Below are 72,089 nucleotides of genomic sequence, written 5' to 3'. Positions count from 1 at the left end.
TCATTACTTATATCAAATCAAAAGTGTCAAATGAGCAAGATAGCATCATATAGAATTTAATTAATCTAAATTAATCAAATCTCAAGATTTCAAAAGTTATTCAAATGATCCCTAATTAATATATATCAAGCACCAAATCATGGTCATACCATATCTTAAGTCTAAAATGAAATACAAGTAAAATACAATTTATTAGAATTTAAATCAAATTAAATCCATTTAATCTCTAGATTTGAAAATTCATCTAAATCATCCCAAATTAATATATATCAAAGATCAACTCATGGCCATGCCATTTACCAAGTCTAAAATGAGTTATATACAAGATATGATAAATCACTAATTTCTCAAATTAACAAAAGACATGCATACAACTTATAAAAGTATCAATAGCATGCAAGAAACAAAAATATAACCCTAAAACATCCCCTACCTCACTAGAGAAGAGTCTCTCTAGAATCCAAGGCAACTCAATACAAAATGGCAAACCCTTATAGGGTTATGTAGAGGAGGATGAAGGGAACAAAAAGTGTTCCAAGTTTCAAGGTCTAAGGTGAGTGGAAGGCCATCAAAAATCAAGGTCAAGGCCTAAGGTTTCAAGCTCCATCCATGGAGGCTAGGGTTTTCTTTACAAGAGAGGGAAGAGATAGAAATTAAGTGTGAAAGAATGTGAGTAGAGGAAATAGAAATCTTCCACTCACTATGTGGTCTTACACCAAGGTCAACACACACAAGTTTTGGTCAATTGCACAAAAACCCCTCTTAATAACATAATTCCAAGGTGGCCGAAAAATTAACTGCAAAACTTAATTTGGAGCATACACTTGTCACTCATCCAAGGCTCTATCCTAGGCTTAATCTCAAGCCTACACTTGTTAACCATTCAAGCCAACAAGTGGTTGAATCTCCACCCTCCACATGTCATCTTCCAAGGCATCAAAGTGTTTCCACACAAATGTCAACAAGTGGACCAATGAGAGTGTGACACTTGTCACACTTTTCGAAAATTGCAAAAAGGTCCTTTTTGAAAATATCTTCCAAATTAAATTACAAAATGGTCCCTAAGACGAAAAATAATTACTTTACAGTAATTACACAAATGACCCCAAAAGAAAGAGAAATTACAAAGAAGTATGCATCTGCACCCCTAAGGAAGAAAGACCACAACTAGCATGCTTTTCTACAAAAGTAAAAATACACATAGCATGGAATTTAGATATCATGGATGCATGCAAACTGGAATCAAATCCAAACACGAAAAATGAGGTTATTATAACAAAGCGACAACCGAGAAAAAGACGAAAAGTGAATAGTGTCACAAAAGTGAAAATATGAAAAATGATTCGATCCTCAAAGGAAGTTGTCAAACCAAAGGAAAGAGTATCGGAAACCATTCCCGAGCACTCAAGATGACACTAAGTGACAAGAAACCGAACCCAGAAAAGAAAGATCAGTGAAAAAAAATATATATATCCGTAAAAATCAGAGGAAATGAAATGAAGGAAAATGATCGGGTCATTACAACCTTCTCACCTAAAAGGGATTTCGTCCCCGAAATTCAGCCCCAACAAAACAAAAGGCGAAACCAGGGTAACTACGAAGTACATCTCCGAGTATCCCACACAACATGCTACAAAAGCAATCACACAACTGAAAGACAAAGTACAAACCAATGTCATTTGCACCCACGTGCTCACGACAGGACAACCTCTCAAAAGGAAAGTGATCATGCGGCCACACAACAAGTCATTACACACACACAGAAACTAAGGTCAGACGAGGGAACGGAAGATAACAATCGAAAGCATCCCTCCTGAAGAACCACCATAAGGAACCAAAAACAACCACCAAAAGAACTCCAAGATATCCATGTATCAAGTCAGCGTACAGAACAAAGATGACATGGCAGTACGAATAGTGACCAGAACCCGTCCATGACGTAGTCAAATATGTGGTAGCAATGACAGTACCTAGTGCCCGCCCACACTTACTCGTCAGTAAGGTAGCATCGACGGTAACTAGCACTCGCCCACAACACACAACTTTGTACCGTAGCATAACAGTATAAGGCACTAATTCATAACCTGCCCCCCACTAGGTCTACCCATGAAACCTCTCGATACCAATGACATCAATATTGCAAAACAATCATGGCCAAAAACAATGTAGGAACCAGGCATCTGTGAGAGTTTGAATATGGTCCAAAGACGTTCCAGACCATTCCGGCCAATCCCAAACTCTGACAACAATATCATAGGCACCATTATGCTTAAGGCCTCAAATCTTCAATACAACAAAATCAACATCTCTAACGTCTCAAAATACTACTACCAATAACATCAATCAAGAATCCAAAGCCTGAAAAACAAATCGAAACCTCCAGAAATCAAAATAAACCTTACTACAAGACATTTCATCGAAAGTCCTTCATATCTCCCTGAAACAGATCAACTATAAGATCACACCATAATCAAACATCAAATCCACATCCCTATCATGGATAACTAAATCCTCGAAATACAAGTCCACCAAGTGGCACACACATCAAAATCCTGACAACTAAGGTCACAAAATGAATCTCTCGAAACCATGCTTGACATCACCAAGCTAAATCAAAATTCCTCAATTTCTATCGATCCATAAACAACCATTAGAACTACGATTCCTCAAAACTATGCCTAGTCATAACTAGGATGAGAATACTCCACAAACAAGTCATATCCAAAAACGATCCTTCAAAACTCCTCCTAAGAGTCAACCACATTAAGGTCATCAAAACAGAAACAAGTCTGCAAAAGACATCCCGAAACATCCTCAAACTCACACAACGAGTCAACCAAATCCTCAATCAAATGGATACAAGTCCCCGAAAATGATCTCACACCAATCAACTCACTCTGAGCACCACAAATTCATCAATAACCATGGCAAAAACTCCCCAATGGAAGACATGAAAGAAAGGAAACCACCAGTCCTAAGAAGAATAACACCACGAATCTGTCTCTGAAACGAAAGACAACAGGGTCAAAGACTTCACCCCCTGCATGGAAGTAAGTCGACTAAAATCAACCAAATCCTCACCAAGGACTCAAAACAACAATGGTGATCCTCACGGACCAGCCAACCCTAAAGTTGTGTACAACGCAACGAAGAGAAGAGACTCACTCCTTGTGAAGTCCCTTACTCGAACCAAAAAAAGAAAAGGAACCCTATTCTCCCACAAATGTCAACACGACACATAGGAAAATGGAGCAAAAAGGTAGCAAAAAGGGAAAACGAAACATGGAAGTTAGGCAAATAATAAGGAAATGCAACTACTGATGCGACCCGAGCGTGTGCACAAAATAATGCACAACACTTTGAGTTTGGAAATTAGTGTCAAATAGGCATCATACTTTAATTTATAAACTGCTTAACACCTATACTATGTAGTATGAGTGAGAAGGGATCGTCCTAAGAGATTATATGTGTTGGAATTTAACTTCGACGCTAGCGTATCAAAAGATTGCAAAAGAGATTTGATGAGATGATTAAACTACTTCAATTAATGAAAATACAATTAAAATAAACTAAGTAGAGATAGGGATTTAAGAGATATGAAGAGAGGACTTAGGGTGTTGGAATCGCCACTAAGCTCGTGTAATTAACCATTTGTTTTCTATTACTGGGGAATACATTGTTGTGAACTAAATGCGACTACCAATTGCAATATTAAGCATGGACCATCTAATTTAAGCATGAATTCTCTTACCTAAACTAATTGAAGCACAACCCATCTAGTTTAAGTATGACCCATCTAGGTAGCAACAATTATAGCACACATCAATTTAGAGAATCATGGAATTTACAATAATAAGCTATGGAATATCTAAGCAATCATAAATTGTCTACCTACCTACAAGCATGAATTAAATTGTAGAACAACCCATCAAACATAAGTATAAACCATCTAATTAATTGATAAACCCATTCAATGAAAACCCATACTTAGCCATCACTAAATCCTTAATTAATCACACATAGACATGCAACCAACATAGAGAATCTAGTGTAGAGATCAATTCCCCAAATAATCACACATAAGACAACATGTAATTAAAATAGAGAATCAATAGAAAGAATTAATCCATATGAATCATGTAAGAAATAATTCCTAATTTAATCACACATAGATATGTAAATAAACTAGAGAATTAATAGGAAGAATTAAACCATAGAAATATACCAAGATTCATGAAATTCACAAGGCTAGAACACTAATTACAACAATATATATATAAATCCCCAAAAATAGAAATACAAGGGTTTAAATTACACAAGACTTAGGGCTCATCCAAGCCCTAAGTGTAGATCTAGCCAATCATGGAGGAGGTAGATGTGGTCATGGAATCAAGCTCCAAATATGGCTCCATCTTCTTCTTCCTCTTCTTCTTCTTCTTCTTTGAAGCTCTAGAGATAGAGAGAGAGAGTGGTCTAGAGATGTGTTCTTGAGATGAGCCTCCACTTCCCTCCTTTCTTCTAACCCTAATCTCTAACTTTGCTAGAGAGAGAAATAAAAAAAATTCAATATAAAAATAAAATGATAAAAAGTTTCTTTACAAATGGGTCTCTTCCCTTTATATTGAAGGTCCTTTTCTTAGTCACTAAGTCAGGAATATAGCCCCAAAAATATCTAATCCCGTACTATGTGGTTGGTGGACTTTTGGGCACGCACGGGAATAAGACAGCTCACTGCCAGCAATGTTCGATCGATCAGAGAAAAAGTTGGATCGATCAGAGAAGTTGGATCGATTAGAGAAAAAGTTGGATCGATCAGACTTGGCAACTTTTCAGGATCAGCCTCTTTTTGCTCCAAATCAGCCTCCTTTTGCTCTGGATCCTCGCTAAGACTTAGTTTGACTTCAAAAAGGCCTTAAGAAATCATTTTTAGCCCATTTTAACATTATTGACCTGAAATAGACAAAAACACAAATAAGTACTAAAATGGATAAATAAGATAGATAAAGGTCCTATAACACTCAAGCTTAAGGGGTTTAAAAGTGTACTTTTCAGCGCTCATCAACTACCATGAAGGCAAATCTACTCATATAGATGAAATCAAGGGTACATGCAGCACGTCTCCACGTAAGCACAAAAGCATGTCATTAAAACACAGTACAACATGGCATCTCTAAGCATATAAAGAAGGCACGCTAATGCCACACAATAAGAAGAAAAATGTGGATATACTTCCACTTACTCATGCATCACAATATCATACATCATACTACTAACATGGTAGTAAACGAAACTGCAGAAAATAAAAAAAGAAGCAACAATGAACTCTATGGACATCATGTTCTAGAGTGTCTAGGTAAAAGGAAGACCATTCCTAACCATAATCTGACTCCAAAAACTAATGTGACAACAACCTATCTCAAAACAATCGTGAGCCTTTACCACAATGGTAAGACTCTAACAATCCATTTCCGAATCTAAGGGTGACACTACAAGTGACACTAACAATGCAATGCTCTCACTAACCCGAAACATCAATCAATTGACTTGATCCCAAAAGCGCCATAAAGCAAGGAGAACTCAAATGAAATGGCTACTCTAGCCATACAATAGAACAATCAAATCAATCTCCAAAATCATCCCCAAAACGACCATCAATCACCGTCTCAACACCAGATGCACAAAACAAAACTCACATCATCGCCAAAGGACAACGCCTATCGGAACAAAAACCAACGCTGATTCCATCCGAACTACGCTCGTAGCTAGCCAGCACGGTAGCATACCAGTGCCATGCACCCGCCCACAAACGTACCCGCCCACGAAAATTACAATCTCAGAGGAACCAACCCAAACAACCAAGGATCCTAAGAGGTCTATAACCTCATCATGGCCCAAAACCAACAAATTCACAAACGATCCAAAAGCTCTAATTAAGGCTACGCTTAATGACTCAACTCACAAGAGCCCAAACAAAAGGTGACCTTCTACCTATCCAAAGCTAACGCTAGGCCAACAACGACCTAAACTACTGTAAAACCATGTGTACAATCACCAACAACCTCAAAGAAGAGTGCCTAAACAAAACCAGACACACCAACCATCACACTAAGTGCAAACTCACCAAACAACTCAACCTCAAGTCAAACATCCTATGACTAATCCTAAGTCCTGTCAAATATGCAAAACAATCATGCATATGCAAATCTAATCTAGCATACATCATATGTCATGCTCTTTGCAATAGAATCAAAACAGGCTAAACAGATAGCATACCACATATTGCACATAAGCACATAAACATGTTGTCATAAAACATATAAACACATAAAGTATAGAAACATTAGCATGATATGCACCCAAAACCCGTCGTCCAAGGTATCCAAACCTAGGAGCTCTGATACCATCTGTGACGACCCTGGATTTTTCAACCCAGTGTGTCCTGTGATGACCAGAAGCGGATCCAAAATGCGGAAGCAAAATGAAACCTAGTCCTTAGAGATGTACATCATCCCTAAGACACAAAAATGGCCCTTCAAGGAATTTCGAGACTCAGCGGAAGCAAAATGAAGACAAGGGTATCAAAACCCTACCAAAAGAAAGACCAACGGTAAAATGGTCATTTTACCCTAAGAGGAAGGAATTTGAATCCCAACAAGTCAAAGAAGATTAAAAACATCCAAAAATATCATTTGGTAACTTCACATGAAGTCTCAAGGCCAAAGGAAATGAAATCCCAGAAGAACCCTATCCCGATTCGAACCAAATCCGACACCCCTTCACTAAAACGAGAATATCAAGAGCTAAGAAAAGAATATGAAACTAAAATTCATACCATTGGAAAGCTTATTTTGACACGGTCAGTTTAGACTCAAGAACAGACCAATTTAGAGTTAAAACGAAGAAGTTACATTAGTTTGAAGTTGGAAGTCCAAAACTGAAAACTCTGGAAGACTTGAACCACTTCAACATTCTTGAACCGGTTCAACATTGGCAGTACACCCAAGTTGAACCAAAATGACACCTTGAACCTGTTCAACTTGAACAGAACACCCAAAAAACAGCAGAAACAGTGTTTTTTTCAGAAAAATTAGTTTGTGACACGGTTTTTGAGGTCAAGATGACATTTTTCGAAAAAATGTCGTGAAGAAACTCCCCCTAAAATCACACTTTCTATGTGATGGAGTCAATAACGGAATTTATTTCCCAAAGAAAATTCCCAAAATGCCCTTAAGCCGAATTTTTCAACAAAAAAGTGAATGAGTCCATAGGAGGCTCAAAACACAAACGAAAGGTGTTTTCATGAAAACGATCACTCACACAAATGTAAATAGTGATTTTGAGCGTGCGGGAATGGTCCGCGGCTCCCGGAAATGGCCGAGTCAAAATCTGACCCCCCGACGGCCAAAAAGGTGAAAATGAACTTAAAATGGAAACTTTGAAAACCAAAATCCACAAATGACTTCAAATGACTGTTTGGCCCATGGCCACACTTCATACATGATTAATAAAACCCTATGAAAGAATGGAAATGGAATTCCCACACCCGATACACCCATGGTGAAACAATAACTTGTGATTTTTCAATATTTTCACAAAATCTCATGAAGTCAAAAATTACGTTGGATACAAAATATATGACATTTGCCTCCGACCTCATCTTATACATGTTGAATACATTGTAAGGAGTGCACTCATATACACACTACATATATGGAATCAAATATACACATTTTGACAAATAAGGTTACAAATGGCATTCCAAGCCAACCTTCACAAAGATGGGTACCTCCAAGTCCACAAACCATCCAAGCATAATGAGAGTCTCAACTTTAATTCCTGTACCTGAAAAATGTCCCCAGAACGTGGGCGAGTAATATAAAGCTACTCGTAGGAGATGAGCATGCATCGACCTAACTTTTTACAATTTTATCACCTTAAGGTGAAACATGTTAAAGGAACTCATGCCACCTAACGTTTATGTCAAAGTGTGACCCAGGGAGCATCCTAAGCTACCTAGGATCATTTCTAGCACAAATCACATCATTCGTGCAATTCAAGTAACATGGGAGCAAGCTATACAAAGCAACAAGTCTCAAGGTCACTAACTTGAAATCTAAAATGCTAAAACAATTATAGTGAATCATGCCACCTAAAGTCTATGTTCCAAATAAATCTATAGGATCATTCCAAAGTCACATTTGAACAACAAAGCACAAATCACAATATATATGCAATTAACCATCATAAAAACATGCTACACAAGTATCAAGATATAGATTCTCAAGGTTACCATCTTGAAATCTAAAATACAATAGCAACTAAATATAACAATTTAGTACAATTAGAATTTCAAATACCACACATCAAGACATAGATCCTCTAAGTTATCAACTTGAAATCTAAAAGTGTGAGAACAACTAAATATAATAATTTAGTATGGATGTACTTAACAACATCAATCGCCAATAGCCAAAACCTCAAGTCACAATTAAACATGATTGTCAACTTGGAATTGAATGCGAAATCAAATAGTGGAAGACTTGGACATCACGTCTCGGATTTCCGCCGAGAACTAAATGGTTATTCCGGGCATTAACCCACTGGGAAGATCACCCTAGTGCGCACTATCTCAATTGGGGAGAACTCATACCTCCCACACTAGAGCCAAACTCTAGCCATGTCACTTGTAACAATGTCCCAAGACTCCAAAATAATCAAATAAGTTCACAACTTATACGTAATTTATATAATGCAGGAAAACTACCTTCCATGCACAAGTAGGTTGAAACCATACAATCCATACCTTAGAGCTTCAATTCTAAAATGGCATATATAATGTCAATTACAAAGTGTACAATCCATTACACATGGCATCAATATATTCCATAAAGAAAATATGTTCTCATGAATATAAATATAACAATAAAGTTGTCCAATGCTCAAAACACAACAAAGTGAATACATAACAAGTTCAAGTCCATGATTTGAATATAAAAACAACTTCTAAAATACCAATAGATCCATGGAGCCATTAGATATAATTTAATTAAATAAGATAATCAAATTCTCTAGATTTCAAATCAAATTCGAATAACCTCAAATTAATATATGTTAAACAATATAGCATGCTTATTACTTATATCAAATCAAAAGTGTCAAATGAGCAAGATAGCATCATATAGAATTTAATTAATTTAAATTAATCAAATCTCTATATTTCAAAAGTTATTCAAATGATCCCTAATTAATATATATCAAGCACTAAATCATGGTCATACCATATCTCAAGTCTAAAATGGAATACAAATAAAATACAATTTACTAGAATTTAAATCAAATTAAATCCATTTAATCTCTAGATTTGAAAATTTATCTAAATCATCCCAAATTAATATATATCAAAGATCAACTCATGGCCATGCCATTTACCAAGTCTAAAATCAGTTATATGCAAGATATGATAAATCACTAATTTCTCAAATTAACAAAAGACATGCATACAACTTATAAAAGTATCAATAGCATGCAAGAAACAAAAATATAACCCTATAACATCCCCTACCTCACTAGAGAATAGTCTCTCTAGAATCTAAGGCAAATCAACACAAAATGGCAAACCCTTCTAGGGTTATGTAGATGAGGATGAGGGGAACAAAAAGTGTTCCAAGATTCAAGGTCTAAGGTGAGTGGAAGGCCATCAAAAATCAAGGTCAAGGCCTAAGGTTTCAAGCTCCATCCATGGAGACTAGGGTTTTCTTTACAAGAGATGAAAGAGATAGAAATTAAGTGTGAAAAAATGTGAGTGAAGGAAATAGAAATCCTCCACTCACTATGTGGTCTTACACCAAGGTCAACACACACAAGTTTTGATCAATTGCACAAAAACCCCTCTTAACAACATAATTCCAAGGTGGCTGAAAAATTAATTGCAAGACTTAATTTGGAGCATACACTTGTCACTCATCTAAGGCTCCATCCTAGGCTTAATCTCAAGCCTACACTTGTCAACCATCCAAGCCAACAAGTGGTTGAATCTCCACCCTCCACATGTCATCATCCAAGGCATCAAAGTGTTTCCACACAAATGTCAACAAGTGGACCAATGAGAGTTGACACTTGTCACACTTTTCGAAAATTACAAAAAGGTCCTTTTTGAAAATATTTTCCAAATTAAATTGTAAAATGGTCCCTAAGACGAAAAATAATTACTTTACAGTAATTACACAAATGACCCCAAAAGAAAGAGAAATTATAAAGAAGTGTGCATCCACACCCTTAAGGAAGAAAGATCACAACTAGCATGCTTTTCTATAAAAGTAAAAGTACATATAGCATGGAATTTAGATATCGTGGATGCATGCAAAACCAGAATCAAATCCGAATACGAAAAATGAGATTATTCCAACAAAGCGACAATCGAGAAAAAGACGAAAAGTGAATAGTGTCACAAAAGTGAAAACGTGAAAATGACTCGATCTTTAAAGGAAGTTGTCAAACCAAAGGAAAGAGTATCGAAAACCATTCTCGAGCACTCAAGATGACACTAAGTGACGAGAAGCCGAACCCAGAAAAGAAAGATCAACGAAAAAATATATATATATATATCCGTAAAAATCAAAGGAAATGAAAGGAAGGAAAATGACCGGGTCAGTACAATTATTATTTGTATCGGATGGCAATTTTGGCATTTAAAATTTATTTGTAGAATGTTTATCAAACATTTACTTATTTTTTACTAAATTATCCTTAAATGATCACTTATTTGCAATTAAGTTTCAACATAGGTGACTATTCATCTTTTCTTGACTTTAAGATCACTTTAGAGAAATTTTGTTTAGGTTTGATCATCAAAATCTAATTTTCCTTTTAAAAAAAAAATTAAAAATTCTGATCAATAATGGAAAACATTGTCTCTAATAAGAGAGTGATTGTCTGTCGTGTAATTGATCTATATTGAGTAGGTTAGTTACAAAGATGTACGATTGTTTAACTGTTATTATTGGAGGTGTAGAGAATCATTCGAGGCTCTGATTTGATAATTAAGATCACTTACTAAATGATAGTTTGATTATTATTTTTGATTTGATAATTAAAATCGGACATTGTTATTTATTATTGGCCTACACTAATGGTTAGGATGGGCATACCTAATCAAAACTGTCACTGAGAATGACATGTTATAGACTCCTCCTCGTAGGAGTTTGTCCTTTTCATATGAGTGTCTCTGTTTGTCAGAGTGATCTCATCCCTTGTTGCTTTCTACCATTTTCTTCCTTCTTCCCCTCTCATCTTTTGTCCCTTCACTTGCTTTCGTGTGAGTTTCTTATCTGCTTAGTTTTTTTTTGTGTTGGGTGGGTTTTTCTCGCTCACTTTGGGACTGGGGTTTATCTTTTTTTGGGTTTCCTGATCATCCCTGCTTTGCTAGGGGGATAGCACTGAGATTTGGTATTGATCTGCTTGGATTTTGCTGGCGTCGATTTTGCGTCTCCCTTAGGGTAATCGGTGGTGATCTCCTCTGTGGTTTTGCTTTTTACCGATAGTGTCTGTGGTTCGCTTCGCAAGTTCTTTAGCTGGCATCAGGTCACCGTGCTGGTTTCCCTGGCTTCTCCGGTCCGTCTTCTTTGTGGGTGGTTGGCTAGGGTCGTTTCCTGTTGCCGGCAGGTGGTTGGTTCGCGTGTGTTGATCGGTGGCCACCCGAATGGCTTTTCTACGCTAACTTTCCCCTTTGCTTCAGGTATTGTGATGGTCTTATTTATTTCTGTTTTCGTTCTAACTTTCTATCTATATTGTTGTGGAGGTGTTGTTGTCTCGGATTCCCATCGATCCATCCATGGTACGCATGGTGGTTCCACTGGTAATCATGGCCTCTGAGGTCTGGTTGGGTGGTGTTGTTTGTCTTTCTCTGGTGGATTCGTGCTTGCTGCCTAGGATTTCGAGTGCTTGTGTTGTTTATGTGTATCTGTTTTGGCTCTTGGTGTGGCCTTCACATCGTCTTGTCTCATCGTGCTGTTTGGGAGGGGTTCAACAGTTAAAATTGGGAATACGTTTAAGGCTTTGGCGAATCGCGCGGGTTACGAACCGTTTCTTTGATGTGGTCAGCGATGCGTGTCCCGCCATCGCCTATGGGTCGTGGTTTGGTATTGCAGGAAAGTTTTGTCACGCTGGTCAAATAAGGGGTTCTGTTGTTGCAAGGATTTTGGGGGTTCGCCATTATTAGAATATGTTGGATGTTGTTGCTGATAATAATGCTGAAGGATGCTTACCGGAATACTGGCCGTACTTTATGTTTCTGAATCCGGCGAATACTCGACGTCATCTCGATCTGTGCTCGGCGTGTGGAATTGTGGTTGACGCTGGAGCTTTTTTGGACGTGAGGCACTGTTCCGGTTGGGCAGCAATATGGCGGTCGTAGTCGGCTTTGGTCGTCGGATTCTTAGTTTTTGGAAGCCGAATTTACTACGTCATGTATGACGTGTTCCAGATTTTTTGATGCTATTCCCGGTTTGCTGTGGGACCCTTAGAGCAACAGGTACAAAGGCGTTATTGCTAACTCGGGTGTCATAATTGCTAGTGTTTGAATTAGTACGAGACTAGCAATTTGTGAGATCCAGATGCTGACTAGCAAAGTATATCGCGACTGCTAACAATAGCATTGCGAGTCAAACAAGGCCCACCTACTGCAGCAACGGCTCTTTTCCCTTTCTTTTTTTTTTTTTTGTTTTGTTTTTTTTTTTTTCTTTCGCCCACAACTACTTGGCTGTTTTCCCTTTTTTTGTTTTTTTCTTTTAGTTTTTTTCTTTACTATTTCTTTTTATATGTAATTAATTTTTATTGTAAAAATAAATTTATGATTTTGATTATTTTATTTTATTTTTTATTTTAAAATAAATATTTTTTAATTTCAAAATTTGTCAACGAATATATATGAATTTTTTAAAACAAAAAATCATATTGTTAGAAATGGCTTCTTCTTTTTTTCTTTATTATTTCCTTTTATATGTAATTTAATTTTATTGTAAATTTTTTTTATTTTATGATTTTGATTTTTTTTTTCTTTAAAATTTGTCAACAAATATATAAGAAAAAAAAATTGTAAAATAATATTTTATTGATCACAAACATACAATATGAAGAAATACAATATTTTATTTATATTTGTGAAAAAATATGCAATGTCTTTTTATTTTATTTATTTAATTGTGAGAAAATATATAATGTCTTTTTTTATTTTATTTATGTAATTGTGAGAAAGTAGCCATTTTAAAAAATACAAGCAAACAAAAAAAATAAATATGCTTTTAATTTTTTTTAGTCAAAATATTAATTGTATTAAAAAAGTACCAACAAAAAATAAAAAAATAATAGATATCAATTACCCCATACCGTGGCTGAAAAATAGCAATATAGTGCTGCTAGCCACATCAGCACAATTGCTGATGTGGCTAGGGATCCAACAAAGCTTTGCTAGCATGTATAGCACCAGACCACTTGCCCTTACATTGACTTCCTTAAACAGACTTCTAAAGCGGTGCTGCACATCCGCTTTCGAGGTGTGCTACTGTGTTGCAGCATTCCTTTATCAGACTAGATATGACGTGTGTGGTTCTTAAGGATTGAAGTAGTGGATACGCCTTCCTTTTGTGGTGATGGTCTCCCTAATGTAACTGACATCTTTTCCTAAATGGTCAAGACTCTGATCTTGATTATAAGGAGTGTTAGTTAGGTTTTGATGATGATGTTTTTAACTTGTCTGTAAATGTCGTATGGAGCTTTTTTTTGCTAGGCTCAAAAAAAAAAAATAAAAAAATAAAAAAAAAAATTTAATTTGATTAGGATGCTATATTGACCGAAGAATGCCCATATAGGACCAATTGAGCAATAATCATGGCATTCCTTTTGAAGTAGATGTGACCATTATGCACCAAAAAGGTCCAAAACATGAAAAATTATTGAATACCCCGGGTACGTATTTCTGGGGCATACCAACCCTTAGATGTGGTAGGGCTCACCACTACATCCATAATCCAATGACCCTTACTACCCCGGATACCATACCCGGGGGTATTCATAATCTCTCCCAAAACACTAGATACAAAATTCTCTTTTTCAGTCATTTTCAAATTTCAAAATTAAGTTAAAAAAGTGTGCCACTTTTTATCCATTTAAAAAACTTATTTAAACTTTTTATGTAAGACTTACACTTGGTTGGTTCATATCTTTAAAAATAATTATCAAGAATGCGAAAAATAAAAAATTATTTCTTTTAAAATAAATTCGTTTGTAATTGAATTTTTACAAAACTATCTTAAAAAACTGTTAACCAAATAAAGGATATGCATGCCCCCCTTAAAAAATTTCAAAAACACTTTTATATTGGCCCCAATATAGATGTATTGCAAAATAAAATTAACTTGTGTCCTGTGAAACTAATAAAAAAATTTATTTGGACGTTTTATACCATATTAGTGAAAACCCAAACCGTGTTAATTCTTCTGTTTATTTTTTTTTTTATAAGTTCATTACTATTGTAATCCTTACTATAACACTTCATCACTTTATTTACATATATACAAGTAATACATCCATTATGTTAATTCAAGAGAGAGAAAATCACTAATGTCCCCTCTTAAATAATAGTTAATTGGATAATGAATTGAGTTATCAAATAACACCTATATATTTTTCTATGGGCCAAACAAATATATATATATATATGTGTGTGTGTGTGTGTGTGTATGTATATGTATGTATGTATCAATCAATCACCAACCAAAAGCAAAGATCTTAAATAATAGTTTTATTTCTCATTATAAATAAAAGGATTGGATTCTGAAATGACAAAAGCATGTATTGGAAACCCTAGCCTGTAGAAATGGATGGGGCGACTTCATGGGCACTTGGGACCTCCTTCTTTGGTCTTCCAGTTGTTGTAGCATGGACATTCTTCCTTGTGTCCATAGGTACCTGAGGGAACACACAGACACTTTGCGCAGCATTTGTTGCAGTAAAATAAGCATGGCTTCTTATGTGAAGTCTCCGAACACCGAACTTGACATGCAGCAGGACATTCTTGCAAAATTTTACACAAAAGTTATGAACTCCATTTATCACATGTTTATGAGAGTAATTAAAATGAAAAGTAAACACAAAGAAAAGAAAATTGATTGTAATATATACCTTCAGCTCTAAGAGATCCTTCACCCCCAGCCTATAGATGTTGAGACATTGAAAAGGGAAGTATCTATTAAATTAAGGTAATAAAATATCCAATTTAAAAGGAAACAAATAGATCATTATAACCAATGCCAATCTATGACCAATTTATCACCATTTCAAAGTAAAAATGGAGTGTTATAAGATGTCTGACATCACTATCACTATCAATTAAATAAATAAATAAAAGTCTCTATAAGAATAACATATATGGCTATGTGAGTTTTTGCCAAGGTAAATAAATAAATACCTTTCAAAAAAAATAATAAAAAAAAAATCTGTGACCAATTTATAAAAAGAATATCATAAAAGAGGGAAAATAAAATAAAAATATTATTTTGGAAATTTTGAACAATGCACAAGATTTTTATTTTCCTTTTCCAATATAGAACAAATTAAGAGTATACAAGTAATTATTACTAAAAAATGCGATCACTAGAGAGGTTGTTCAATAATTCAAGATCGTAAGATTGGTTGTAATAAGTTTTGGATCTTTTATAGTCACGGTGTGTACATACAAACAAAAGATAATAAAAGAAAATTACAACAGGTCATCTACAATACCATATAGAAGAATCGAAATATTGAGTTACAAGAAATAAAACAAGATTTTTGCATATGACTGTCCGATTCCCGATGAATCCTCTACTGTAAAGTTTGATGTTATAGTGATACTATAATGATTTTCAACCCTATTACATCTATTTTAACACTTTTATACCTACTTTTTCAGGTAAATCTAATGTATAACTATACGTAGGTTATTGAAAATCACTTCACTAAAAATCAGATATAATGTATTAGAAAATAAATGTTATGTGTTAAAAGCATATATTACGTGTTAAAAAAAGTGTATATCATGGAAAGAAAAAGAAGAAGAGATTGAGAAAGGATCTCACATATGAAGTTTGAATAGCGAATCCAAAGGATAGGAGTAAGAAAACAATGGAAAACAATGATAGACGATCCATAGTTTTGTATCTCTAGAATCTAGACCAAGTTAGAAGAGCAATATGTTTTGTCACTTGATTTTGTCCTATGCATTTTTTGTCACATATATATAGTGGAAAATTCTTTTTAAAAATAGAAAGAAAAAAAAATCATTATTGCAAAATGAATAGCCAATTAAATGTAATGGTTGGCAAGCATATAAAGCCAACTCACCAAATTTGATAGTCTATTATTTAGAGTATTATTTATTTATTTATTTATTTGCAAGATAAAATATTTACAAGAATTCATTTTGATATTTCCCAATAAAGTAAAATAAAATCTGAAAGTTATCGTGCTTATTATTTTACTAAAAAGTTATCATTTAGCAATTATGCAAGTTAAAACCAATTTAGCTTGACGTAGATTTTACCCAATTGTGAAAAGGGTTGGATCAGCATTACGAGCACAAAGATCCTGAATATTATGAGCACAAATCTGAATGAAAATCTGATGTGCCAACAATTTGAGCTTTGCAACGTTTGTTTGATAACATAATTTTATTATTTTTTATGCTACTCTTTTGAACTCAATTTGCTTGTAATAAAATAATAATAATAATAAAATAAAATTGGGAAGGAAAGAACATAATATCTTTAGAGCCTTTTAATTGAAAGACGTGTTTGACAAATTTTTCATACCAGTTGTTCCCTTTCTGGTGTAATAAGTTTTTATGGGAAAAAATTTAATGCATTGTTCCAATTTAAAATTACTATGTTTGTTATTTAAGTTTAAATATGCATATTAATAAGTAATTATTAAAAGATTATAATAAATATATGTGTATATATATATAGAGTAATTTAAGTGAGAGAAAGTAAAAAAGCTTTGAGAGAGAGAGAGAGAGAGAGAGAGAGAAATGAAATTGTTTTCATTCAAGCATATTCAAAACAATGATGCATATGGCTTTTTATACGCTTAACATTTACCAAACAAGCAATAATAAGGCTTTCACTATAAGCAAAAAATTGAGCTTCCTCCCCACGCCAAGATGTCATCATGGATAACTTAAAATATTGTGGGCTCCACAAACATAGATATATATATAACACTCTCCCTTGGGGTCCACAATACTACATTAAGAATATGCCTCGTTAAAACCTTGCTAAGGAAAACTCAGTGGGACAAAACCCTAGCGACGGAAAAATAGTACAGTATGCTTGTGTATCTAAAAATGGTATTGCATAGATTAAAACTGCTTATTAAAACCTTGACAGGAAAACCGAGTGGGATAAAACCTGAACGAAGGAAAAAGGAGTACATGCCAATACCTCTTCAATCAATTGATCCCCCTCATTGTTGCATTAGTTCAACCCTGAAGATCCTTTAGTTGACGCATTCCAATGTTGTGTACCAACTTCTTGAATGTTGTAGTTGGAAGCGTTTTAGTGAATAGATCTGCTAAATTTTCACATGAACATATCTTCTGAATATCAATATCACCATTTTTTTCTCGCTTTCATGTGTATAAAAGAATTTTGGTGAGAAGTGCTTGGTCCTATCACTTTTAATATACCCTTCTTTCATTTGTGCAATGCATGCCGCATTATCTTCATATAATACTATTGGGCTATCTTTTATTGATGAGAGACTACATGTTGTTCGAATATGTTAGATCATTAACATCAATCAAATGTATTCCTTGCTTGCCTAATGAATTGCGAGTATCTCAAAATGATTTGAAAAAGTTACAATCATTGTCTATTTCATAGATTGCCATGATATAGTAGTGCCGTCACACGTAAACACATATCATGTTTGTGAATAAGCTTTATGTAGGTCAGAGAGATAGTTGACATCTGCATATCCAATTAATTGAGAATTTGGTGCTTTTAAATAAAACAATCATACATCAGTTGTGCCACGAAGATATCGCAATATGTGTTTGATTCCATTCCAATATCTACGGGTTAGTGCTGAACTGTACCTTACTAATAAATTGACTGGAAAAATTATGTCAAGTCTTGTGCAATTTGCAAGATACAAAAGAGCGCCAATCGCATTGAAATAGGGCACTTTAGGACCAAAGAGTTCTTCATCATCCTCTCGAGGATGAAAATGATCTTTCTTGATGTCAAGTGATCGGACAACCATTGGAAAGCTCAATGGATGGGCTTTTTCCATATGAAAACATTTCAAAATCTTTTCTGTATATGTTAATTGATGGATGAGAATACCGCTCGAAAAATGTTCCACCTACAACCCAAGGCAGAATTTTGTCTTTCCGAGATCTTTTATTTCGAATTCTTTCTTTAAATAAGTGGCCATCTTTTCGATCTAGTCCAATGTTCCCACAAGATTCAGATCATCAACATATACTGCAACAATAACAAAACCAGATTCTGATTTGTTAATAAAAATGCATGGACAAATATGATTGTTCGTATACCCTTCTTTGAGTAAGTAATCACTAAGACGATTATACCACATTCGTCCAGATTACTTCAATCCATATAAGGATCGTTGTAATTTTATTAAGTATATATTACATGGTTTTGTTTTAGGCATTTTAAATCCTTTTGGGATTTACATATAAATATCACTATCTAGTGATCCATATAAATATGTTGTAACCATGTCCATTAGATTCATATGCAATCTTTCTATGACTGCCAAATGTATTATGAATTTAAATGTGGGTGCATCGATCACAGGGGAGTATATTTCCTCAGAATCAATACCAGGTCTCCGTAAGAAACCTTGAGCTACCAGTCGGGTTTTGTATCTCACGATTTCATTTTTCTCATTACGCTTTCGTACAAACACCCATTTATACCCAACAGGATTAACACCCCAGGTGTCTGGACTACTGGTCCAAATACTTCACGTTTAGCTAATGAATTTAGCTCTGCTTGTATCGCTTCTTTCCAATTTGGCCAATTATTTCTTCGTCGACATTTCGAGGTTCTGGATCCTTATTATCAATATCAAGAGCAACGACATATAATAATATATTGTCGACAACAATTTCATTTATATTTCATCTCGTTTCATAATTTAGTGATATCTCATCATTTTCAGGTACCTTTGTCTCATCAAGGGCATGTGCCTTATCAAGGGTCATATCATCATCTGTTACCTTTGTCTCATCAATATTTATTATTTCATCATTTTTAGGTACCTGAGACTCATCAAGAGCCTCTGCCTTATCAAAGGCTATTATCTCAGATTAATCAATAATATCTGTTACTCTTTTTGTGGCCTCTTCAGGAATTCCAGCTTTTCTTTGTAATTTCCTCTTACGAGGGGCAATATCTTTTGCACCGACTGGTCGCCACGCTTCAGGCGTATTTTAGATGCATTTGCTGCATTACTAACAAAAGTCCCTCAAGGATAGTAATTCGAGCTGGAATATTTGCAGCTGGTATATGTGATTTTATTACTTTCTTTATATCAGTAAATGTATCAGGTAATTGATTTGCAACATTTTACAAGTGAATGATCCTCTGAACTTCTCATTCACATTGATTTGTGCGAGGATTAAAATGAAACAATTCTAGGGCATTCCAAGTAAGATCACGTTGCTGCTGTGCCTTTTCTTCTCCTAATGGTGGGAAAACATTCTCATCAAAATAAAAGTCAGCAAATCGTGCTTTAAAGACATCACCTGTCAGGGGTTCAAGATATCTAATAATAAATGGAGAATCAAAACCAACATAAATTCCAAGTCTACGTTGATGACCCATTTTAATGCGTTGGGGTGGTGCAATAACATATACAGCACAACCAAAAACTCGTATGTGAGAGATATTTGGTTGTTGACCAAAAATAAGTTGCAATGGTGAATACTTATAATAAGCAGTTGGTCGTATACGAACTAATGATGCAGCATGTAATATGGCATGTCCCCAAGCAGAAACAGGTAATTTTGTTCGCATAAGCAAATGACGATCAATTAACTGAAATCTTTTAATAAAAGATTCGGCCATACCATTTTGAGTTTGAGTGTGTGCAACATGATGTTCAACATTAATTCCAGCTGACATGCAATAATTATCAAAAGTTTGAGAAGAAAATTCAGCAGCATTATCAAGACGGACTATCTTAATTGGGTAATCAGGAAAGTATGCCCGTAATTTGATGATTTGAGCAAGAATTCTAGCAAATGCAACATTACGAGTAAAAAGCAAACAAACATATGACCATCGTGTTGAGGCATCAATTAAGACCATAAAATAATGAAATGGTCCACCGGGTGGATGAATTGGCCCATATATCCCCATGAATTCGTTGTAAAAATGGGGGAGATTCAACAATGACTTTTGAAGGGGATAGTCTAATAATCAACTTACCTTATGAGCAGACGGTGCATAGATGATTATTTGGTAAGATGATTTTTTGATCCTTTAGTGGGTGTCCATGTGAATTTTCAATAATTCGACGCATCATTGTACTCCCCGGGTGACCAAGTCGATTATGTCAAAGCATAAAAAGTTTTGAGTTACACGATTTTTTATATATCACAGCATTTGACTCAATTATCCTAATGGTAGTATAGTATAACCCAGAAGAAAAAATAGAGAGTTTTTCTAATATCCGCTTCTTACATGAGGTAATGGAAATAATGTAGAGATATTTCACATTTCTTTCATTTGCTGTCTTAATATGATACCCATTACGACGCAAGTCTTTAAAACTCAATAGATTTCTCCGAGATTTTGTAGAATATAAGGCATCATTGATTTGTAATCTTATTCCATGTGGTGAAATGATGTTGGCTTATCCGGAGCCTTCAATCAAGTCGGTGGGACCTGATATTGTACTGACATTAGCGTCTGTCAAAGTTGGGTGAGAAAAATATTTTTAATCTCGAAGGATTGTGTGTGTCATTCCACTATCTGCAAGACATATATCTTCTCCATTTATTTTAGAACTAGTCATATTCATTCTTATTCATGCAAATTTCTTTATTAGAAAAGAAACTTTTATAACATAAGAAACTTTAATACAAACTAGAAAATAAAAACTTTAATACAGGAAAATAAAAACTTGTTGAAGATAACATAGTAGACAGAATATGAAATGAAAATAGGATTAATTGGTATGGACATTTCCATCACCAATCAGGAAGTTTATCTTTCCATCACGATCTTCAAAAAATTCTGATACATCTAGATTTATGATGTCAACTGGCTCATCATGATCAATGAAATTCATTTCTTTTTGTTTCCCCTTTTCTTTCATTGAGGCTTGGTAAAGTTCAGCTAGATGCTTCGGTGTACGTCAAATGCTTTGCTAATGCCCTGTCATTCCACATCGATAACAAGTATTATCATGTGCCTTGGGAGGTTGAGCCACATCTTTCCCTTTTACTTGTTTCATTTCATTATAATCTTTCCTTTGGAGATATGGTGTGGATCTCTGATTGCGAAAATTTGAGAATTGATATCCTTCATGGTAATAGGAGTAATTTCTACCACGACCATATTCATTACTGTAGCCATTTCTATGACCACGTCCACGACCACGGGATGAGGCAACATATGTTTCAAGGATCGATGTCGATCCAGTTGGATGAGACTGGTGATTTCTGTAATGCCCTTAATTTTTAAAAGGATAGCCTCGGCATTTTAGTTATTGTTTTATTGCATTTTTATTTGATTATTTGCTTATTTGCCTAATTATTTTACTTTATTGTTATTTAATTGAGTTAATTGGGTTAAGTGTATTATTTATTTTATTTAATTAAATTAATTATTTTAATTGTTTAAATGGTGTAATTGAATTATGTGTTTTATTTAAATGAATTCATTGGTTTATTTGATTCAATTAGTTCTATTAATTACTAAAATATAATTAGGGTTTTACATGTCTAGGTAATCACGTATTGGGTATAGCCGACTTAGTTATAAATTTAATTATTTTTCTTTTCCTTCTTTGAGCATAATTAGGATTAGGGTTTATGGTTTTCTTAAGCCTATAAATATATAAGTACGTTTGTCTAGGGTTGGGAATACCTTATTCACGTACAAAGAGATTTGAGAGGAAAACAGAGGGAAACTTGAAAGGAAAACAGAGAGGGACTTGAGAGATAACTAGGGAGGCTAAAGGAGGAAGGAAGCGATTGCTTCTGAATTGAACCAAGAGTAACGGAGTTATTGAACGGCAGCCTAGAATCTGTCGGAAAACTCAGAAACGGTGATTTAAGGTTTCAAAACTGAAACCGAAGGCAAGTTCATATTCTAACTCCTTCCCTTAGACCTGTGTTCTGTGCATGCCTGGGTAGTCTCTAGGGTTTAAATTGATGTTAAAATATATCTTTTAAGCATATTTGAACTGTATTTAATTGCGTTGAATTAAACTGGTTTATGGTTGATTGAAGTTTCTAATTAAATTTTGCTGTTGTTGGTTTTAAACTTGTGTTTAATTCATGTCGTTGATGTATAATAATGTCTTGTAATTAATTTGGGATAGAGATTGAACCCTAAGAATATAAATATAAGTAGTACAAAGGGTTTGCACATCACCAGATGCGAAGAAGATGAACAGAATGGGAAAGACGGCTCTCAGGGAGAGAGAGCTGGCTCTTTAAAGGAGGGAGCCAGCTCCCTCAAAGACAGAGCCGGCTCCCATGAGTATGGAACCTGCTCCCAGGTCTCTAGAGCCGGCTCCCACATGTGGGGAGCCGGCTCCCATGTGTATGGAGCTGGCTCTCAACTTTTGAGAGCCTGCTCTCATGCTGTATGTGCAGAAATTGGGATTTAAGGTTCTGTTTGGCCGTTTAGGGTTTTCCGAAGTTGTTTAAAATGCAATTAATGGTCTGAATAATTGTTTTGAACATATAAAAATACTTGGAAGCAGTCCTGAATTAATGTAATAAGGAATGGAGCAACATGAAGTTAAAGAAAAAGCCTACATGTTGAATATTGATTTGTAGATTTATTTACTTACTGAAATTTAGCAAATCTTCTGTATATGATTAATAGTGTTTAATCATAATTCAACAGTGTTATAAGTGTAGTGGATTATCTGAAAATAACTATGCTTGGATTAGATTAAATTGATATTTTAATTTGTGGTAAGTTGCATCAATTTATGTACTATTTGGAGGATTTAAATGCTTAGCCTTATTTTAGCAACTTAAAGGATTGGAACATGATTTTTAAGTCTTGTAATGAATGCATAAAATAGTCATATATGTATTAGACTTTATTTATGCTTATCTTGGAGTATGGTTGATGAGTTACTTATTACTGTTTTATCAATTATACTTTTTGAATGATTGTGTACACCGGTATGGAACGGTGGCATACTAGGGATGGATTAGTTTAAACACTAAATCCTACCTATTCTGGGTTGAGGGATGGATTAACTATAAAGGTTAAGTCCTATTCATTTTGGTGTCAGGTCAATAAATAATTGAATAACATACTTTAGTTTCTGGATGGATTTTTATACATATGTCAGGCCACTGTATCAGATGGATGATATTTTTGTATTGGGCTTATACGGACTTTATACATTCATGATTATGGTACCGTGATATGAGCTTGAATCTCATGATCATGGTTAGGGTGCGTATATCGCCTATGATGGATAACTGGACATAATTGTTGTTTCCTGGTAGGTCTAGGTACACATGCCTACGTTATTTGCGATTTGCGTGGTATCTCTACTCAGGCTGAGACGGACCTATGGACTAGTGAGCATCCTATAGTGTGTACTTATACATATATAGACTGCTTTAGTTATTGCTGAGATATCTAGGGTGTATCTGCGTATCGGGTCTCTGTATGGATTGTGATAGAGTAGAACTTGCTAGTGGGCCTGACCCACTCTTTGCTTTTCAGGTTTTTGTCAGTTCCAGGCTTAGAGCTTGATCGTGCTGAGCAGAGACAGTTACTCACTCCTCCGACTACGTAGGATTTCCTTTCATGTTTAGTTTTGGATTTTGTTCCCGTACTTTACTTTTTATTGGGATTATTAGGAGTCCACTAGATAAATTCCCGAGTTGTACGTATTGGAGGTTTTGGGAAGTTTGGATTATATTAATTTATAACTTTTGAGGATTTAATCATTAGAATTCTTTCAGCTTATTATTTATTCATTATATTCTTTTGTATTTTGTGTTCATTTAAGTATTAATTGTTTGGTATTCTCTCGGGTTTGGGCTTGGGCCTGATCAACCCATGTCTTGGAGTCAAGGGTTGTCACAATTTCTTAACAAAAGCTCGTTATTTTGCTTTACCACAAGTAAACATGATATCAGTTCTGAATATTTTTCAAATCTACGCTCTCGATATTGTTGCTGTAAGAGTATATTCGAGGCGTGAAATGTGGTGAATGTTTTTTCCAGCAAAAATTCATCAGTGATGGTATCACCACATAATTTCAATGTAAAGCTGATTTTGAATAGGGCAGAGTTATATTCAGTTACAGTTTTATAGTCTTGCAACCGTAGTTGTTGCCAATCGGCTCGAGCCTTTGGGAGGATAACTGTTTTTTGATGATCATATATTTCTTTCAAATTTCTCCACAAACACAGTGGATCTCTTTCAGTGAGGTATTCAGTTTTTAGCTCCTCACTAATATGGCGCCGAAGGAAAATCATTACTTTCGCTTTATCTTGTAATGATGCATTATTCTCTTTTTTAATTGTATTTCTGAGGCCTGTGGCATCTAAATGGATCTGAGCATGCAGAATCCAAGATAAATAATTTTTGCCAGAAATGTCCAAGGCCACGAATTCCAGCTTTGTCAAGTTTGACATTTTCATAATAACTAGATATGACAACAATATAAAAATTCAATTTAGCATAATATATAAATAAATAAAATGGTATTAAGTGAAACATTAACATAATATGAATTATTTAAATAACAATGGTGGTAAAACCAGCCATAGTGAATAAATTATTAAACAATAAAGGTGATAAAACCGGTCATAAATCATTAAATAATAAAGGTGATAAAATCGACCATAATTAGTAAATCATTAAATAATAAAGGTAGTAGAACTGACCATAGTGTGAGCACATATATCATTTAAGTGAACAAATTTATTTTATGAACAATAATCAATAATTAAAATTTTCTTACCCTTTGGAGTCAGAAATACAATTTTCTTCGATAAAGCAAACAAACCCAACAATCTATCAAAACTAATATCACGAAAGAGATATATAGTTGAGATAGAAAGAGGGAGAGAGAGCTTTTCCTTCAAATCTGAGATGGATTGAGCTTGTGCTGATAACGTATAATAAATATATGTGTATATATATGGAGTAATTTAAGTGAGAGAAAGTAAAAAGCTTTCAGAGAGAGAGAGAATGAAAGTGAGAGAAATGAAATTGTTTTCATTCAAGCATATTCAAAACAATGATACATATGGCCTTTTATAAGCTTAACATACCATAACAAGGCTTTCACTGTAAGCAAAAATTGTGTTTCCTCCCCACGCCAAGGATGTCATCATGGATGACTTAAAATCATTTTATTTTATTTTCTGGGGATATGGATGCATAGTTTCTTCGGAAACATTTTTGTCTTTCGGTCGGGACTTTTGTGCAATTATTCTTGCTAGATATTTAGTGGAGGGACTATGTTGCAACTTGGGAAAAGAGTGACAAGTGGAACTCTCCTATTGGACCATTTGCTGACATTCCATTGGATACACTTGGAAGCCTAGAATGGTGACAAGTGTAGGGCTTGGATTAAGTCTAGTGAGGAGGCCTAGGATCATGACAAGTGAAGGGTGGGTATGTGTGTGTGTGTGAGAGAGGTAGTGTTGGTGTGTGTGTATTTCGCTAACAAAGCTTAGGGTTGGTTGATTTTCTTGTAAAAGGTTGCCTCCCTCACAAGACCACCATTGCTGCCACCATGAACCCTAGCCACCATTTTTAGATTTTGACCCCCTTGCCTTGGGAATTTAGCATTCCACCTTGAAGATCAAATCTTCCTCTCCTCCATATCTAGAGCAACTTTTCTCAGTTTCTCCATTTGATGTTGTTTACCTCAGATTCTAGAGGGATAATCCTCTAGTGAGGCAGTTTGAGAAAACCTAATACCCTAGCCTCCATTTTTGAAATTCGACCTTATTCCTTGGGATTTTGGTCTTCCACCTTAAAGACAAAAGTTTCCTCTCTTCTTTATCTAGAACATCTTTGCCTAGTTTTTAAATTTGACTTCATTTGCCTTGGATTCTAGAGGAACAATCCTATAGTGAGCTAAGGGTTGTCCTATGTTTATCCTCTTGTAGTTTCTAGCTTTCCTTGTTGCTAATATACATTGTATGCGTGTTTTTCTTGATTTCTATGATTGTATCTAGATGTATATAACATGAAATTTACTTAGGGTTTTGCATTATTGAAGGATTGTAGATGACCTTTGTGTTAGAGTAATTGCCAAAGAGGAACAAAGACTACAAAATTTTCGCTCTAACATATTTTTTTTTTTTTTTTACCTTGGGCAGAGAATGCACGGAGAAGATGATACAGAGAGGAAGAGTCTGCAATAAATTCAAAATTAGGTTTAAATAATGAGAAATGATAGATCTTTCAACCTCAATTACCAACTCCTCCTCCGAATTCAATATGACCCAGTCACATTGGAACTCTTAAAAAAAAAATCCCTTAAACATCTCTTTTTCTTCGACTCTCTTTCTCTCTCTAAACAGCTCTCTCTCTTCGATTCTCTCTCCACGGTTCCCCATCTCTCTCTCCGATCTACCATTGATCCTCAATCCTTCAACTCTCTATTTCTACCATCATTACTCGATTCTACCTTTCTGATTTGATCATGAAACTATCTCTTTCATCCTTTGATTTCACGTCTCTTTCACATATATGCCCTAATCTAATGTCTGAATCTAGAATTATAAAATCGGTCTTCTCAGCCCTAATCTAAATTTCATGGGTATGTTCCTAATTTCTTTTTTAGAAAATTTTGCGGGTATTTCATGAACAATTTCATGGGGATGTTGCTGCTATACTAACTCGATGATTAATCTGAAACAATAATTAGTTACTCCTAAGTGATGATTTTACATTCCTTTTAATCTTTTTTTATTTCTGAATAAGAGTATGAGAAAGATTTGATGGAAAAGTTGGTAGATCGGAGAGAGAATCGAAGAGAAAGAGATGTTTGCGGAATTTTTTTTTTTTTAAGAGTTCCAACGTGGCTAGGCACGTTGAATTCGAAGGAGGAGGAGTCTGCAATTGAGGTCGGAAGACCTATCATTTCTCTTAAATTATAGACAATATAGGAATTTTATATTTATCATTTTAAAAAAAAGTGTCCAGCTTTTATGAAGTCTATGTTTTAAGAACAATTCCATAAAAATGGAGTTTTGTGGGTTAAATGACAAAAGAATGGAGTCAAAATTAAGTTTTCCATATTAATGGAATTTTCTCAAAGTCTGAGGTGACTTTACATCATATTTTTATTCCCAAAATACCCTTTCTATTGTTGTTATGGATCCCTTTCTGCCTCTGCATTTGACGCATGTGCTTGAATGCATGCCTCAAGATCTTTTATTTTCTTTGGGTGAAAGGCCCTCTCTCCAGTGTACTGGAATACTTTTAATGGGTTTTTGCACGGCATGGAGGTGACCAAAGGCCCGCAAGACTAGAAGTCTCAATTGTTCCAGAAGCTGCTCCAGAGCAAACCCATTAAAAAAAAAATGAACTACAATTAAACTCATTTCATCATCAATCTCTCTCTCACCCTTAAACCAGCCCTTTCTGAATTTGTTCACCTGCAATGGAAAAAACAATTCTTTCTTTTTAATTGGCCATCTCTTTCTTTCACTCACCTAACCAGCAAACCTATTTAAAAAAAATAATAATAATAACAACAATAACAACAAATTCATTTTAATCCTTAGAAAAGTGCAAATGACTAGAAGTTTTGGATGAATTTCTCAGGTTTGTTGGTTGTTCGTTTGGGAAGAAGGGTTATCATAAATAGGTTTCTCTCTCTAGATATGAGGGGTAGTAACGTAATTTCATAACAATAATAAAAGGGTATTTTGAGAATAAAAAGATGATGTACAATATATTTTCATGTCCACATAAGAATTTGAAAAAATTCCATTAATTTGGAAATTTTGATTTTGATTTCATTCTTTTGTCCTGTCACCCCAAAGCTCTATTTTTATGGAATTATCCTATGTTTTTATTGGTTTTGGTGGCTTCTAAACCATTGAGACTTTCTAAAAGTCTGTTTCCAAATACCATTGAGACTCCTGGGCTTAGAAGCCCTTTTTGATGCCACAGAAGGCCCAACCAAATAAGAAATACTCTATTCAAAATAAATTGTTAAACTATAAAGCTACTCCGTTTTCTATTTTATTAGTATTATTATTTTTTTACAAATTTTTCTTGCTTCTTTTTAATTTCTAATGAAATTGGGTCCACAAAAAACCTCCTAGTACACATTTATTTGGTATTTTAAAACTCAACTAATTCATTTTATTTTTGGGTAATTTATAGTTATCTCCCCTTTAGGTATGTCAAATTACGCTCACATCTCCCTAGTTTGCATAATTTCGGTTACCTCCCTTACTTTTAAAATTTATAACCAATACACCCCTCCGGTTAGCTTCCGGCTAGGTCAACGTCGGTCAATGCTGACATCATCACTATCTCAACCTAAAATTGACTATACTACCCTCGTACTATTATTCTACCTTATTTAATAAAAATTAACTTCCCAAAATGTCCTTACCTCTTACCTTTTAGCCTTTTATTTGTATATACACATTACACACACATTATATATATGGGTGAAATGCAAAAAACACCATATAGTATGTTTACGGTGCATATTACATTCCTCATGTGCTAAAAACACCATAAAGTATCACATTTGTGCAAACAAGTCTTACTTACACATTTAATGTAGAGTTTGACTAAAATGCCCTTATTGAGATATTTTATAAATTATATAAAAAATATGTATATAATTTTGTGAAATGACAAAAGAAGGCACAACCACACTACACACTCCACCATCGGTAGACCAAATACTCCACCCATTTGTCTAAGCATTTAATTGGCTTCACTGGGAATTTGGGGAATGAAACACCAGCCTAGAAAATCGTCCACATTGCAATTGGTATTGACTATTGAGACTGTTAGAATCAATCGTCCACATTCCCTGGCTGAGACAGTACGGCGGCGGTGGTCATGATGCTTCAATGGGTTGAAGTCGACCCCCTTTGTTTACTTTTGAATCTAATTTGATATTACTAAATATGTGATGGACAAAAAAGTAAATTTACATTAAAGATTTTTTGAATTAAATATACATTAAGATAATGAGGATAGAGAAGTAACTTCATTACTCCGGTCACCGGATATGAACGCCGGTGAGTTAGAGGGGAGGTAACCGAAATTATCCAAATTAGGAGGGATGCGGGCGTGACTTGACATATCTGCAGGGGAGGTAACTGTAAATTACCCTTTATTTTTTTAACCTTATGAACTCTCCGGATTCAGAAAACCAATCCCATCCAATGATTTAGGACGAAAAAGTCTCCAGATTCAGAAAACCAATCCCATCCAACGATTTAGGACGAAATAGTCATCTTTTCCTGATTCTCCAAGTTGGCCCACCAATTTTTATTTTTATTTTATTTATTTATTTTTAAAAAAAAAAAAGAAAAGAAAAAGAAAAACACACCCCACCTAGCAAATAGATATTAGGTACGTCAAGTGTGATATATTATCTTATTATCAGTAATTTTATAAATAGGTAGACTTATTATTATTATTATTTTTTAAATAATACATTGTCATTGGATGAGTACGCTAACATAGCACGCATGACACACATAAAATCTACTCCCACTCAACATCTATTTAGTCCTTTTGGGGATTCGACCTCACCATCCACTTTAAGATATAGATGAGACACTAGGTAGCCCATAAAAATTTGATCACTTTGCAAATCTTAAAACACGAGAATATGTACGTTAGAATAACCGCCAACCCTGACTTAAGACGAACTTTATTACTGCAGCAATAATATAAGATGCACTCCAATTTTTAATCTTTGATTCCATTCGATCCTCCAAAAAGCGAAAAACCTCGACTTACGTTAAAAAAAAAAAAAAAAAAAAAAAATGTATTTCAATGATTGTTCCTTCCTGCTTCATCTAGTCACTGTCCTCAATCCCAACTGATCTAGCCATTTGGCAATGCTTGATGTCCATCAATTTAAACAGAGCTGAGAGCACTAGGCCTTGATGGTTACAATGCTCATTTTTTTCAATCATGGCACATTGTAGGTAGAAGTATCACATAGGCCATCTTTGAATTTTTCAACAATGAAAGATCTTAAAGCACATCAATAACTCCTATATTTCAGTGGTCCCTAAATGCCTTGACCCATCTTCCCTACACGATTTCAGGCGTATTTCCTGCTACAATGTCATATATAAGTGCATTGCAGATAACCAACTTTTGTTGATCTAGGGCAGAAAGATTAATGACTTCGTCCTCTTCACAAAATCCTTAGGCTGTACGTATCATCTACCCTCTATCTCCCCAAGATGTAGACTTAAAATAAACATTAGAAAGGCTTTAACTTTGTGGAGTGGAACTTCATCATTGACATTCTTCACCTCCTTGGATTGCCCCCTCATTTTATTTCCCTAATCCAAGCTTGCATCGCTTCTCTGTTTCACTATTACCCTCAATGGAGAATTTCAAGGCTACTTTCTCGGTGTTAAAGGCCATAGACAAGGTGATCCACTATCACCTTACCTATTTGTTCTAGCTATGGAAGTTTTTTCTTCTATTGTTGACCAAATAGTCTTTTCCTCTCCAACTTCCAAGTTTTATTGGACATGTAAGAAGTTGAATATCACAAACCTCCTATATATGCTAATGATTTATTCCTATTTCCCTATGGAGACTTGCCTTCTGTCATGGTACTAAAGGAAGCACTAAAAAAGATTTCATCTCTCTCTGGGCTGACCGTTAACACGTCCAAGTGTTATATCTTCTTCTCTGGTGTTGATCATAAAACACAACTCAACATCACATCGATGCTTGGTTATGAAGTATGCACTCTTCTCATCAGGCGTTTTGGAGTACCATTGACCTTTTCAAGATTAAAGGCAGCATATTGCAGATCACTTACTGAGAAACTTAATTACTAGTAGAATTACTCACTGGATGAGTAAATGATTATCGTATGAGCAGAGTGAGTCCAATTAGTCATATCCATCCTTGTTTCAGCTTTAAACTAATGGTTTGTTACGTTTCCACTACCTAAGAGTACACTATAGGAGCTCACATGCATTCTCAGAAGGTTCTTGTGGTTTGCCAAAGACCTCAAAAAGTCTGGTGCTCAAGTGACATGGGACAAGCTTTGTTTTCCTAAGAGTCGAGGTGGCGTTGGTCATCCCAACATTGAGCTATCTAAACAAGCTAGTGTAAATTAGACACATTGGGGCTATATTAACAAATAATAAGCGGAGTCATCATTGGAAGTCAAGGTATCCACAACATATTGTCTGTAAAATGGCTATAGGTCCTCAGTTTACCACATATGGTGAGTACCTAGGAAGCACAAATACTTTTCTTAATGCGCGGTGGCGGTATCGGACACTCGAACACTTCCCTGATATGCGGATACAACTCAGATAAGTGTCGGATACGGTTAGAAGTAACCTAAACAATAAATATTTTATTTTATGGTCGGACACGGTTGAGACAAAGCATGAACACATTTTGGACACTTTCAGAATATAGTGGAGCGATTTTGTAAGTATTTTTTTTAAAAAATATGGAATTCAATGCAATCTAAAACATATTATGAGATAATTAGAAAAACAATATTAAGTTTAAGAAAACAAAAATAATTAGTGATTTATGTATGATTATATGGATAAAATGGCAAAAAATATATATATATTATTATTATATATATATTATATTATATTATATTTTTTGCTGTATTCATGACGTACTCATATTTTATAATTGCATCGTGTCATACCCATATCATGTATTTGTATTTGTGCTTCATAGGTGAGTACCTAATGCTAGGATGTACTAAAATTTGCCCCCTTCTCGGATAATTGAGACCATCACATCTAAGCTCTCCACGGGATCCTAAAAGGCTGCTCTAATCTCGAGCACTCCTTGAAGAATGGAATGTATACCCTGATTGTGTTTCACCTTCTCCAAGACCCCATGACACCATTGTTGTAGCTCCACCGTCCAGCTCTCTTTGAACTCACCGGATCTTTGAATACCCATTGTTAGCGATTACAATTGACCTAGTACCAACAACTGTTTTTATCTATCTGAAGAGGAATTCTTCCTGTTTTGTTGTATTGGGCTGGACTTCATCATTTTGTTGGACCATTTCTTGTAGTTGGGCTTGCTCTTTGTTATCATATTAAGCCCCAACGTCATTGTACAGTCTCCAATATATATATATATATATATATGTATTTAAGTCGCACAAACTTTTTCGACGAATGTCGCTCTCACGCTTCGAGTACGTTCTACCTCAAATTCTCACTATTTGTAATTTAATTTTGCTATTTTCACGCTTCTGCGTTCGAATTTGCTATGGCTCTCGTTTTCGCTTTCGCTTTCGCTCTCGCTTCCGTTTTATCTCTCGCTCCCACTTTATGTGACTAAAGTATGTATACTTAACTTCTCAAAAATAAAAATAAAAAAAATTGTGGTTAATATATTAATTATATATTATGAACCTTCACTGGAATAGCCTCTTAGCAAAGCACTCACTTCACATCTTGAAGACTGAGAGTTTAAATCCTCTTTAACCGTTACCAAAAATTGTACCTTTTAAATCCTCTTTAACCGTTACCAAAAATTGTACCTTTCAGTGTTTTAAAACATACTTCACTGGAATAGCCTCCTAGGACATTGAATTTTGATATGTTTGTACACCATATTCAACAATTTCTATGTTCGCAGGGTGATACCTCTATAAACCTATGTATTACTCTTCATCCGGTAATATTCATAATAGAATTTAATTTAAAAAATTAAAATTTTAAATTCAAAACATAATTTCCAACGTGAAAGAATTTCATATAATTTTCTTTAAAAACGACTTTTAAATAAAGTATAAGTAGGAAATTGTTACCAATTTGATAGCTCAATTACAATTTAGTCACCGAAAATTCTATTGTCTCGTCAAAATTTGGGTCATCATAGTCTCACCGGAACCTAAAAGTGAAAATTACATTCGGGCCCTAAAATTTGAAAAACTAATTATAGAAGGAAATAAGTTTTATTTTGAAACATTTTTTAACAGAGCACAAAAGTTCAAGGAAGTATTATAAAAGGTGACAGAGTATAATGATGAGAACAGTTTAAAATTCTATTTTTCTTCTTTCTTGACAAACAAAGTAATTTTTTTTTTTTGCAACCAAATAAAAGAAAAAAAGAAGAACAAAATTTGTTCCACACCAACATCTCATCCATCCGTTCCATCTATGTTTTTTTTTTCTTCCTATCAAAACAAAGCATAAAAGTCCTCAGTTTTTTTTTTTTTGGTTGCTTTGAAACTAAAAAAAGAAAAGAAATCAATTTAAATTTTAAATAAAACTTTTTATAATGCTAAATCCAAAAACAATCGATTCGTTATCTCAAATATCACCATTAGATCTGAAGGGTTAGACACACGTCACTTAATTTGGGCTAATCAAAAGTGTTGATTCAACATTTGGATACTGCTAAAAAAATAAATAAATAAAATAAAACAATTGTCACACAGAAAAACTTTCTTTATCTCTTTCATTGGCGTCTGTTTTCCATTCATATCATAGTTTTACCTCTCGGTCGCTCACTCTCCTTCTGTCTCTACACTGTTTTTCACCGCCATTACCACTTCTGTCTGTATCTCTCTCATAGAGAAAGAGAGAGAGTAGTAGAGGAGTAGATGGTGCACTAAACACCTTATGATACGCACGCCACTGGCTACTCTCTCTCTATCTCTCTCTCTCTCTCTCCCTCTCTCTCTCACTCACACTTTCTTACACTTCCTATTAGATCCTAATCTCCCAACAATCAGTTTCCTCTTTCTGCCCATGTAACGCGAATTCGTTGGTGATTCCTCGAACAATCTCTGGTTTCTCTCCGGATTTTCAGGTTTTTTTCTTATTTTATTTATTTTAGTTAACACCATCTGGGCATCTCTCAGAAACACAAATCTGTTATGGGTTGTGTGTGTGCCCAATATGTGTATATATATGAATAGATGATGGCTTTGTATTATTGGACATGTGCCTTTGTGAATTTCTGGTTATTTTCGTTGATCATTTGACAGTACATAAATTAAATATGTGGGTTTGCTTTGTGGCTTGTGGATTGGATTGGTTTGACTTTTTGATGATTGTTTTGTGGTGTTTCCTTCAGTGATATTTTTTGTTTTACTTTGTGGGTTGCAGTTTTTATGGTTTTTCATTGGATTGGATTTAGGAATTAATGGGGAAAAAGGTTAAGAAGAAGGCCCGAAGTGGTCATAAGGAGAAGCGGGTTGTGGCCCCTTCTCTGAAAACTGATTCCCGACAAAGCATTCCAACAAGTATTGAGACTGTTGATGATGGAGTTTCAATTGTGAAAGAGAGGAAAGTGTGTCCTCATCTTGATAAGGGTGTTGATTTAGTTAAAGTTTCTTCAAAAATTGGGTCTTCAGAACCTATTCGATGTCAAGATTGCAGGGAAAGTGTCGTTGGTAGGCGGGCAAATAAGGGGATGAATAAACATGGGAAGAAGAAAGGAGGTGGTTCTGGGGATCCAAGACCAGAGTCTAAAGCCATTTGGGTTTGTTTGCATTGTGGACATTTTTCGTGTGGAGGGATTGGACTCCCAACTACCTCTCAAAGCCATGCAGTTCAGCATGCCAGGAAAACCCGCCATCCGTTGGCTGTTCAATTTGAGAACCCTCATCTTCAATGGTGCTTCCCGTGCAATACACTAATTCCAGTTGAAAAATCAGAAGAGAATGGTGAACAGAGAGATATGTCACTAGATATTGTGAAAATGATAAAGGGGCGATCATCTGAAGGAGCCTCAGTGGATGTTGAGGATGTTTGGCTTGGGAGTGGCAAAGTTACAAGTGAAATAAATTCAGAAAACACTGTGTCTAGTAGTTTAGATGGAGGAGGTGGTTATGTGGTAAGAGGCTTGGTTAATTTGGGAAACACTTGTTTCTTCAACTCAATCACGCAGAACCTTTTGGCAATGGATAGATTGCGAGATTACCTCTTGAAACTAGATAGGTCTGTTGGGCCTCTTACTGTTTCTTTGCAGAAGCTTTATAATGAAACTAACCCGGTGGCAGGTTTTAAAAATGTGATAAATCCAAGATCCTTTTTTGGGTGTGTTTGTGCCAAGGCTCCCCAATTTCGGGGATATCAGCAGCATGACAGTCATGAGTTGCTCCGTTGCTTACTTGATGGGTTATGTACAGAAGAGTCATGTTCAAGAAAAGAAGTGGGTTCTTCTCAGGACGATGAGATTTCTCCAAATGTGAGTCCTACTTTTGTAGATGCTATCTTTGGGGGCAAGCTCTCCAGTACTGTTTGTTGTTTGGAATGTGGACACTCCTCAACAGTGTATGAGCCATTTCTTGATCTCTCACTCCCAGTTCCAACAAAGAAACCTCCACCTAAAAAGGCCCAACCAATCTCCCGAGGCAAGAAATCAAAATTGCCTCCAAAGAGAAGTGGCAGGATTCGTGCAAAAGGTAACAGAGGCATAGATCCTGTAGCATATCAAAATGTTTCAGATCCACCAACCAGTGACAGGTCAGGTGGAGTACAATCTAGTGTGCCTGTTGCAGAAAATATAGTGGATGTTTCAGGTGAATGTAGGTCATCAGAATCGATTAGCCCAAATAATGTGGCCAGTGACAAGGTTAATGTGGCCAGCGACCGTGATATGAGTTCACAAACCAATGATCTATCATTTATTCAAGATTCTATAAACAAGGATGCTATACATAATGATGTCATATCGCATGATAACTTGGAATCTTGTAATGAGATTTGTCCACTTCATATGGAGGAAACTGCTTCTTCTCTTGGTGATTTCTCATGGTTGGATTACGTTGAACCAGGTCCATTATCAGACAATCATCATATGGCTTCACAAATTAATGATAATTCGGTGACTCAAAATTCTGGAAACAAGGATGCTGATCAGAATGACTTGGACTCAAGTAGTCAGGTTTGCCCATTTTATATTGAGTCAAATCAGAGAGTGGATTTGGCGGGTAATTCTTGGGAAGATGAGCTCCCATTACAGTGTGAAGATTCTGCAGTCATTTTGCTTCCATACAAAGAAGATACTTGTGCTCCTGATGAGATATTAAGAGGAGAAGGTGAAGTCTCCTCCTCGACAGTTGCTTATGAACAAGATTCATTGGACTTTGATGGTTTTGGAGACTTGTTTAATGAGCCTGAAACAGCTGGAGCCCCTAACGTGAAACCCTTCTCAAGCGATAAGAATTTTCAGGCAAATGAAGTTGCAGGTACTGGTTCCATAGTTGGAAATAGTGACTCTGACCCAGATGTAGTTGATAGTGATTCTCCAGTGTCCATAGATAGTTGTTTGGCTTATTTCACAAAACCAGAGCTTCTCTCCAATGAACATGGTTGGCATTGTGAGAATTGTTCAAAAGCTTTGCGAAAGCAAATGATGAAATCGAGGAAGAGACAGGAGAAACCAACATCAAAGATTGGGATAAATGGAGGTGAGAATAAAATTCAAAATGCTCTATTAGGTTTAGGCAATGACCATCCTTTTCTTAATGAGGTCAGAAACCGTGGTAATGGAAATATCAAAGGGGAAGCACTTAGTACTTCTGATAAAGGCTTAGCATCTCGTAATGGGAAAGTAGATGGTAATGACAACTGCATAATTGAGACCACCCAGAAAGCTGAGCTGAACCCAGTAGCTTGCCATTTGGAAAAGGGGAAAGGTGTGATGAACGATGCACTTCCAGGGCTATCAGAGTCTTCAAGCAGCTATAAACCTTGCAGTCAAGCAAGTTCCAGTGGTCAACCCAGTGATTCTTCCAGTGTTCAAGAGCCTAGTTGTGCTGGATGTGACACTGATAAAGTTGAACACGGGGAATCCCAGCTGTCAGCTGAAAGATGTGCATCAGAAGGAAGCGATGATGAGGAGACGGATACAGATAATGTGAAAGTAAAGAGAGATGCAACTAAAAGAATTCTCATTTATAGGTCTCCAATTATTTTGACCATTCATCTGAAGAGGTTCAGCCAAGATGCCCGTGGTCGCTTGAGTAAGTTGAATGGCCATGTGAACTTCGAAGATACAATTGATCTCAGCTTGTACATGGATCCAAGGTGTGCTTCTAAACCTTCATTTGGACTTTTTATTAGCTATATAATCCTAGGGCTGCAAATGAACCGAGTAGAGCTTAAGACTGTTCAGGTTCAGTTCAGTTCATTCATTTGTGGGTTCAGCTCAGGCATCTCCGACTTTTAACAAACTCAGAAGATTGAGCCTGGCTGACCATAATTATCACAAGCTGGTCATACTTGGCTAAACTAGGCTCGTTCAGAAGAACAAGCCAAGCTCAAGCTCATACTTGAGCTCGAGTTTAAGGTCACAGCTCAACTAGTAACATAACATTTGAAATAACATCAAACAAGAGAGAGGGGAGAGGGACATAAAGAAGCAGCTAGAATTATTAGATTGCTTGCAATCAAAGAAAAGAACTCATTTGACACAACATTGCTTTTTCATTCACTTCAAAATCCTCATCTGTTTCACCCATTTGTTAGGACGGCTCATTTGAATCTCAAGTAAATCAAAACACCTACAAGAATGGCAGCATCAAATATATAAAAAATAAATAAACCATTATCAACAACTCACCTGGAATCAGAATATGTCTTGATTAAATCACAAAATTAACTTAAGCAATACTCTTTATTTGTGTTTCTCAGTTTTACAGAATGTACATGTGATCCATAAAGGACATTCAAAAACATATCCCTGGATAGGCACAGTTGAGATATTCCCAAATATGCATGCTACAAAATGCGAGGGATAATCATAACCCACTTCCTACCTCCCCCCCCCCCCCCCCCCCCCCAAAAAAAAAAAAAAAGTTCGGCTTCCAATATTTGGTTCCTTATATTTGTGAAACCGAACCTTGTAAAATTATGTTGTTTGGTTGCAAATAACAATTAGAAATTTTTGGCTATTTGCTACAGCTCAAATGAAAACATACTGTACAATTACCTCTTCCATCTCCGCCTATTTAGGCAATTTGATACTGTATAGACAAATTTTTGAGAGCCTTAATCATTCTTTTATCCAAATTTAGGAAATACCATAGGATATCTGCACGAAGTTCAGTCTTGATAGTTATTACAAAATTCAGAGAAACAATGGGTTCAATTTGGAGAGAGCTATCATTAGCATTGATTCCTTCGGTGATTGGACTGCTTTAGTGACTGTATTTTTTTCCTGAATAGAAAATTCCTTCAGGATAGGATGAAAACCTAAATACTACAACAAACATTATTGTAATGGGGTTTATCTTGGAACTTTTATCAGGTTGAAAATCTGAATTCTATCTTTATCCTTCTGGTTCAAAATTTATTATGTTATGCACGTATTCTAGTAACGTTGTAAGAATTAATCTTTATAGAATTATATAGAGGCACCCTTTCAAGAAACATCTGACAAAAAATTTCACCAATGATCTAAAAAGGTCCAACAAGAGAAAATATAATTTTGGAAACTTACAACATTTGCAGAAGTCCAACTTTCTATAGGATTCCAGGATATCATTTCTTAGCCTATTTCTTCTAAGCAATCAATCAGATTATATAAGAAAGTATTGAACTAATTGAAACAAGTGCACACGTTCCATGCATTCTAGAGTCTAAATTAATGATCAAATTATGAATTAGTTAGAATCTGTAGTCGTTTGAGTATCAGTGTTGATGCTTTGTCTCTGTCTCTGTCTCTCTTTCCCCTCACCCCCACCCCCACCCCACACCCCCTTTCCCTCCTTCCTTCTTTCCCCTTCTATTTCCTTTTTTCTGCCTTCGAATTGGTTTTTCTATAGTAGTACCAAATAGAGGTGCATTTACTTGCAACTAATTGTGATGTCTTCTGTTGAACCGCTTACATGATTTAACAAATCACTTTATTATAGTATGTACTATGTAATATCATCATCATAATCCTTGATCCCAATTGAATTTGCTGGCAAAAGAAGTTATATTACTTTATTTCATTCTAGTGAGTCAGGATACTGGAGTTGACAGTGGTTATACGGCACCAAGAAAAGTAACTTTTGCAGTGCTATAAAATTTTGTAACCTTGTAATTTATTGGATTCTGCTTCTTGTTCGTCTTAATTTGAACACTTTTGCAAAGTTCTAAAATATATCGATAAACATTTTTAGAAACATTATACTGAACAAAGTGATGTGTTGAAGTTGATGATACATCTTCTATGACTTCGTACTCATTTTATCATTGATTTTCATATGACACTGATGCTAATTTCAATATTCCCATGCATTTTTTTTTTGTAGTTGCTTACTTGGTTGTTTCCAATTAATTATTCTTAATGCATTTGTCATATAAATACTGGAGATCATGAGGGGCTTCGCACCTATGTCGGGTATAGGTGTTGGGGCATTTTGTTAGGGTTATTATAATATTTTCATTTCTTTGATTTTTATGGGATATTTTATTTTCTTTAATTTTTAGGGTTTCTTATTTGGGGTTTTCCTATAAGAGGGCGCATGTAATTGAATAATATTGGTGATTTCCTAATTATCTATTGCATTCCTCTTCTCTCATTATTCTTGCTCTTCTTAACCCCTGAATCTGTGTAGCTTACCTCTTCATATCTTAAATTTGATTCCTTATCACATTCGTCTTTTTCTCCCCTTTTTCTTCTAGCCTCATTTCTTCTTATTTTCAACCCTTCTTTCTTTCTTGGCTTGCATCATATACACAATTGCATATGTATGTACATGTGTGAGCAGGAAATGCTAGCGTTTTCACCACTAAGATGACGTTACAATTGTTTTGTAATTTTAAGATATTTCAATTGGCCTTCCTATTATATATTAGTGTAGTCTTGAGTAAAGACTACTGTTATTTCATTCAAATCCAATACGTTGAAGCTTGTTAAAACATTTCTTTCCCGGGCAAAATGGAGGCTTTTCTTAACATTCTACCCTAGGCATCAAAACTTGTATTACATGAACAGATTGGGTTAACAAGATTCTTGAATGTAGAATTCCGATCGTATTAGACTGAAAATATGGAATGCCAGTTATTCAGTGAGTTTTTATCATAAGGAATTCACCTAAATCATGCCATCTCCCATGCTTGCTTCCTTACTTGGTAACCAGTCTTTTCTTAGTTCCCCAACTTTATTGATCTAGAAGATTGCCCCATTCAAATAGCTTCAGTTCTGTGTTTGCCTAATCGCCTAGTATGAGTGGAATCCAGTAATAAGATTCTCCTCTCTCTCTCTCTCTTAGTTCAGATATGGATGAATGTTTCCAGTGATATTGAAGTACATTGATGATTTAAAAGTGGTAGCCCTGTTGGCCGCTTTGGACACTTCAATCATTGACTTAGGCATGCTCATTATGTTTTCTTTAAGTTATTAGGATGCTCCTGTATAACACCAATGTACGTTATTAGGTGCAATCCTGTATAGCACTTTCTAATGGATCCTTATTTACATAAAAAAGTAAGTTATTAATAATATAGGGTAATAAATTTAAGAGTGTAGAATCCCAAGTTTAGTTATTTGTTAAAATATTATCCCAATTATCTTGTGATCTTTCTGAACATAAATTTAAAAGTTCGTTTAAAAGAATGCAAGTAATATTGAGGAAGGACCTAGCCTAGTTATGTCTCGGTGCCTAAAACCCTTGAACAAACAAATTTTATTGAAGTATCAGGTGTTTGTTTAGGCACAACAATATTTCTTCTGCTGCTATGCTCTTAGGGATTCAAAAGAGCTATAAACTACCTATTTGATCAAGCTTGAAGATCCTCTGCAAATTCAGTTCACTAAGGCAGTTTAACCAATATTGCCATTTATGTTACCTTAATGCTTAATGTAACAGAAATCTGCAATCTTGATCTGCCAGTTAAAAGTAAAACATAAAAGAGAAGTCTCTTGAAGTTCTATAACAATTGCACTTCGTTTCCATGCCCTTTAACTTCCTCGCATATATATGGGCTATGATACATGAACTCCGGTGCAGATCTTGGGTGTGGACATGTTTCTAAGTATTGGACACCCCCCAAATCTCAAATCTTAGGAGGCGGAAAATGTGTCCAAAAATTGGGTATGGGTACGTAGACACATTCTTGTTGTTTAACGTATACTCTGTTAGAGTGTAATTGAAAAGGATGTTGTGAAGTAAAGAGGTTTCCATCCATCTCACATGTAGGAAATCTTTCTCTGCTATCAAATTTGACCTTTTCCTTCTTCCATCTTTTCGCTTGGAGAATCAGAGTGTCCAATTTGGATATGTACGTCAGATACATATCCCACACCCGTACCTACATCATGTCATGTCGATTTGGTACATGTATGGGTGCAGTTCCTACTAAAAGATAAATCTTCAGGCTTTATAATTACTGTAACAATGAGAGTTTGGTCCCTGCTATTTGCTGCAGGCACAGACCCAATGTGTGCCCAATTGCCCCCACTGATTTTTTTTTTTTAGTAGTATACCTAATACTTTTAGAATTTTGATACATATATATATATATATATATAATATATAATTATACTATTGCCCCCCCTGAAATTAGTAAAAAAATTCACATTGCCCCCCCTCACTTATGTTTTTGGGTCCGTCCCTGATTGCTGCATGTGCTTTTCATAGTGATGTTTATCATCATTCGGAAATTTTATGGCTATAAGAAATGGAGTATCTGCTCCTTAGTAAAAATGACTTTCCGCATGTACCATATTTCCAAAGGCATGATGGCTCTGGGGTGGTCTATCTAAATTACAGTGGTAGTAGTTTCTGCTAAATATATTGTGAGATTGGCTAGTTAGTTTCACTTCCTTCCTTGGCAAATCTTCGGCAAATCTACAGGACTGTAGTGCCAGGAGGCAGAACAAGGTCAAGATCTTGCCAGATTACCAATTGTTCCAAAAGCTTAAACTATTAGAGAATGGGTTCAACATTATATATAATGCTCCAATACACTTCACACGTGAAAACTCACACTAAAATGGGAACAAATGCGATAATAGAGACTGGAACTCAACACCTCCCAAGTCTAAAGTTTTGATATCGTGTTGGAACTTAGAACGCTAGTTGTCCCAATAGTTTGAGTTGTTAGAAAATGGACCCAATAATGTATATCAAGCTCCAACACCCTTCCTCATGTGCAATCCCATCTTGCACGTAATGAGGCAAAGTGATTAAATCGAGATCATAACAAAGTGAAAACTTGCACATCAAATTGGGAAACAAATGCAAAGATGAGACTTTGCACTTAAGACCCACCAGAATCAAAGCTCTAAAAAATTTAGACTACCGATTGCTCCAAAAGCTTATTCTAGTGGAGAATGGCCCGATAATGTATACCAAACTCCAACACGCTCATCCAAGTGCAATTGCCTTCCACGGGACAAGGCAAACAAACCAAACCAACAAATTTCAATCTTGCACACAAATTGGGGAACAAATGCATATATGGAGACTCAACCCGAGACCTCCCAGAATCAAAGCTATAAATACCATGTTAAACCACCAATTGTTGAATTCATTCTCTAATAGCTTAAGCTTTTGGAGCAATTGATATTCTACATGGTGTCAAAGCTTCAAATCCAGGAGAAGTTGGGTTTAAGACTCCATTTCTCCATTTTTTCCGCATTCTGTTGTGTACTTTGTCCAATTTGATTTCCTGCTTGCCTCTCCACGTGCAATTGTGTTGCACATAACGGAGGGTGTGAGAGACTTTAATGTAGATTGCTAGATCTATTCCTTAGTAATTTAAGATTTTGGAGCAATTGGTAGTCTACCATGGCATTAGATCCTTGATTTTGAGGGCTGTTTGGTTTTGCAATTAGTGGTTTAACATCATATCAGCCTGGGAGTTCTTAAGTCTCCATCCCTGCATTTTTTCCTCATTTTGATGTGCAAGTTCACGCTTTGTTATGGCCTTGATTTGGTCTGCTTACCTCACCACCTGTAAGACGGAGTTGCATGCGAGAGAGGTATTGGGGCTTGATATGCATCGTTGGGTCCATTTTCTATCAGCTTAAACTTTTGGGCTCAGTAGATGTTCTAACAGTCCTGGGTAATGCCCTCCCTCCTTAAGACCTTGTTACAGCGGGACCAAAACTGGGTAATGTCCCTTTATGTCCTGGTCTTCTAACAGATCTGCTATTCACCTTATGCACACCAAATATGAAATGTATATCCATGAAATGAGATTTTATTTCACGATGCTCATTATTTGTCATTGTTCTCTCTTCTTTATTTCAACTGCACAATCAGGATAATGCAACTTCCATAGATTATACACTTTTAATATTTTGTTGTCATATATTGGTATATTGCCTATCTTAGCTAGTTACTTGCATGATAACATACACTGTAATCATTGTACAGATGGAAGTGGACAGTCAGAGTGGTGGGTTTTCACTGTACACTCTTTCCTTATGATGTCGATAGGCAACTACAGAGAAGGTTTTAAGCTATGAGATACATTTTGAAAAATAATATGTAATACTACAGAGTTCTGACCAAAATTCAGAATGTACGAGAAAAGACATCTTCATAAAATGAATATTTATGAGGAAAAAAACTTAATCCATGATAAGTATGTCAAAACTAACGGTGTTCTGGGTTTTTCCAACGATTAAACACAATTGTAACAGTTGAATACAGATATAACTTTATGTAGGAGGTCTCATCTTGTGCTCAGTACTCACTACCTGCACAAACATTTGTATGACCATTATTTCTCCTATGATTATAAATATGTTTTAAGTTCTTAAACTGTTGATTTCTGAACCAGCCGAGACTACCGAATTCAATATAAATGCAGCCTTATAAATTTCTTATAAAAAAAATGTTAAGAATTTGTATGGTTGCTCCATTGTGACCTGGAAGTCACGTGAGGAGGTAAAGTTCTTGCACTAGGCTAGCCCTATGTTAGGAATTTGCATCATTATCACTCAAAAGTTGGATAGTTATCCCCTAAATTCTTACTGTATTTCATATGTGTATACTAAAAAGACTACGAAAAGATTGAAAAGGGAAGCAAAGAAATAGAAAGTTACATCTAATGCAGAAAAAAAGAAAAGAAAAGCAAATGTTATACCGCCTATGCGAAATAGAATGGCAAAATACCAAAAGATTGACACATATTAATCACTTAAGTGATCAATTGCCCGTAGACATCCAAATTATATATATATATATATATGAAGTATGAGGTAGAATCAAATTTTACCTTATGTAAGAATCAATGTTCTTATACTTGATAACTTTTTTTTTCCTAATATTCATCCACAGTCAAGCAAACCAGTGGGTTGGCTATCCTCTCTCAATTCTCATGATTGTCATACATGGTGAAAATTAAGTTGATTCGAGATTCAAAGCTATCTCATTGACTTTAGACTCCATATTGTAGTTTCAATTCATTATAATATTTTATTAAAAAATTGTGCATGAGTTCTAGGATTGGACAACTTCCCCTTCCTATCAAGTTGATATTTGATGTGCATGATAAATAATCTAATCCATGTAGATATGACTCCAATAAGAGAAGTATTGGAAAATTGGTAAGATTCAAACTGATCCCAACTTAGATTTATGTGGGAAAACTAACCTTCCCACTACTAGGAGGAGGATAACTGCATCCTTTTTCTAGGTTGGACTAAGATTATCCAAACTTGTTACATTTTTAAGTTTTCTTTTCTCTTTTTCTTTTTCTTTTTCTTTTTCTTTTTTAAGAACTTATATTCTTAAAGAACCTTAAGTATTTCATAGATTTTTGAAAAGGACCGTCTTCCTTCTTTTCCATATCTCTCAACTGGGCAGCTGTGTCTTTGAATGTACCAGCCCTTCTTTCTCCCTTCCAGCCTTCCATCTCTTAGTGGTGCTGTCTTTCTGAGTAAACTGGGGTTTGGATTGGTTTGATTGAGACGGAAAGAGGGAAGTTAGCAATCTTTGGTTCTCTCACAACTCAATCGAGGATTGGGTTTTTCTTTGTAGTTAATTGGATTGATTGCGTGAATATTCAAATTTCGAACTTTTCTTGATTAAGATCCTTTACTTTATAACTGAAAACCCAATCTAACCTAGTAGTTTGGTTGGAGTGCTGCAGATTTCTTACTTGGGTTGATGACTGGTATCTGGAGCACCTAATTTCTGTGTATAAAATCCTATAAAATTTATTTTAACCCTGAACTGCCTGCCAGAAAAAGAAGGAAAAAAAAAAGGAATTCTCAAGTTATTTAATCTTTTTTTTTTTTTTTTTTTTCTTTTCCACTTAATGATGTGAGAATATTTTCAGCCATTTTCTTTTGCATATAGTTAAACACTCAATTTAGTAGTGTCATGGATGAAAATTATCCGACCAATTACATTTTATGAACAGCTAATTAGTAAAGGAAAACAAGTAGAATCATATAAATGCTCTTGGGCATGTTTTTGGTTTTTTATTTTATTATTTTTTTAACACATTGATGGGACATTTTAACACCATTTAACACATTGGGACATTGATAGAACCATTTTGGTTTTTTTATTTTTTAATATTTGCACTCATCCAAGTGGGACATCACTTTTGTTTGTGGATAGCCGACAACGCTCATCTACACTGACATGCTTTACTATGGGTGGTTCCTGATATCTAATATGTTGGTGTAGCTTATTGCCTTATATAGCCTGTGAGCTCAAAGCTTGCATTATGTCTTTGTCTTGTATTTTTAAGTGAAATCATTTTCTGAATCTATCTCAATTTAAAACTACAGGTGCACAGAGAGAGAGATGTACAAATACCGTCTGGTTGGGGTGGTGGAGCACCTGGGGACCATGAGGGGAGGCCACTATGTTGCATACGTGAGAGGAGGCACAAAAGGCATTGGGAAGGCTGAGAAAGAAAATGGAGATTTTGTTTGGTACTACGCCAGTGATGCTTATGTGCGAGTAGCTTCTTTGGAAGAAGTTCTTCGCTGTGAGGCTTACATCTTATTCTATGAAAAGATTTGATAAAGAGTTCTTTGCATTCTTTAATATGTTTCTCATAGGGCTTGGGCCCTTCGGGGATTAAAGCAATCCCTACAGGGGAGAGAGAGAGAGAGAGAGTTTTACTTTGCATTCTTTAATATGTTTCTCATAGGGCTTGGGCCCTTCGGGGATTAAAGCAATCCTCACAGGGGGAGAGGAAGAGAGAGAGAGTACAACAACTGTGAAATATTTTATACCATTTTTTTTTATGTGCAATGGGCTGTAAGATGTACAATTTGAGAAAAAATTATGGGGTTTTGTCGCGATCATTTGCAGAATTGTCTCTGCAACTACTTAGTGAAACCAGTGCTTATAAATTAGCAAGCTCACTCCCTTCTCACTTCATGAAGCAATGTTATCACTTCCAAATGATCGCAAATATAAATCTGGATGAAGGGCAGGGCAATTATAAATCTTTATTGTGCAATGGCATCAGTATAACCTGAGCTGGCAAATAGAAGTGGCAAACTGATCTTCATCAGCACCATTTTTATCCAGTGATTCAGCTGGTGGAAGCTGCTAGGTAATAAACTAGGTGCAATCTGGAGGCTCAAAACTTCAGGTTGAGTTACAAGTTTGGTTTTTGTTCCAATATACTCATTGTTTTGATGTACTACAATGATCTGCTCAGTTCCAGAAGTAACAAGCTGCTAAGATGCCACAGTTTCCACTGGGAACCAAAACACACCAGATGGAATGCTTAGAGCGCAATGCTTACAACCGTGCCCGGCCACCAGCGTAAGTGAACAGGACACTTCAATGTCTATTTGGAGTCTTTAAACAAAAAAATCTCAAATGCACGTCTTGGGAAGATTTACTAAGAAATTATTCAGTGATTCTTCACACATTGTAAGTACTCAGTGATCTGTAAATTACACTTCTAGCTTTCTTAATTTATTATACCGGGTTTTCTAGGATCTTTGTTAATGAGGTACAGTAATAATCTTGAATTAATCTTGATAGATCATTTAAATGTCTCAAGAATAAAACAGATCTAGTTGAAAGTCTCACCAGAACTTGGTGAGGAGTACTCTTCAAGTTGCTCTGACGTTGGAGCTCAAAATTCAAGCTTTGTATTCGTTCTCTCTTACGTTAGTCTCAATCAAATTACTTGATTCTCTCAACTGAGTCTCTTATGAATTTTGGCAAGTTTTTCTTTTTTATATTTTTTTGGTTTGTTTCGTTCCCCGCCCCCTCCTTTTTGAGCAGATTTATCCTGTTTATAGTACCACAGAGAGCTCATTACAGCTCTCATTATAATGATTTGATCGTATAATGTGGCATTGGCCAATTAGATGTTGCCATGTCGAAATGCTTTGATTCCTGCTCATAGGTATTTTGATGGCCAAGTAACCCCATTATCTTATAGGCACATTCTAGTTCTGATTTTAACTCATTTTGTCACATTGCACCTATATGGCATTTTACTGTTGCCTTTATTTTACTGTTTCCATTCAGTGCAGATCCCTTTATCTACATTTGGTCTCCTGTAGACCGTATGATGTTTTTAAGCTCATTTATCAATATATTGCTTTCAAACTGCTTTACTGTTTTCTTGACCAATTTTATTTTGTTTTTGTTATACCTATTTTTTGCCTTGGAATGGCGCTTCTTGGTGCAGGTCATGCTTTGCTTCATGGCTAAGTGGCTAACCCTATCTCTTGAAATTCTGCAGGTTCTAAGGGATGCTATTTGTCCTTCCAAAGTTTTCACCATACTCTTGGCATCTGTACTAGTGCTCCGGCCATTTGCTCATGGTACTTTGTTTTTTACATTGATGCTCCTGAGATCTCTGTTGTATCAGCCTTGTTCTCTCTATGATGCTCTATAGTTCTGGTCCTCAATGTTGAGATGCTCAGTTTGTTTATGTTTAAGTGTAACATATTACCCTGCTCAGTTTGTTTATGATACTTGGAGCGTTTTTCTCAATAGAGTAATCCTTCTACTTAATGCTTGTGAGCAGCATTCAGTTTCTTTAAGCTAGTATTACTTGATTACTCAACTTAGTCCAGTTTCTTCGAGCTTAGAATGCCAGTTTTATTTTTTAATCATTAATCCTGTTTTCCGTCGTCATTCTTTTATAAGATGCAAAATTTGAAACGTTCTTGTTTCTTTTTATGTTTTCTGTTCTCTTGCATAAAGCATAAAGGCCTTTTAGCATGTCCCATTGATTGAATGAAGATCTTACCCTTATGGGGTTTTCAACTTCTACCACCCCAAATAGATGCCTCTGGTATTATGTTTGTCCTCCCAATTTGGATCGAACTTAGAAAATCCCCTTCAATTCTGCTTTGAGCACTTCTCTCTACTAAAATGTCATAGCCCTAGGCTCAAGAGAATCTGACCAAGTATTGCTTTGTCTTCCCTTCTTCCTTTGCTTTTCTCTTGTCAAGCAAACTCTTAGCTTTGAAGCTCACTTCATTATTCCACTTGTGTGTGTCCTCCTTGTTAATGTTGGGGCTATATCTATACCATAAATCAAGGAGGGTGTAGATCCTTTTTGTTGAGAAATTATTACATGGTCCTGGCCAATCACAACACAACATACAAGTTAAAAACTGAATAAAGCTGATACATTTGCTTGCGTGTGGAGTTGTGATTGGTCGGCACCATGTAGTCCTAAACCATTAAAAAATTTCACCTTTTGGTGAGCTGGTTGTGATTTGATATGCCCATAGTGCTATGGAGAGCTGTTCTGCTCCAACTTTCTTGTCCTAGTGCACCACTATGCTTACAATCCTAATTTAGGTTTGTGGATGCCACTTTGTTATCAGAAATAAAACTCTTCGGGCGCCAAACCTGCATGACCCTCATGAAACAAGAAATTATTACATAGTCCCGGCTAATCAATCAAGCAAATGTGTCAATTTTATTCAATTTTTTGCTAGCGTGTTGTCTTGTGATTGGCCGTGATCATGTAAACCTAGACACTCCCATGTGATTGAAATTGCATATATTTCTTTACTAGTTGCCTGATGTCATCCTCTATTGAGGACCAATAGTTTCCCATCTTCATTAACCATTTACAAGTGCACCACTCATGGTTCCAGTCGCAATCTGTCATGCAAGCAAATATGTTAGCTTTATTCTGTTTTTAACATGGATTGTGATTGACCGAGATCACATAATCCTGGACCATATAATAATTTCTCCCTTGGAGTGAGACACTCGCATTCTGCTTGGCATTTATAGACTTAAAAGGATCCCAACTCGAGATATTTTTGCATAGGTCGAGAGACTACATGATCTCGGACAATTACAATTCGACACACAAGTAAATGTGTCAACTTTATACAGATTTTTGCTTGCATGTTATCTTGTAATTGATTGGGACCATGTAATAATTTCTCGTCTCAACCCACCTCGCCCGGCTCTCATAGTTGTTGAAGTGTAAATTGGCGCTAGCCAACTCGAACTCGACCCGACTAATCAAATCCCATTTTTCATTGAGTTTCCCATTTTCCAATTTTGTTGGGCTTGGGACTGGGCGGAGCTAGAGGGCGGGGCTTGGGCCATGTCACCTCAAAAAATCTTCAAATTTCTTATTTATGGCTCCTCAAAAATAGTTATTTTGTAAATAAACATAACTGACATCTAAAAAGAAAATAATAATAATAAAATAAACATTCATTTATTGACCTAAAAATAGAGTTTGGAATAAATTTAACATGTGTCTTCTTGAAAAAAAAAAAAAATTTAGTTCATTATTATAGTAATCCTTATTTTTTGCAATTTTTACCTCAATGTATAGTTACTTCGGTTGCATACACTCGTGTATGAATTTAAGAGAGAAAAATGAGAAAATTATATGAATAATAACAGTGATATCATATATGATAAGATTTTTAATTGTCACTTGTTAACGACAAGCTATAACTACTCTGAGTTACTAAAATTACTTTTCTATTTTGTTTTTGATAATCCTATTTTGTAATTTGTAGAAGCTCGCCAAATTTTTTAATTTAATAATTTTTTTAATTTTTTATCAAGGTAATAATGATATATCTTTTCCAAAATGGAACCAATAGTCAAAAAAATATATATTCATAAATTGAATTTTTTTTTAAAAAAAAATAATTTTCTAGCAATATTTTTTATTAATCTCTTATCTTTTTACTTGTAACTTTTTGTTTCCTCCTCCTTATGTTTTCTCTTTCTCGTATCAGTTATCCTCTATTTGTACAAGTTATGTTCTTCTCATTTTTGGATAATAAGTTTTCTTTCTCTATTTATTTGGACTACACTGCATAGTTTCGGGAGAGATTTTATATATTCGGTATGATACTCTTACATTTTTTTTTTTGTTTCTTTTTTTTTTCAATCAACATTCGAGAAGTGTATTCTCAACCAATTTGAAGGTTGAATCCGGACTACACGATTAAGATCTGCATTTTGGAAGAGATTTCCTACCCAGGGTTGCGGTTTATTGTGGAACATTTAGGATGGAATCATTCAAGTTTCTACTAGGCACAATTTTGGTTAAATGAATATTAGTAGTGAAAAGTGAAAGAAAAAGAAAGTGAAGTGAAGAAAAGAAAATAAATATTTTATTGTGTATTTAATTAGTATGAATGTTTTTCATACTTTAAAAACAAATTTAAAATAATTATTTTTTTATTTGAATAACATGAAATTTACTATACAAAAGCTTTTCCTAGAAATTAAATTTTTTATTTATTTTTTGTAAGAAAATTTTATGACAAATATAGGTGGTTATGAAAAGTATAAATAGTTACCCTATTATTCTTTAACGTCCACGAGGAATATACTTTTCAACTTGGCACATAAATTTAAAAATAGAAAAAAAAAATTATATCAATGTCAATTCATTGAGAAAAATACAAATGCTTCAATAATAATAAGATGGAAGGGTGGTATCGATGTGTTCAATGATAAAAATAATAAAATAAGAAAAAATAAAAAATAAAAACATAAGAATGTAGTTGATGAGTTGCAATTGAAGGTGACCATCATGAAAAATTGTTTGGTGATCAATTCTAATAACTAGCAATGACCGAGTGTGAGGCGGCTAAGTTAGTGCGGACACAAAATATAAGTACAACACAATACAAAATGCGATAAATTTACAATAAAAATACGTGAAAGAATAATGATATATTATATTATCATATATATACAAATGAAATTTTACTCATTTTATCCATATTATTATATATAAACTTACTAATTGGAGCTTCAAGTTAGATGTTTGTAGTTTTGGTTTTCTAATATTTTATATTATTTTTTTAATTAACTCATAATATAAATGTGCATTGTGAACTTCTGAAATCCATGTCATTTATTATGTCTTATGAATTTTCACTCCAATTTTACATATGGAATCAAGTAAAATAGGAATAAATTTTAGTTCTACTTCATTTCTAAAACCATATTTCCTAATAGATTAATTTTAGCTACCATAACATTAATGAGAAAAAAATCTTGTTTGATTTTGTTATATAAAACAATTCCAAGAACCACTAAAATAAAATTAATTTTTATAGAATAGAAAAAGGAGCATTCCTTTGAAATCGAGTATTTTTTTTTTTTTTTTTTTTTTTAAAACATTGTTTTCATATGTTAGATTTTATGAAAGACTCATTCAAACCAACTTTTTCTATAGTAGTATTATTTTCCTTGTCTATGAGAATAGAATGTTGTGGGTGGGTCTTCTCGTTTAGTTGTTTTGTTATGACCTGAAAGTTATCAATTCGAAATAAAAAATAATCTTTATATATTGGACTAGCCCTTTTATTACAATAGAATCGTAATGTAATCTCGTAACAAACATTGATTAATGGTATTTTTCTTAAATATGGGTGGTTGTACATTAAGATTTCATGAGATTTACGTGATTTGACAAATTATTGACGTCCAAGGCCAAGTGTAGTTTTCCCAAAAATTTACATTTACCAAACTTACCACTAATGACTTTCGTGAAACAGAAATTGACATTAATTTACATTTGCCAAACTTACCTCTAATGTATTTTATGAGTTATATTTATTAGTCTAAGCATTAAACATCTTAGATGGGTATCATTTATTCTATATAATCTATTTGACATTAATTTTGATGTTGTATTAGACTGCACCGGAATCGGCATTTTTTAATTAATATTAAAAAAAACTTAATTAATCGATTTTCACCATGCACGAACATATCTTCCGATCTTCATAATTTAAATTCCCATTTTAAATATCATCTCCTTTAAAAATAAAGGCATTTTTCAATTAAAATCATATACACATGCATAATTTAAATTCTTATTTTTTAATATTATCTTAGTAAAATAAATAAATACGAACATGCACCATGTATAGTACAATACAGATTACTTGTCTATCTCACTCAATTTTAAAATAAAATAAAAACACCAAATCCCACCGCATTTACTTCCTATTGTTGTTATTATTATTATTATTCACTCATTTTTTTGGATGCTCACATAATAAATTATTGAAAAAATTATACTTGAGAGTCCTAAATAATAAATTGGTATACACTAAGTCATACGATCCTTTTAATAGGTTTTGGTCTTACACTCCGAGTGCGCGAAGTGTGAGATTCGAATGCACTTTCACTCGTATTTCCATTATTTTTCACTTATTTTTGTCGCTTTCTCACTCTATTTCTTGAATTCGCTTTCACTCCCACTTTTGTTTTCGCTTATTTTTGTCGCTTTCTCACTCTATCTCTTGAATTCACTCTCACTCCCACTTTCGCTTTCGCTTTATGTGACTTAAATATATGGTTCCCAATGTAATTATTTTTTGGTAATTAATTATTTTATTTAATCCAACCAAAACAAAAAATAAAATTTTAAAATAAACAAATTTGTTATTTAAAATTCCTAACTTTACTTAAATATAATTTTTCTTTTTAAATTTCCTACCCTAATATTATATTAATGGTATTAATTGGTTTTGGCAGTTACTTTTCTCTTTTTTTAGGATTTTTTTTTTTTTTTTGTCAATTTCTCTTATTAATTAATTAAAGAAATCTTTAATAAAAGTAACGATACATGAACCCCGATTTGTATGTATTACCATATAAGAATATTGTTGATTCAATTACAAAAATACCCCTTATTCATTATCTCTCAATGCAAATAGTATATCCGTTCAAAACCACATTATTTCTTTGAATTAATCTAAAATTACGAGGGCAAAACTGTACTTTCATACACATTCTGAACCGTCCCAATTCTGGCCGAACGAACCTTGGGGTTGCCACTATAAATAAAGTAACAAACTGAACTAAAACATTTATTCAAAACAGAATACAAATATCCATAAAAAAGAACAGAAAAGAAAAAGCAAAGAAGAAAAGAAAAAACAAGAACTCCCCACCTTGATTCTCTCTCTAGAACCTAGACAACTTTCTCTCTCTACCCTCTCTCTAGCTTTACCAACCAAGTTGTAAGTTGCAAGGTACCAACCACACCATATAACAACATTCGTTAGGCCATGGCATCATCGTCATCGGTACTACTGTCCAAGGTGGTGGCGAAGGTGGCGATAGTGGTGGTGGGTTTATCTATAATCACCTGCGGTGAGACGTTGGAGAGTGCGACGTGGTGCGTGTCGAGGAGTGAGGCCAGCGACGTGGCATTGCAGACTGCTATGGACTACGCCTGTGGGGCAGGGGCGGACTGTACACCCATTCAGTCGTCCGGGTTGTGTTTCCTGCCAAACACGGTGCAAGCACACGCTTCCTATGCCTTCAACAGTTTCTACCAGCGCAAGGCCCAAGCCCCTGGGGCTTGTGACTTCTCTGGCACTGCCACCGTTGCTAGAACTGATCCCAGTTTAGTGTTTCTCTCTCTACACTTTCTCTCTCTACAAATATATATATATATATATATATGTGCATACATATATTATTTACTCTCTTACATGTTTTTTTGTTTTTATTTTTTAGGTTATGGATCTTGTGATTATCCATCATCTCTAAGGTATGCGCCCTTCTTTTTATTGTCTTCAATTTCATCTATTTATTTAACCATACTTAAGTGTTTTTTTAATTTTTTTTATACTTTTATGGGTGTTTTTAAAGTTTAGGGCATGTTTGCAACCATTTTTTTTATTTTATCTGTTGTTTGTTTTGATTTTGCACAATAACTTATCCTTTAAAATAAATAAAAAAGTAAAAGAAAGAAAAGCCCAAATTAAAAAAACAAGAAAAAGATGGTCACTCTTTTTGCTAATATAGCTATACTAGTTTACAACTGTAGCAATATTTAAAATAAAACAAATCCAATGCAATGTAAATAAAATTTTTTTATTACAAATAGTAGACTTTATTTTCTGCAAAACATGTGTATGCTTCGGAATAAATTGAAGCACAACAAATATTTGTTTCATATGGAATGAAAAATTGCAAAACAGTAACATTGCCGAACATGCCCTATATGGCTATACATATATATATATATATATATATATCCTTCCAACTAGTATATCTATATATATGTATATGTATTAGATATACTGGGAGAGAGCGCTTCTCGTGAGGCGTTATGTGTGAAAGCGTTTGCTTTCTCGTGTATTGTTGCTATTGTGGATTTTTTACACGTGTCTTCATGCGTGGGAGGGATTGAGTTGTCTGATCGGCATATTGGATCTAGACCGTTCGCTTTTCAAGTAATGCCAGTACTCATCAGTTTCAAATCTGTCTTTGGTTCTTTAAATTTTGACCGTTTGATACAGAGTAGATTTCTGTAGAGGACATAATCCCAAGGCTTATGAGTTATGATGTTGGGCTGAAAGTAGTACGTATTAGCAACTTGACAGCAATGACATTGGGCAGTGGACTATGTGAGTAAATTGACGTGAAAGGACACGTCTAACAAGGCAAATCTTTTGCATCAAATCCTTTTATATCTTCAACTGAAATTGTTACCGAGTGCGGAGCGTCGGCGGCATCCCAATTTGCAGTCTGATATGGATCCTAAGGGCCCTACCAGGGAGTTCCGGTGCCAGCAAAAAAAAAAAAATTTGAACCAGTATAACGAACAAACACTGCCTAGTTTTGATAAATCACAGTGTCTGCTTTAACTAATTTATGGAATTCGTGCAAGACACTCCTACATGTTTGCATTTAGGAGAAGAGAAATCAATTCAGAGAGGTTTGCACTTAGGAGAAGAGAAATCAATTCAGAGAGGTTTGCACTTAGGAGAAGAGAAATCAATTCAGAGACCCTATGTTTCATTAGACACCACCTTAGAATTAAACATTGCCTTTTTTATACTAAAAAAAAAAACACTAGCCATATTTATTTATTATTATTATTATTATTATTATTTTATCTTGGTGATAAACTCACACACCTACTTTCTCCACGTGACTTGGACCCTGAAACTTCTATTTTGATATGTGAAAAAATAATACTCCCTCTGTCCCAAATTAGATGTTGCTTTTGGGGAGTAGGAATTTTTAAGGGAACATGTGGGACATGTCTTGTCTCCTTGGAAAGTTACTAATTTGTCATTATATTCAAGTTTGAAATTTTAAACTCCAAAGACATATATGAAAAGATATAAAATATATTATTTGAAAAAGGAAAGTGGATAACTATTTTGGGACAAACCAAAAAGGGAAACATGACATCTTTTTTTGGGACAGGATAACTTTTGTGGTATCATATTATTGAGGGATTTATTTGTCATTTGACAATTTCAATTACATTTTTAAAGAGTTCTGAACTTCTGATACATGAATCGGGAATCCTTACAATTTTTATTTCTTGACATTCCAAAATCAGAAGACTGTTTTGATTTTAGAAGTTATTTTTGAAGTTTGATTTTAACAAGTGCGCATAGATGTGTTCTGAACTCAACTACATGTGATCTTGGATTTCTTAGTTGGTTGCAGTACACAGAATTGATTAGTATTTTGGTTGTGGTCCTTGTGAAACTAGCCTAGTAATAGTGGTATTAGAGGCAGTGCTACCATGCAGAGGTGCGGTCCGCTTGCCATCGATGACACTTGTTATTGTGATCGGTTGAAAAACCAATCCGAGCGTCTGCGAACTGGTGCAATTGTTTTTCAATCAATCACAACTCTGAAATAAAATGAAAATCACATTGATTGGTTGAACACGATTACTACTGTTCACAATTTTTCTACCAATCACAACAAGTATCAATGATACTTGCCCTAGCACTCTTATAAGGTTGGGCTAGAGGAGCTTGTCCCAATTTTGAGTCTCGTATCTCGTATTTGTATATGCTTATAACATAAAATAATCTTTTCTTTTCTTTTTTTATTTTCTCTCCTTTATCTCTTCCAAATACAATGAAGTTTACCAATATATTATTTTCGCATTCTTATTTTATCCAAACACAAGAAGTTGTAAATACTATCCTCTCGTATTCTTTCTTTTTCCTCATAATATCCAAGAACTCTGTCAATATTAGGATACCAAGAGATTGTGTTGGTTTTAGTTGAAAAGTAAATTTGTAATTACCCAGGCACACGTGTTCAAACCTCACACTTGACAATACGAAGGCCACACGTGAGGGGGCATGTTGAAAGATTTAAATATTAAAGTTACACCCAGCTTCAGTTTTTGAAATAGATGGTTGTTAATAAGTTCCAATCTAGACTTGGTTGGTTCCGGTTGGAGTCGTTCAAATGTTTAGATTTTACACAAGAAGTGGTGTCTGTTTCCAGTTTTAAGGCAGGTCAAAGCTTGATAGCTCTACTTACATTCATTTTAAGACATGAAACTGCTTACCTGCGAGCCCGTTCTCTTCCGATCCATACGTAATTGCTTAGTTCAAGTTACCCCCGATTACAGGTTAGGAGGGCAGTTTAGAGACACACCAATATTTTGGAAATAATAGGCACAACTTTTTCCTTTTCTTTGGTGGGAGTTGATTGAAGCAGCAACCACAAGCTCCACAAGTGTTAATAAATAACATTGGGCCAATGACAATTGTGGTCAGCTAACCGCCTATTAGAGCAACCTATGACCTGCCATGACCTAAATTCCTCACTAGAGCAAATTGTCCGGTGAGTAGTTGGAGGAAAGATAAGTTCACACTACTATGGGGTATAACCTATGAAGCACGGACACGCCCATAAGGGGTGCCGTGCCAGTGTCGAACACGTGGTATAACCTATGAAGCATGGACACGCCCATAAGGGGTGCCGTGCCAGTGTCGGACACGTGTCTGACACTGGCACGGCACGTGTCCAATTTTTTATTATTTTTTTCAAGGTCGGACACGGCAAAGGATACGCCAAACACGTAGGCGACACGCTGAGGATACGGCGGAGACATGCTTGTTCGGTTTTTTTTTTTTTTTTTGAAAAGACAAAGAAGAATGAATGTGTGTAATAATGTGTGTGTATATATATGCTAGTGATCTAGAAATCTAAAAAAGATTAAGAGTAAGATCTTCTGTGGGTGTTGGCTTTACCGGCGAACAAGAGGAACAACCTCTTATTTTCTATCCAAAGCTTCATCAGATCTTTTGGCTTGATTGAATGCTTGATTGAATGCCGGAGAAGAGGCGGAGTAGATGATGAAGACTGAAGAGACGTGAACCACGCGTGGAAAGTGAAATCAGAAATGGGATAGAATTGTGATTTCTTGCCTTATCATCTTAAAAGGTGTGTTAAAAAAAGAAATAAATTAAAAATCATACATGTTATGTTTGGTTATAACTTATAATGATAGCGTGGATATAAATTTATATTTTAATAAAATTTGAACTTATGATTTATATATATTTTTTTAAGAGTAGTAGGAATTATTTGGTTAACCTAATTTAAATATAAATAAAAAATTAAATAAAAATAAAAATTTATATATAATAAAAATATATATATTATTATTTTATTACCGTATTTTTGTCGTTTCTGTGTTTTATTTTTTTAAAATTTCTCGTATCTTCGTGTCGTGTCATACCGGTGTCCCGTATCCGTGCTTCACTAACTATCTAGTTCCCACACTATATGACCTCTACTAGGGAAGGAGTGGCAAATCCATTTAATATCCAAATTTGTTATACTGGCTTCCCGAATTGAAAGAATACAACATCGCGTTTTCAATGAAAATCACTTCCAAACAGGTCTAATCTTTAAGTTCGGTATAATTTAATCCTAAACCATATAATGTTTGTTTTAAGATATTTGAAAAAGTGTTGCTGTTTTTTTCTGACAATGCTTAATGGTTCTAATTTTCAGCACGGCTGGAGGGTCACCCACCACTCCCACCACAACACCGACAGTGAATGCGCCACCAACACCTGGAGGCGCCACGACACCACTCTATGGCACTGGAGGATTGACACCAGGCTTTGGACCCGTAATACCAGACGGAAACAATTCTTCTAAAGCTTCTCCTGGGCGTTTAGTTACAGCAATCTTTGTTCCCGTCTCTCTCTTTCTTGTTCTATCCTTCATATGCTAACCCATGTAGGTCTTCGAAAAGAAATTGCATCGTCTCATGACTAGGTTAGTACAGTTTTGTTAGAAATTGGATGGAGTCTTCTTTTGTTAGCTTCCTAGAATACCATTTGATTTTTTGCTTTTGTTCTCTTCTGGTGTGTTAAAAGAGTTGTTAGCAGATTTTAAACTGGCTGGTTCAGCGAACTTCATTTAGCTAGACGTGCTCGATTTGAGCTAATCTTAAACTCATTTAACATTAAAAATTTTTAGGCTTTCAACAAATTAAATCCAATGTCCAATTCAATTGTTTATTTTGTCCATAAACATCAAGGTCAAGGGCGTGAGCAATTTGAATCTGAGGAACAGGTTGGTAGTTTTATTGGTTAATACAGAGGTGATATTTGCTTTGTTTTTTAAGGCAAAATAGATATTTATTTATAGTTATGTTTGAATGATGAATTTGGGGAAGTTATTACATGTTCTCAGCACCAATCACCAATGGGCACGTAAACAATTGTGTCGGAAATGTGCAAGCTTTATTCAACAATCTATTTATTGAAAATATTATTGGATATATATATATATATATATATATTAATTCTACAAACAGCTCAATGTTAAACAGCACTTTGTAAAAAGAAGGCAATAACCAAAAGCAAATGCTCACTTTGATGCCCCATCTGCTGCTTTACATTCTTCTAAATAGCACCCATGCTTTAGTTCTAAGCTTCCAGTTTTGTGAAAACCTTAACAAGAGAAGGAAACCAAGGCATAACTACACAATCACTCAAGTGACTGAATTATAGGGGAGAAAATAAATACCAAATGTAATTCTTTTCTTTCTTTTTTTTTTTTTTTTTTTCCTTTTTTGTTTTATTATTATTATTATTTTATAACAATGTATCTGACCAAATGATTGGCTCTATCTTCTTGAGGTGCAGGCACCAAGACTAATTGATCCACCCTATAGAGTTGGTAATGCTTTTCAAGTGCAAATTGAGGTTCAAACATGTATTTTACCAATAGTCTTGTGACCTAGTGGTAGGTACTTTTTCGCTTTCGAAAGTAAAAGGTCGAGGGTTCAAGTTTCCATTAAGAACAAAAGTGAGTGTGCGAGTGTATTTATTGTAAACATCATGGTTAAAGGCATGAGCAATTTCAATCTGAGAAGCAGGTTGTTGGTTGTTAGTTTTATTATTAATACAGAGGCAATTTCAAAAGTGGGTGTGCGAGTGTATTTATTGTAAACATTATGGTTAAAGGCACGAGCAATTTCAATATGAGAAGCAGGTTGTTAGTTTTATTATTAATATAGAGGTGATATTTGATTTGTTTTTTTAGGCAAAATAGATATTTATTTATTGCTATGTTTGAATGATGAATTTGAGGAAGTTATTACATGGTCTCGGGACCAATCACCAATGGGCACATAAACAATTGTGTCGGAAATATGCAAGTTTTATTCAACAATCTATTTATTGAAATTATTATTGGATATATATATATATATATATATATATATATATATATATATATATATATATTAATTCTACAAACAGCTCAATGTTAAACAGCACTTGTAAAATCTGCTGCTTTACAATCTTCTAAATAGCACCCATGCTTAGTTCTAAGCTTCCAGTTTTGTGAAAACCTTAACAAGAGAAGGAAACCAAGGCATAACTACACAATCACTTGAGTGAATTATAGGGGAGAAAATAAATACCAAATGTAATTCTTTTATTTATTTATTTATTTTTTTTATGACAATGTATCTGACCAAATGATTGGCTCTAACTTCTTGAGGTGCAGGCACCAAGACTAATTGATTCACCCTATAGGGTTGGCAATGCTTTTCAAGTGCAAATTGAGGTTCAAGCATGACTACTTGTATTTTACCAACGGTCTTGTGACCTAGTGGCAGGTACTTTCTCGCTTTCTAAAATAGAAGGTCGAGAATTCAAGTCTCCATGAGAACAAAAGTTGGTATGAGAGCATATTTATTATAAATGAAAAAAAAAATATGACTAATAGTTTTCTTCTTTTTTTTTTGACGAACGATGGTAATGTTGGGCCTCTTATAATATTCAATAATTTACCACCGGACACATGTAGTCCTTCGTCTCACATGTATCAGGCAATTATCGGAAAAAAAATTCTGATAGTGGTCACAAGAAACTACTAGTGTTAATTACCTTTGCTTCAACTGGGCACTTGTCAGGCTGCCTTACAATGTAAATCTGATCTCCAACCTTGTTGTACATGTCCTGATTCCGGTGCCATGACCACAGAGCATGTGTCTCATTTTTCACCTGCGCATCACATATGGCTCATTAGTTTGTAGTGCTAAATGCAAACAATAAGTCCAACAGACAAATTTATGAGCTACTAGAGAAGGTGCATCATCTAGAAAGTAAGGAACACGGATACAATACGATACGGATATGTTTTGTCTCAAAATTTAAGACATGAATACGGTAGGGGATATGTCAAAAAATAATAATATAATATATCATTATTATTATATGTATAGAATATTTTTGGTTCATTATCTTCACATTGTCATGAGTGAAATTACTAGTTTGAAAGTTGGAACTTGAGTTAGATGTTTATTATTTTTTATTTTCTAAAAATTCAAATTAATTTTCTAATTAACCCATAATATATTGTAAAATTGGATCCGGATAACATTCTTCTAAAAAATAATAACACTAATTACAAAACTACCCGCCGTATCCTAAAGGTGTCTCAAACGTGTTTGTGTCGTGTCTTCACCGTGTCTATGTTGTGTTCCAGCTGTGTCCAACCAAGGGAAAAAAAAATATATCAATACATTTCTAGCTGTGTAACGTGTCCGAGTCATGTCTCACGTGTGTCTAAGTTCCGACACCGTCATGACACTCCCACAAAAAGTGTCCGTGCTTCTTAGTGTATCATTATCAAGTAAAAATGATAAAAATAATCCAATGGTATTTCCAATTTTCCAACTACCTCTAGAGTGGAAAATGCAGACTTCATATCCCAATAGGAACAAAATGGGTTTAAAAAATAAATAAGACAGTAATCTCATGAAAGCATCCATAACTAAAAACTAATTGACTGAGAATCATCCGATGATCCAACCGCTAAAATGTTGTTTTTGCTTGCATGAGAGGGGGAGAGGGGGTACCTCAAGAATTCCATGGCCAAAGCTACTTTCCCTGTATGCACTATAATCGGGCTGCTTGTCCCAACAGAATTTACCAGCTGCTGGCCCTGATGTAAAATTGTATGCACAAAAGCCACCCATAAATTCATCCGGTGTCGTAGATGGTTCGGGACAGTTACCAGGTTCATCAGCGTGTGGAATTGCCATCTTCTCTCGGTTACCACCATCGCCAACTGTGATATAAACCGGACCACAGGGATCCAAGGTGTAGTTATATACTCTGTTTGACCTCTCATACGCGTGAACCTGTTGGTTTTTGCCAAAGAAAACCATACTATCAACTGCTCTATGCATGTACTTTGTCAGAAAGGTAGCAAAAAAAGGATTTGTATCAAGAACTTGCATAGGTAGAGCGAAAAATAGATGAAAAGTTCATCATATTTATACAGTAGTTGAAAATTATAAGTTAAAAAGATGCTAATTTCTGGATTGATGATCCAAACAAAGAAAAAGGTAACGATGGATATTCAATGAGAAAAAATCCCATCTGATATATAGTCCTCCTTTACTTAGTTTTGTAAATCAGTTGGGACTGAAGCAAAACAATATATATATAGATATATAGTCCTCCTTTACTTAGTTTTGTAAATCAGTTGGGACTGAAGCAAAACAATACATATATATATATATATATATATGTATATCTGAAATTACTTGAAAAGAACAATGTTAACTATTATTGCATCAGGAAGAAGATTCCACCACGAAACAAGAAAGAAACTTAAATAGATTTTCCAAGTGGGAGAGATGCAGACCAAAACTGTCAGTAATTCAAAACTATTATATGATTTTTAATTTATTTTCATGATTTTCATTTTAGGTTACTACTGCTCCTTTTTTCTTCCTTTCCAAAAAGGGTATAGGGTTTTAGGAGTCAAATTGGATATTCGCAGTTACTAAACTAGTTAGTGTCAATTTTGAGGTCTTTATGATATTTCTTTTCTAATTTATGATGTAAATTAAGAAAGGGCTTATTAGTTAATAGATTAGTTTAGTATTATCCACAAATTTCTAGTCATTTTCCTGGCATGCTATTCACTTATTGGTTAATATATCAAAAACAAAATGCATGTTTAGGAAAAAGCTAATAACAAAACCCCAAAACAATGAACACTTACGTGTCCATTAAAGACTATGTCGACACCGTATTTGTAGAGTAGTTCCTCCATAGCTACCCTCATGCACTCAGCTTCTCTGTAATGTGCCTTGTAGCTGCTATACCAAGGTGGATGCCAAGTAGCTACCAACCATGGAGTCACTTTCCTGTCAACGTTAGCCAGATCTCTCTCCAACCATTTGTATTGATCCGCTGAAAAAATAAAAAAATAAATATCTCATTACATTTAAAGTATGCATCGACAAAATTTGTGAAAGTGTTCTTTCCTTGATTAAAAATAGCAAGACAAATACGCGATGACCTACAATCCAAATGGGTAAATTGCATACACATACATATATATAAGGTTGATAGATGGAAGAAAGCATAATTATGTGACTTTACCTGATTTGTTATAAGCAATGTAGCCACCAAGCATTATGAAATGAATGCCTCCTGCATTGAAAGAATAATAGAATGTTGATGAAGATAGACTTTCTTCAGATGGAAATGCAAACCTAGAACCGTAAGCTGCAAACGTCAGATTCCCAGCCTGCAATTCTATTTCGTGGTTCCCTTCCACCACCATTATTGGAACATTGGACACCAGAGGCTGCATGAACCTGGAAATTTGTATCCAATGGTATACGCATGAGATAACTGAAATAGAAGCTGTCATAAAAAGTAATGCTCAGTTTGGTCAGACACATTATGACACCCATGGCAAAAGCACAAACATAATCAAGAAATTAATAGAAAACAAAAAAATCCACACCCATAAAATGCAAAGAATAACGTGGTTCGGCTTATAGCTTACGTCCACGGTGAAGATCCGTGAAAAGCTCTCACTATGCAAAGAAGAAAGGAGATTACAAGTCTCTCAAGTCCTAACCCCGGTACCCCTTTGGTCTTTCTCAGACTCTATATCTCGATTAGTGTTCTCTAGAACAAAATAAACCCTAGCAAACAAATGTTGTAGCCTAGTGATACTTCCTCACCTTTCAAAGTAGAAGGCCGAGGGCCAAATCCCCATAAGAGCAAGTGGGGGTGTGAGTGTGTTTCTTGACAAGGTACAAAATAATAATAATAATAAATAAATAAAATAAACCTAGCACCCTTATATATCGGGTTACGATAGAGACTAGAATCCAAGTCCAAGACTCGTAAGACAAAAAAGGGGGTCAAAATCCACATAAAGTCCCCGACTGGGGTCAAGAGTACCAGGTCAAAACGCGATTCTGGCCGAAAGCAAATTTCAGGCCACAACTCAACACAAGTCAATACCAAGATCACCAACTGTTAAGGACCTTGTCAATTTCAAGGCATCAATAACTTGAAAATATAGTTTTAAAGAAACTGATTATTAAGACATGAATTGGCACATATCCCTCAAAATTCTCCTTATATAATAATTCAAGAAGTTACCCATCTTAATAACTCAAAAGTCTTTTGCAGTCAATCTTTCAAATTATTTATGCATGCTCTAAACCAGATGCAAATCAATTTCAAAACCTTAGATCTCTCTCTTGTTGTTTTAAGATTTTTTTTCCAATTTTGTCAAAAAATTATCTAGTTATCTACAATATAGTTTTATGGTTCAACTGGTCTAATCACCAATATGATCTTATGAAGCTGGAACAGCAGTTTTCCCTCCAAAACCTGCACAGTTATATTAACTGAGAAATAAAGGGGCTTGTTTGGTTCTGTTTCCCAAAAACAATTGTAAAGAACTAATAAAACAGAAAACTATTTAGAGAACTTTAAAGTCAGTTGTATAAAAACAGCCATTTCTTTAACTGATAATCTCACAAGTTTTTGTACAGTTTTTTGATTTCCAACTCTCTGATAACTATTCTCAGAAAACTGAACCAAACAAGCCCAAAATTTCTTACAGCTTGTCATTTCACTGCACCAAAAATTTCTTACAGCTTGTCATTTCACTGCACCAAATGTTGCAAAGAAACAAATTCATTCTAAAAGAGAAAAAGGTTTGACGTTTACCTTCCCCAATAATCCCACCGAGGCTGATAGGTCTCGTGTATTGGAGTTTGTGAAAACGAGCAAGAGTAGCAATCAGATCCAGTTCCATTTGTGAGATACATGTTAGCATAACATACATCCCCAACTAATAGAACAAGATCAGGATGGTTGCTCATCAAGTGCATGATTGTTGAAGTTGTATTGTATGTAAGACCCAGGTCTCCCACAATTGCTATTCTATTTGGGTAACTCCTGGGACAAGAAATAGGCATAGTCTTGAAATAATAGATATCACTCATTGCTGGTATAGAAGGATCTCCACATTGATAATAGTATACTGTGTCAGGTTGCAACCCTGCAAGAGAATGTGATAGAGATATTAACTAAAGGCAATCAGAAGTTGATAATGTAAATTCATAAACAAGCAGGACATATCTCATTCTGTTATTTAATTCATTTTCATTTTCAAATTTGATATCGTTTATTCTCGAAAGAAGTCAATTAAGTTGCAGGAATGTCAAGAAAATATTATATGAAATACGTATCACTACAGATAGATCTACATCAGGAGAAGTTTGTAAAATTTTAATTTATGGTTCATAAGCAATGAGTTATAAGTAAACAAAATGTATAATTCATGCACAATTCCACTTGTACCGAATGTAAAAACCTGCTCAAAAAAAGTAAAAGAAAGTCAAATGAATATTACTATAATAAACCTGCACAAAAATCCTAATGACAAGCATATTAATTTTCCCTAAGAAATTATGCAGTGAAGAGGAAAAAGAGGTGTTTAATTGATCAGATTACTAAGGTGTCAAATCAGGAGGTTTTTGTTCCTTCAAGGGAAATCATGAATGAAGGACTCTGAAACTGAAATCAAATTCCAAGAATCTCTTATCATTTATTAACCTAAAAGAAAGAACATGCCGAAGGAACTTGTAGAATTTTGTAAGATGAAAACCCAACTTTTTCATACTTTCGCAGGTTGCTTGCTTCTTTCAAAAAACTAGGAAAAGGATCCCTTTCTGATAAAAATTTAAAACAAGAACCCTATTATTGTATCAACCTCTTGTTTTAGGCAATGATTATGGTGTTTTGCAGCAGCTTTTTGTGTTAATGCTTTGAAGAAACATGGTCATAGGTAAGCCGACAAAGTGAGAGAGAAGAAAATACCGACTAGAAAAGGAGTATAAGAATTCATGGAGTTTATTATGGTACCATATCCAGGAGCCTCACAGGGCCCCAAAACCCATCCTAACTCAGTAGAAATCTTATTTATAAGCTATGTTTGGAAGCACCAAATTGGTGCCTTTGTCCCCGCAGTTGGGGAAAAACCAAAGAACCTACATGGCCGATTCATTTCTTTGAATTCTTTTGATTGTGAACAAGTTTGCTATACCATAATACTCAGGGAAACATTCAGATTTTTCCAGACAATAGTCATTCTAAATGGGATGTGAAGAATTTCAGAAGACTATGTTACGTGAATGGTTCATAGTGGATCTTTCACATAGGGTCTTTAAAAGGCCTAATCGCTGAAAACTATGACATTGAACCTGTTCTAACCTTAGTATGCCCTTGTTTGTTACATTTTTTTGTAAATATTGCCCTTTGAAGATTTAAGGATAGGAGTGGTCACAACTAAATTAAGACAAAAACCTTGAACCTGTTTTTAAGGAAATTTAATCCTGATAATAGATGTATTATAATCAAGAAAATATGTATATATATATTGATAATCATACCTGTGAGACGGACGTGGTGTATAATTCCAGAAGTGTAGTTCTGGAGGCCTTCAAAAGGATAAAGTTGATTGTAAATTAGAGACTGACCCTCGGCTTGTTGAATCAATGGGAATTGTGACACCCCATAATGGACAACACTTGCAACTGTTTCAGGATTCAATGGTTTTATGTTGTCTCCAATTTGGAATTCCCCTGCAAATGCAATCCAATTTCGCATTGTCAAACACCATCCTAACAAAATTCTAAGTGAAATATTATTAAATTTAATTTTTTCACATGCCAATCATTAAAATAAATCAACATGTTCTGTTCTGTTTTGTGAACTATGCAAAAACTAAGAAATCAACATCAAGCTAACAAATTTTCATTGATTCCACATTTCAGTTTTACAATTTTGAAATCAGAAATACCAGCTTAGGTTAGAAGGAGGTGATTTCCCCCAATCACTCATAAATTCCACTAGTTTCATGATTTCACATATTTTGTCTTGTTGGTTTCAAAAACTATAAATTTTATTTTTCTGAAAACAAACAATCACAATCATAGATTTCATTAATAAAAAGTTCCAGCAAAAACTCAATTTCTTTGGGTCATTTTCTTATGAATTTCAATCAAATAATCAAATTAAAAGCATACCCAAATATATATATATATATACCAAAAAAGGGGTACCTGTAATTTTATTTTTCTGAAAACAAACAATTACATACATAAATTTCATTAATCAAAAAGTTCCAGCAAAAACCCAATTTCATCTGCCACTTTTTGGGTCATTTTCTCATGAAATTCAATCAAATAATCAAATTAAAAGCATACCAATATATATATATATATATATATATATATACACCCCAAAAAGGGTAACTGTAATTTTATTTTTAAAATTACAGGTAACCCCTTTCTCATCAATTCATTTTTTGTTGGTTTCAAAAGCTAAAAAAATTATTTTTTTGAAAAGAAACAAACACATACACGGATCAAAAAGTTCCAGCAAAAAATCCAATTTCATCTGCCACTTTTTGGGTCATTTTCTCATCAGTTTCAATCAAATTAAAAGAATACCCCAAAAAAAAAAACCAAAAAAAAAGGATACCTGTAATCCAAGTGATCCAAACTGAATCATAAGTTGAGGAGAGAGAAACTGAAATCTGTTCAGGCTCAAACCCTTTAACAGTCCTTTGGACCCGAGGATCGGTGTCCGGCAAATCGACGGCGTGCCCACGGAAGCTGTCATCGAGAGGGACGGTCACAGGCTTGAAGGGTCCATCAAGGGTAGTTGGAATTTCACCATGAACAAAGACCAAGCTCGTCACAATTAGAAGCAGCAAAAGGGGAAGTCCATTCACAGTCCTCAAATGAAAATCCATTTCTAGGGCTCACTTGCATCAAACAAATTCCCAAAACCCATAAATAAAACGAAACATAGAATTAGTCTCCAATGTGGAGATAAAGAAGGTTTAGAGAAGTGTACAAGAGACCTTTAGCGTTTCCTTAAAGCATATATATAAACAGATACACACGCATATATATATATATATATATACACAGAGAGAGAGATACAGAGGCTTGGTGGCAACTTGCAGGTTTGTGAAGGGTGAGGATGGTGTGAAGGGGGTGGCCTTCGGACACTGAACGGTTACTGGCAGTTACCCTGCAAACTGAAAAGCAGCAATGTTGCGTGTTTGAAAGTTTTTCTGTTTTTTTTTTGGTTGTTTATTTTCATTTATGTATTTATGTTTTTTTCCTTCCAAGTGTCAGCTTTTTTTAGGTTAAAGAGAGACAATGATAAGAATCAAAGATGTCTGACATTTCCATCAATTTATGGGTTTTTGCCTTTCTTTGGTTTTACCAATTTTCATTCCCTATGTTGTTTTTACCTAGAAGTCCTCAAAATTCCCACTAGATCATGTTAGTTCCATTATTGTGGATCACATAGGAGTCACCAGAGTTGTTCCATCTGAGCATGAATTTTCAAAACTCATCAAATCTTCAAATTAATGCACCATAAAATTCTCTGTCATTTTAAAAAAATCCCTCAAAATCGTACTTCGATTGGGTCACTTTTACCATTGGACCTTAAAAAGGAATCCTATAATTTGTCTAATTGCAATGCATCATCAAAAAGGTTTATAGAAGGATCGAAACCTTATCAAAATCGATTTTATTTGTTAAAATTGAATAAACATGTGAATATATATATTATGTGATTTTTTTTTCATTCCAATGAGAAAGTCTTTATTGCTTCCATTAACATTAACATTTTGAAGTGTTCAATTGATTTGTCAATACTTGAATTTGATTCGAACAGATTAGATTCGATTGTTAGCTTCACGATTTGGTTACAAATTTATGAACAATGAATTCGCAGTGACCGGATTAATTAATGAACTAGGGACTAAAAAACCAAATCAATCCATTCACACATATATATATATGCCAACACATAGTCATCCAACAACCAGTTAGTAAAACTTATACATATTAAAGTAGGTTTTCTTAGTTCATTCTTAGTGTTAAAAGTTATAAAATTTTAAAATTTTATAAGAATAAAAGAATAAACAAATTCTTTATAATATATATATAGTGCTAAATTGCTAATGGAATGAACTTTACTTTAATGACTCAAATTTCATATACTGAAGTATGTTTGGTATTTTGTGTTGCTTTTTAAGGTTGTTTGATGTTGCTTGATCATGAGCTTGCAAGTTGGTTGGAATGAACTCATGTTAAGGGCTTAAATTCTCCACTCCAAATCGTTTCACAAGCCGCCAATTTTCACATCCATTACTTCTCTCTCTGGATCACTCTATCACTCTCAAAATTAACCAGCTTAAAGAGTGAAAGAATTTTGACAAGAATTTGTGCTATGAATTAGATAACGAATTAGGAGTTGCTTGGAGGGATAAGGAGACCTTTTGACAACAGAAGTCTGAGAATCTCTTGACTTAATTAGAGAAACCATTATATGATGGTCTGAGAATGCGATTCTTCTAAACTGAAAAATTATTCCTTGCAAGATAAGAATACAAGTTATTTCCATAGAGAAACCATGATAAGATGGTGTGAGAATTCAGTTCCTCTAAACTGAATAATTATTCATTACAATTGTTGCAAGGATGACGTGGTGTAACGAATGGTTACAAATACTCGATTAAAGTAAAGTGAATCTAAAAAAAAACACTGATATATGTGCTTTAGTAAAATGTTTATAACCAACCATCTATTGCATCACGTCATCCTTGCAACAGTTGCAATGAAATTTCTTAAGTTCACAATGGCTGTTGGAAGGAATCTAAAGAGGACATCGCAACAATGTAGAGGATTATTTTGGAATCTTATTGTGCCTAAAGTTAGCATGGTAATGAATCAAATTCTATTGCGTAAAATAATTGAGTGAAGAGGAGATCAATCAAGAAGACCATTCCGGAAATGGGTCCGACCAAATCTCCTAGCCCAGATGGCTTCTCTCCACTTTTTTAACCCAAGGTCATTGGGGCATTTTTAAGCATGATACTGTAAATGGTTTCAACTATTTTCTTCACTTAGGTTACCTACTAAAATCTTTTAATCAAACCAATATAGTTCTTATTCCAAAAACTAAAAACCTCACCAAATGTCTGAATTTGGCCCTATTGTCTTATGTAATGTCTTATGGATCAGCTCATGAGCTGATCCACATTCCTTGAAAGATGAGACATGGGGGCAATTTTTCCCTAGCTCTAAAGCTAGACATGGCCAAAGCATATGACAAAGTTGAATGGTCGTTTATAGAGGAAATGATGTTTCACTTGGGCTTTGATTCTCATTGGGTTTGAATTATATTACCATGTGTCTCCCTTGTATTCTCCTGTAACCTCGAATGGAGAATTTGGGAGTTTGATCACTTCATCTAGAGGTTAGCGTCAAGGCGATCATTTATCCCCATATTTATTCCTTTTATGTTCAGAAGGTCTATCCAAATTACTTAATGATGCTCTTCGAATGGAATCAATCAATGTTGTTAGAATATATTGTATACTTTAGGGTTAGCCATCTTCATCTACTTTTGTTACCATGTATAGAGTTACCATATACATATAAGGTTTACTTGGTCACCACACATAACCCTTCCTATATAAACCCCTATTGTTTTCATTATCAATACATCAATATAATATACAGTCTCTCTCTCTCTCTCTCTTATTTTGTAACATGGTATCAAAGCCAAGTTCTCTACCTTCTTTATTTTATGATTTTTAATTTGCTGGTGGCTTCCAATAAGTCCATCAAGAATACATTCTATTAGGTGTTCGAATCTAGTCTTCAGCAAGTCCTTTTGCAATTCAGAGCACACTGGGCAAAAGTTCAGACTTAGACCGTACCGACACCACCAAAAACAGCCGGAAAGAAGCAAGCACGTGCCCCCACACGCCGCCACAAGCCTCCGCACCTTCTTTCTATTAGCCACGAACCTCCACGCACTGACGCGAGTCAGATCAACTCATCGCCGCCTCACACTCGCCAACGCGTATAACTTTTTCTTCCCTCAAGCTTTAACACGCTCCCGCGAGCCATGTCAGGCGCATGATCAACACTGCAACGTCAGCATCCAGGGGCCATTCTGGCACATCAGCAGACTGCCACGTTAGCAGTATCATAAATTTTTTTTTTTTTTTTTTGAAAACACCAGTTTTTTGCGCTAATAATTTGCAGTCCGTTTTTGCATTTGGGATTTTTAAATAGCACAAAACAAGGTTACTCACCCTATATTAGTTATTCGTGCCGGTGACAATTACTCCTTTTGGAGTCAATCTATGTGAAGTTTTCTAAAAAGTCGCAAGTTATAGTCATATGTCACTGGAGATCGTACAACACCTACTCAAACCAAAGAAAAGTCATCAGATACCTATGAAACACGTGTTAAAGACTGGGACAGTAACAATCAAAAGATCATCACATGGTTACGCAACACATCTAATATATCCTTGTACACACAAATTTTGTAAGTCTGCAATAGAAACAAAATATGGAGCAAATAATATAATTTTATTAATTTTGATAGATGGGGTACAATCCTCTGTAATATTCTTTACAAAAGAAAGAACTGGTCCTCTGACCTTTTTTTTGTTGGTTGGTTGAATTCAAGGGCTGTACGAGCTTGATCTTAAATCACCGTGGAATTTGATGAAGAACGGCATGTCTTTGGCTGTGCTTGTTGTTGATCACCATGGAATTTGATGAAAAACGGCACGTC

General features: G+C 34.8%; 4 protein-coding genes across 10 annotated transcripts; 2 read left to right on the top strand and 2 right to left on the bottom strand.

Annotated features, from left to right (window-relative positions):
- Positions 1-14,887: 14,887 nt before the first annotated feature.
- Positions 14,888-16,184, bottom strand: LOC132273724 (gibberellin-regulated protein 12). Its single transcript, XM_059774774.1, has 3 exons — positions 16,113-16,184; positions 15,178-15,208; positions 14,888-15,069 (listed from the first exon to the last, which is right to left on the bottom strand). The coding sequence occupies exons 1-3, from the start codon at positions 16,182-16,184 to the stop codon at positions 14,888-14,890; spliced, it is 285 nt and encodes a 94-aa protein (XP_059630757.1).
- A 17,602-nt stretch (positions 16,185-33,786) lies between these two features.
- On the top strand, positions 33,787-48,375 carry LOC132299137 (ubiquitin carboxyl-terminal hydrolase 2-like). 4 transcript variants are annotated; one of them, XM_059795608.1, is made up of 5 exons: positions 33,787-34,283; positions 34,583-37,510; positions 46,170-46,948; positions 47,057-47,163; positions 48,101-48,375. In XM_059795608.1, the coding sequence occupies exons 2-3, from the start codon at positions 34,620-34,622 to the stop codon at positions 46,405-46,407; spliced, it is 3,129 nt and encodes a 1,042-aa protein (XP_059651591.1). In that variant the 5' UTR covers positions 33,787-34,283; positions 34,583-34,619; the 3' UTR covers positions 46,408-46,948; positions 47,057-47,163; positions 48,101-48,375. The 4 variants fall into 4 exon arrangements, with proteins under 4 accessions (XP_059651591.1, XP_059651607.1, XP_059651586.1 ...); XM_059795624.1 differs by having other exon boundaries at positions 47,057-47,274; XM_059795603.1 differs by having other exon boundaries at positions 46,170-47,163.
- A 4,995-nt stretch (positions 48,376-53,370) lies between these two features.
- Positions 53,371-60,113, top strand: LOC132299128 (PLASMODESMATA CALLOSE-BINDING PROTEIN 3-like). Its single transcript, XM_059795593.1, has 4 exons — positions 53,371-54,234; positions 54,349-54,382; positions 58,624-58,893; positions 59,769-60,113. Exons 1-3 carry the CDS (start codon positions 53,895-53,897, stop codon positions 58,847-58,849), a joined length of 600 nt encoding a protein of 199 aa, XP_059651576.1. The 5' UTR covers positions 53,371-53,894; the 3' UTR covers positions 58,850-58,893; positions 59,769-60,113.
- On the bottom strand, positions 58,874-68,643 carry LOC132299103 (purple acid phosphatase 15-like). Of its 4 annotated transcripts, none has more exons than XM_059795571.1 (8): positions 67,950-68,639; positions 66,857-67,048; positions 65,130-65,463; positions 63,534-63,751; positions 63,151-63,341; positions 61,994-62,278; positions 61,020-61,136; positions 58,874-59,573 (listed from the first exon to the last, which is right to left on the bottom strand). In XM_059795571.1, the coding sequence occupies exons 1-8, from the start codon at positions 68,221-68,223 to the stop codon at positions 59,550-59,552; spliced, it is 1,635 nt and encodes a 544-aa protein (XP_059651554.1). In that variant the 5' UTR covers positions 68,224-68,639; the 3' UTR covers positions 58,874-59,549. The 4 variants fall into 4 exon arrangements, with proteins under 4 accessions (XP_059651554.1, XP_059651561.1, XP_059651546.1 ...); XM_059795578.1 differs by lacking the exon at positions 58,874-59,573 and adding an exon at positions 60,347-60,478; XM_059795563.1 differs by lacking the exon at positions 58,874-59,573 and having other exon boundaries at positions 60,798-61,136; positions 67,950-68,640.
- Positions 68,644-72,089: the final 3,446 nt, after the last annotated feature.

The sequence above is a fragment of the Cornus florida genome, unplaced genomic scaffold, assembly GCF_030987335.1.
Source record: "Cornus florida cultivar Cherokee Brave unplaced genomic scaffold, ASM3098733v1 CherokeeBrave_3.0.0_Hap2_Chr01, whole genome shotgun sequence".
NCBI lineage: Eukaryota > Viridiplantae > Streptophyta > Magnoliopsida > Cornales > Cornaceae > Cornus > Cornus florida.
The sequence above is the reverse complement of the archived record's forward strand: the minus strand, read 5'-3'. Positions and strand labels throughout refer to the sequence as shown.

Excerpts from the sequence above, each read along its gene's own strand:
- LOC132273724 (XM_059774774.1), bottom strand. The coding sequence starts at position 16,184 with ATGGATCGTCTATCATTGTTTTCCATTGTTTTCTTACTCCTATCCTTT. Across the intron at positions 15,209-16,112 it reads TCGCTATTCAAACTTCATAT|GCTGGGGGTGAAGGATCTCT; the intron begins GTGAGATCCTTT and ends CAACATCTATAG. Across the intron at positions 15,070-15,177 it reads AGGATCTCTTAGAGCTGAAG|AATGTCCTGCTGCATGTCAA; the intron begins GTATATATTACA and ends AAATTTTGCAAG.
- LOC132299137 (XM_059795608.1), top strand. The coding sequence starts at position 34,620 with ATGGGGAAAAAGGTTAAGAAGAAGGCCCGAAGTGGTCATAAGGAGAAG. Across the intron at positions 37,511-46,169 it reads AGCTTGTACATGGATCCAAG|GTGCACAGAGAGAGAGATGT; the intron begins GTGTGCTTCTAA and ends TTAAAACTACAG.
- LOC132299128 (XM_059795593.1), top strand. The coding sequence starts at position 53,895 with ATGGCATCATCGTCATCGGTACTACTGTCCAAGGTGGTGGCGAAGGTG. Across the intron at positions 54,235-54,348 it reads CGTTGCTAGAACTGATCCCA|GTTATGGATCTTGTGATTAT; the intron begins GTTTAGTGTTTC and ends TTTATTTTTTAG. Across the intron at positions 54,383-58,623 it reads GATTATCCATCATCTCTAAG|CACGGCTGGAGGGTCACCCA; the intron begins GTATGCGCCCTT and ends TCTAATTTTCAG.
- LOC132299103 (XM_059795563.1), bottom strand. The coding sequence starts at position 68,223 with ATGGATTTTCATTTGAGGACTGTGAATGGACTTCCCCTTTTGCTGCTT. Across the intron at positions 67,049-67,949 it reads TTGGATCACTTGGATTACAG|GGGAATTCCAAATTGGAGAC; the intron begins GTATCCTTTTTT and ends TTGCATTTGCAG. Across the intron at positions 63,752-65,129 it reads CGGTGGGATTATTGGGGAAG|GTTCATGCAGCCTCTGGTGT; the intron begins GTAAACGTCAAA and ends ACAAATTTCCAG.